General features: G+C 36.6%; 1 protein-coding gene across 1 annotated transcript; it reads right to left on the bottom strand.

Annotated features, from left to right (window-relative positions):
- Positions 1 to 14,042: 14,042 nt before the first annotated feature.
- LOC120417634 (uncharacterized) lies at positions 14,043 to 30,765 on the bottom strand. The gene is made up of 5 exons (XM_052710214.1): positions 29,930 to 30,765; positions 29,038 to 29,899; positions 23,869 to 25,461; positions 15,306 to 16,293; positions 14,043 to 15,244 (listed from the first exon to the last, which is right to left on the bottom strand). The coding sequence occupies exons 1-5, from the start codon at positions 30,633 to 30,635 to the stop codon at positions 14,108 to 14,110; spliced, it is 5,286 nt and encodes a 1,761-aa protein (XP_052566174.1). The 5' UTR covers positions 30,636 to 30,765; the 3' UTR covers positions 14,043 to 14,107.
- Positions 30,766 to 72,089: the final 41,324 nt, after the last annotated feature.

Here is a 72,089-nt window from a genome sequence, read left to right on the forward strand (position 1 = left end):
CATATGTTGCCCACATCCCAACGAACATTTTGGTGTATAAAAAAGTATAGGTCATCGCGATAAATTTTGAAATACCCAAGAATTTTGAAAAAATATTTTACTAAAAAGCACCGATGGAGAAGAAAAACTCACTTTTTTTGAAAAATGAACCCGTAGTTAGAAAGCTGAGAAAATTCTCATAATCGTGATGTGTTTGGATTTTTAAAAAAGATAATATAACAAATCGTCAGCTGTGTGCTATCTTGTGACATAGACCATTTTGGTCGAAAATGAGTTAATGATGACGTTTTGTTATATTTAACAAACACTACAAGATGCTTTAACCCGATTTTGGAAATTCGCTTCCATTTCCCGGATATCGCAATACACACTTGTGACATAGACCAATTTATCATCAAAATGATCGTGCACACTTGTGACACGTCATACATGTTGTTGGAAAATGTGGAAAATTTGTCTTGTTTTTCACAAATTTATGTTGATACACACTTTCTAAAGGCAATGCAATCTTTTGTTTTTGAAAATATACTGATTAAGTCGGTTAAACTATTGATTTAAGTCTATTTTAGTTTGTATGGGAATTCTGTGCACACTTGTGACACGTAGTACAAATTTACTTTCGAAACACACTTGTGACACGTGCTTTTCAGATTTTTGTTTACATTATTTACTGTATCTTTTAACTGGTGTAACCAAATTAGTTGAAACTTGGAGCGTTTGTTGAGAGATAGTATACGAACCGATTGCTTCAAAAAGGTTGGCTCTATCATTCATAGTTTTGAAAATATTTATCATCAAACTTTAAAAATCGAATTTCTCGAATAGTGCTAAATGGTCGTTGTCACAAGATAGCACACAGCTGACGAAATATGAAAAATAATAAATCAAGCGCGAGTCACGAGACAACGGCCTTAAATTGCAAAAAATAACATTTTTTTGAAAAAACATACATAGAAATGCTCATAACTTGAACACGAAGCGCTTTATCATATTATTGTAAAGTAATTTTCGATTGCAAATTTGATTTGGCAACTAAAATTGATTTTTGAAGTTTTTTGGCAGTATTTTATTTTTTTCCAAAACTCATTTTTTCCAATAAATCATGTCTCCGTGCTTAGTCATATATCATATAAAAACATGTGAAAATTTTAAAAATACGTATTTTAGGAATTCAATATTTCCGTTTTTTTTATTTTGATCAAAGTTAGGTCTGCCTTCGTTATATTATTTTCTTTTTTTATTCTGTGCAGGGCTTCGACTAATTCTGCTGAATTTATGTTTCATATTAATAATTGTGATTTGAAACTCGAAATCAAATGTCGGGCATAAGTGTTTTTAATATTTTTTTATTAAAATGTGCAGAAAATTTCACAAACAAATATTTTTCAACATTCAAAGTTGAACCAATAGTTTCCGAGAACGACGAAACGAAGTTGACTTTATAGCTGACGGCCACCATTGCTAGTACCAACCACTAGTGTCTTCCTTTTTAACTACAAGGACTTCGCCGCCCTGGGCTCCTAAGTGTACTAGAGTATGGCACGGAGCGACGGCGCCGAATACCCATATTTACACAAAGAATTTTAGAGCGCCCGCCGCAACGTTTCCGAGATATCGTGATTTAAAAAATGAGGGCTGTATTGCAGCATCCAGAAGCTTGATAAACATTGTCAAAGAGAGCAAAACAAAATTCTCAGTCTTTCGAGATTTTTAATCGTATTGCAGGGGTGCTTTTTTTCAGGAACTATTTTTAAACTGCAAAAAAAACTGATCATTTTAAATAAAGTCAGTTCAAAGTGCTTCTAACATTATCAAAAAATTGTAATTCGACTTTTTAATCTGAAAATGGTTTTAGAAATTTAGTTTGACAATATTTTAGATTTTTTTCCAAAAAACTTTTTTTTAAAAAAAGTTTATAACCGGGAAGAGAGTATTTTTACAAATCTGGTTGCAGCTTAAATGCTAATGTCTTATTCAATCGCAAAAAAAAAACAGTTGAAAACAAGTAAAAATCAATAAAAGTAAAAAGAACAGGTTACAAACAAAACAAGATAATATCATTACAAATATTTGTAAAAGTTTATGTCGCACAGGACAAGGAAACTGAAGAATGAAAGAAACTTAATTTGAAATTCCAAGCATTCAAACACATTCAAATTTCATGTCCGTTGTTAAAAACTTCAAAACTACAGGAAGTAAAAAAGCACGCAAAATTCAGATACATGATGTTTTTTGAGTCGGCTTGATATCGAGTTTTTGAAGTTTTTATTGTGATTTGTGCAATGAATTACATGAAATTATTATTATTTGATTTCTGACCAAATAATCATCACATTTTTAAAAGGTAACAAATTTAAAATGACTTCAATTTTTTTTGTAAAAGTAAAGGTATATTTGTTATTATGTAATTGATTTAATTTTATTGAAAATTTGATGATTTTCAATAAAATTTACAATTAACTTTTCATGCTATAAAAAATATTCTAGAATTAACAATCGAACCTCCTTACAATTCTTGTCCCTTTAACTTCCCACTTACCAAAACAAAAGTTCCGTCGAATCTATTAGCGTCACTCGAACTATTTCCCAAAAATACACGTTAATTAAATATGAAACAGGAACGAATCGCAGCTCATTTCCCCTGCCAAAAACAGCACGGCAACATTCAATAAGCGCAATAAACTTTGCTTCTAAAATAAAAGTTTTCCTCTATCCACACACACACACACACTCACAATCTCACACACCACTTAAGTTGTTCGATCGCGCGGAGGGGGGTTTTCCCCGGCGAAGAACCTTTGCTGTTCTGCTGCGATACACGAACATATGGCGGTTGGTTGGTTTGGCAGTGCTGCTGGGGAATCTAAATAACTAACGAACCGCATCTGAAACGTACCACTCCGATCCAATTTTGTTCATCCTGGGCGAAATATCACTTCTTGGTGAAAGTTTTCTCTCTTTTTTTTATTCTTTTTTTATTTCTTTTTCGCTACTTGTTTCAATCTTGGTGGTGGAAAAAAAACAATCTTTAAGCAGATAAAACAAACTTGGAGACCTTTTCCAGCAGCCACACGTATGTGTGTGAGATGAGAGAATCCTTTTTTTTTTTTTGAACCTCAACTTCGTGTTTGGAAAAGCGCATCTGCCGGCTTCGTCCGTGGATTGCAGAAGCATCGGTAGAAAGCTTTCCTTCAAGTGCGCTCGGCAGAGTAGGTACCTAGCACCAGACGACGAAAATCAAATCCGAAAGATTCGAGCATGGTGCAGAAGGCGGACGAAATAGAACTGGACGGTGTTTCATTTAGGGTTTTTGTGAACAAAAATTTAAGAGACAAAAATTAGCTATTTTTAAACATGATTATTTTTCATTTACATAAAGTTTTATGTGTGCAGTTTTTGTAGCTATGAGCAGATTTTATTTTAATTTTTTTTTTTCTAATATTTTGAAATTTATTTGCACCTGAGGGGCCAGTTCAGAAATTTGATTCAAAGCATCACCTGTGTGGGAAAGAAATACCATAAGATTTCAAAAACTTACTTACTTTTTTCTAACAAGTAAAATTGGTGCTCTGGCGCTGACAGAAGCTGATGGATCGTCGGCAGCGGAATAAGCTTGCGGTTGCACAGCAGTTTTGTTTTTTTGTACTGTACGGCAAATATTGATATTGGGAAATAATGTATTGTTTAAAAATAATTTATTTAATTTAATTTTATTTGTTTTAGTATAAAGTATTTAAAATATTTAAAGTTTTTAATTTTTATAAAGTTTTTTTAAGTTTGTTAAGTTTTTAAAGTTTTTTAAGGTTTTTAAGTTTTTAAGTTTTTAAAGTTTTTAAAGTTTTTAAAGTTTTTAATGTTTTTAATGTTTTTAATGTTTTTAATGTTTTTAATGTTTTTAATGTTTTTAATGTTTTTAATGTTTTTAATGTACTTAAAGTATTTAAAGAATTTGAAGTATTTAAAGTACTCAAAGTATTTAAGGGTGCACAGCAACGAAGGAAATTGTTGTCTTCTTATTCCAAAATTCTCAAACTTACGGACCCAATCCTGCAATAACGGGATTGTAAAAATAATCAAACTTTGTTGTAAATTACTTTGTGGACAGTACCTTAGGGGATAAATAAAAAAATATTTTGTTAGTACCCGTAGTTTTGAAGATATCAAAATGTCTTTCACAAAAATCTGGGTGCAAAAGCTATGGTTGATGTGCACCGTTAAAGTAAGTAAAGTATTTAAAGTTTTTAATGTATTTAAAGTATTTAAAGTATTTAAAGTATTTAAAGTATTTAAAGAATTTAAAGTATTTAAAGTATTTAAAGTATTTAAAGTATTTAAAGTACCGTAAACCGGGGTGACTTTGATAGGATTTCAATTTGTTTTTGGAATATTTTCCAACAGGTAAGATTTTTCTCGAGATTATTATTTTTAAAACATGTACTGGGGTAGGCCACACAAAGTCCATGCACTATTTTGGAAAAAAAAGTTTTTTCAATATTGTTTAGAAAAATAGTTACGTTAAAAACTCTAGTTTAAATTCCGGGGTGACTTTGATAGTCATATTTTTTCTTGTTAAAATCATATTTAAGATGTTCAAACTTTATTTGTACATTAATTGTACCATCACTAAAGTAGCTGATATAGTTTTTAAGAAAAAAAATCAATGTTTATATTTAGTTAACTAAGTTTATAAGCTTTTAAACAAAATACATATACATTTCAGGTAAAATTGTTAAAAAGTCGGAATTTTGCCTGAAATTTGTTGAAACTAGTTTTGTGAATAAAATTATCGATTTATATTCCATTTTATACTGAATTCGAAGCACGAATCACAAGTTTTCACATTTTACATGAAATTTGTTCAACTGAAATTGCCTATAAATTTGGAAAAAAATTCAATTGTGTTTCAAAAACACATATTATTTATTATTTACAGACTTATTCAACCTTCTCCTTGTGGAAAATTGTCCAAAGAATCCGAGAATGCATTCCGTTTTCCGATTCAAAATCATGTTCATTGAGAAAATCATGACACTTTGAGAAGTTTAAAATATTGACTTTCATAAACATTTTCTTAACTATAGTTAACTAACTCTTTAAACTTTTAAAAATCTTATTAAAAGTTCTCCTTGAGGTACTTTGAACACTTCTCTACCACGGTCAAAATGATTCTAAACCATTCCGTACGTATTTTAATTGTACTCTTCATTTTGCGAAAAAATCGCAAACCTATCAAAGTCACCCCGGCTATCAAAGTCACCCCGTTTTACGGTATTTAAAGTTTTTAAAGTATTTAAAGTTTTTAAAGTATTTAAAGTATTTAAAGTTTTTAAAGTTTTTAAAGTATTTAAAGTATTTAAAGTATTTAAAGTATTTAAAGTATTTAAAGTATTTAAAGTATTTAAAGTATTTAAAGTATTTAAAGTATTTAAAGTATTTAAAGTATTTAAAGTATTTAAAGTATTTAAAGTATTTAAAGTATTTAAAGTATTTAAAGTATTAAAAGTATTTTAAGTATTTAAAGTATTTAAAGTATTAAAAGTATTTAAAGTATTTAAAGTATTTAAAGTATTTAAAGTATTTAAAGTATTTAAAGTATTTAAAGTATTTAAAGTATTTAAAGTATTTAAAGTATTTAAAGTATTTAAAGTATTTAAAGTATTTAAAGTATTTAAAGTATTTAAGTATTTAAAGTATTTATGGTATTTAAAGTTTATAAAGAAATTAAAGTATTTAAAGTATTTATGGTATTTAAAGTTTATAAAGAAATTAAAGTATTTAAAGTATTTATGGTATTTAAAGTTTATAAAGAAATTAAAGTATTTAAAGTATTTAAAGCCCTTAAAGTATTTAACGTTCTTAAAGGATTTCAAGTATTCAAAGGGTTTAAACTATTCAAATTATTAAAGGTATTTCATGTATTTAAAAAATTTAAACTATGTTAAGTATGTAAAGTTTTTAATGTATTTAAAGTATTTGATTTGTTTGGGGATACTGAGCTCAATTTGCTCTCCATCCACATTGACTATTTCCTATTCCTATTTTTCTGTTCTTCTTTTGCTCTCCCTATTATCTGTCTCTTATACGTCCTTGTGAGGGGATCATCGATCCATCCGCATTGACATACTATCTTTTCAATTTTCTACTTGACTTTCTTTATATTTTTCATTGCTTTTTTCATACTTACTACCAGTCTTTTTACTGAGCTCGATTTGCTCTCCATCCGCATTGACCTTTTCTCAACTATGATTTTCCTTTTTATGAGTAGTTAGAATCAAAGCCGGGGATTGGGAAGGGAGCATCAGGGCAGTGGACGGTATGCTATAATGGCGGAGATTGGATGTAGATAGTGGAATACCAGAACTACGTCACAAGGGGGAAATAGTTTATTAATTATACAATTCTAAAGGATTGCCTAATTTCTACATCTACTCTGACCTCTATCAGTCTCCAGCTGTCTGCCGCGCCCTTTTAGGCTCCCAACAGGGTGCGAGCCCTGTTTTTCAGCTTTGTCAGCCTTTTTTTGGAGTTATTGGAGGTTAATGTCGGAAGCAGTGTTGGTATTATCGCGTTCTCGCGAAAAATTTTTCTCTCTCTCGAGTTCTCGCCGCGAGTCTCGAGCTGCCGAGAGAAACTCACCGATTTCCCGTGCTCTCCTCCGCTCGCGAACGGGCTTTCTCGCGAGCCAGAATTGCCCGTTCGCGAGAAGTTGAACGTGTTAGAAACGAACAAAAAACAACACAGCGATTGAAGTTACACCTCTATTCCATCGCCTGGTTCTTATTCATAAGCCTGATAAACAAATTGCTAGCTTGGGGCGAACGGCTAGCACGAGGCGCTCGCGAGCGCTCGCGGCGAGAGCGAGAACGCGAACGAAAATGCGAGCGCGAGCGAGAAGAGAAAAGTGCTACAAGTTCTCTCCCTCGTTCGCGAACGAGAAATGCTTTCCTTCTTCTCGCTCGAATTCCAACAATGGTCGGAAGGAGATTCTCTTCCCCTAAGGACACCGTTAGTGATTTTGCTTGTTCGCGTCCAACCTCCCCCTTTTGGCCCTTCATACGGCAGTAATTTGAAGATGCTCCCTTTAAGTCTGAGCCACTGTAATTCTAGGTAACCGCTACATAAGTCATCCTTGTGGCCCTGTTGGTTATCACATCAAATCAAATCAAATAAAAAAAAAAATAATTTCTGGAAAGTTGAGTGGAGAAAATAAATAAATCAGCACGAGTCGGTTGTAACCTTTTTCGAAAGCCCTTGATAGCACCAGTGCTCCATTTTTTTTATTCAATGACAACATTTCTCGAAAACAATTTAAAGAATTAAAGTAATTCTACTTGCACAAACTTATCATAATAAGGATATTTATAGATACCAATTAAATTTATATAAAAACCAGTAATACATCATGAACAAAAGCGTTAAAAAATCTCGAATTTGCTGTGAGCAAGAAGAAGTTTACATCTTTTTGTTTAAAATTATATATCCCAATTATTCTTTTAAACGCTTTTTAAAATGTAAAACTATATTTTCATTCCGTTATATCGTGATTTCTGTTGCCTAACAAACTAACATTTTTTTTTGCTGAGATGAGATGATATGTTTAGTAAAGCTGATAAAGCAATTGGAAATATTTTTCAAAGTTTATGTCGACCCCCAAAAAACAGGGGGCGAAAAAAATATTTCAAACCGCATTCAATGCAATTACTTGCGTTTGATATCATATTTTTCTTTTGGACAACATTTCAAAAGGTTCAAAAATTTAATATTTTATAGCAAATTGCTTTTCAAAACAGGAATGGACAATCATGGACATTATTTTAAAAAAAAATTTAAAAAAACCTGCATTTTTTGGACAAAATTTAACTTTGAATTGCTATATTTTAAAAACTTAATCGATAAAATTGTACTGAAAATATGCCAAACAATTTTAAGTACAAGATTTATTTTTTTAAACAAAAATCACTATTTAAAAAATATATAACTCGTCGGCCAATTTTTTGTCCATACTTCTGAATGGCTTCAAAAAATGGGGGGTTTTGTCCACTAAAATACTAGAAAAATTTCAAAAATTCTGATTTTGGGAAATTGAAGTTTTGTGATAAAAAAGTTAATTAAAAAATCACTGATTTTTCTGAATAGTCCTCATCAATACCTACAACTTTGCCAAAGACACCAAATCAATCAAAAAATTCCTTGAAAAGTTACAGATTTGCGAATATTTACGTACCATTTTTGCAGTTCATACAAAAAAATGCCAAAACTGTATGGAGACTTTTACGGGTGAACCAATGACACTAAATGGCTTCTTTGGCAACTACAAAGTTTGAGCCAAATAAAAAAAAATACAAAAATATGATAATGGTCGAAATCGGCTGAAATGTTTAAAACCATGGCTTGCAATTAGAACTTTCATATATTTTTATTTTTTTGCCCCCTTACCCTCCTTGGCCAGAGTCAAAGAACATAAACTTAACAAAATATTTGCAATGGCCTAAGTTTAATTAAAACAGTAAATCTTGGATGAGTTTTCAAAAAGCCGTATGAGCCACCGTGACATCCGACACTAATTTTGGTTTTTCTCCAAATTGTAGCAAAATTTCATTTATTTTTAAGCATTTTTGAAATTTGTTTTTTGTAAGTAGGTCGAATACCGATGCAAAAAAGGCTTTGTTTATCATTGGCTCTTACGTCTTTTTGAAAACTAATCCGAGAAATTGAATTGAATTAACTGATAGTTAAAAAGTCCTTAATAAATACAACAACAAAAATGAATTAACCCTCTACAACGCAACACCACCTCTATTCGCCAAAAATCCATTTTTTTTTTGATAATTTAAAAGCAAATATGCAAAAGGTAATAATATGAGGTTGTAGAATAAGCCAAATACGAAAAATAAATAAAAATACTAAAAATGAAACAAGAAAAACATAAAACAAGAGAAGGATAGTTTTTTGAAACACAAAAGTTGCTCAAAACTAGCCCCAAACACGGGAAAAATAAAAAAAATCGAAAAAAAACTTTGGGAATTAGAGGGTTAAGGTGAAACGGGGAGAAACCACCAGAATGACACCGCAACTCGAGTTTTAAGGTAAATGCAGTCACTTATGCAAGAAATCTGTATAGTTAAGAAATTGTTTTTTTTTTGTGTTGAACAGAAGTTGTCCAAGAACTGGCGTTTCGTTAGCATAGCATAGCATAGCATTACGGGTCTGCACCACGCTGTAGGGGGTGCCACAATGGTTAATTCAATATTCTTAAACAATTTGATTGCTGCCCGGTACATCCAAAAATATCTAAGAACGTAAATTTCCACACTGTGCTCCAAGGCTACGCCCATACAGTCACGTGGGGATTTGGGAGGGGATGTTGTTGTTGTTCACTAGTGGCAAAAGTGCAGGGAACACATGCGACTTTTAAAAGTAAACGGAATATTTTTGGGAGGTTCGGAATGGGGGTTAGAGGAATTTCATCGGGCCGATGAAAATGGTTGAATGCCAAGAACTGGCGTTTCGTTTCACATTAAATCAAATTATGGTCAAAGCTGTGTGTGTTGCCAATATGTAAAAAAAATCAGCTTGAATTTCGGGAATTCACGGGAATTTGCAAATTTGACAAGTCACTTATAAAAACTGCGCACACAAAACACACACCACATCAAAACTGATCCGAAGCGTTGGGTACGGTATGTCCACGCATCCTTCCACCCCTGTAGATTTAACAAAATGTGATTCGTTCACAGAATCCTCTCTTTAACCATGGGTGGTCTCTCATGCTCATGCATTCCTCTCTACTTTCAGGATGCTTTCTTCGGACTGGCTGTGCTTGTGTTTGAATAGGGGTCATTCCACCTGAAGTGTGAAGTTTGCAAGAAAAAATACAAATTTGAAAATCTCCGATCCTGCTCAAATTTGGTAGGGCTGTTGATACTATCAAAACATGCAAGAATCCCAAATTTCGTCCAAATCGGACCACCCCCTCAATTTCGGTACCTCCCCAAAAACTCGACTTTTTGGCGATTTTGGAGCGAAACCCCTATTTTCAAACGGTGATAGCTCAGGAACCACAAATCTTAGAAGGTTGATCTTGAGCTCAATTTTGAAGGAAATTGGACGTAGAATCCATTTCCGTGATCAAAATTTTGATTAAGGTATTTTTTCTACCTGTATTGCGCGATTGAAAACTTTAAATTGCCTTATCTCAAAGCAGCCCTATTTATTTTTTAAATTTGACCTCACCATCGTATTCCCCGGCCAATTTTACATAAGAATCACTTAACGACAGAAAGGAATATGTTTCGTTCCAGAGATATCGAATTTTAAAGTTTTGAGTTTTGAGATTACCTAAATCAGCTTCATTCGCCGCATCTGGCACACTGGCTGATCAATAACGGCTACCTGGTTATTTATTGAAATAAGATTTCATCACAAATAATTATTAGCAAATTAGGCAAAAAATAATGTACAACACTGTTGAAAACTGGAGTATAATCGTGAATGTTTATTTGTTTAAAAAATAAATAAAAATAGTAGTACCTATACGGTTCAAGGCATGTCGGAAGCAAAATATTGTTTATCGAGAACACCCATGGAAGATTTATACGTAGAAAGTTGTGTTTCACCTCCCTGATTTAGAATATGTTCGATTAAAAATATTCTATCGGTGAAAACTGCGTTTTTCAGAAAAAAATGTGTGCGGTGAATTTCTGCGAGAGCCCACAAGACATGGCAAGAACGATACCCAGTACAGGGCAGAATTTGTTTTCGGCGGATCTAGCAGGGATTTGTAATTGATCTTACCTATATGTAACACTGAACAAAAAGTTATGAATTGAAATTAATGAAACTTGTTGATGGATTTTATTCTCGTGAAAGAACGATAACAAGGAGTAGAAGAAGGATTTTTGGAAAGTATAAAACAGATAAATGTAAAAAATTACAAAGTTTTATTTACTGCGAAGCGGTTAGTTCCCAAAATTTAGTTGAAATGATTTCGAACCCTTTGAACTCTTTTTTTTGTTTTTCAATCACTTAGAATTCCTAATACGGCTGCTGTCCACTCGTATCATAAGTATTATGTTTTGTTTTGAAATTAAATGTACAAGGCTTGAACAAAATCATCTTTTAATCAGATGGAGCTGGCTCACAGTATAAAAAGAGGTTTTATATGACCAATCTTTTAAAGCATAAAGCTGAGTTTGAGGTTTTTGCTGAATGGAACTATTTCTCTACTTCCATGGCAAAGGCCCTAGTGATGGCCTCGGGAGTACTCTGAAACGATTAGCATCACGTGCAAATTGACAAGGAACTAGAATTCAAAAACCAACAGATTTGTACAATTGGGCACAAATAAGTTGTATAATCTTGATGTAGTATTTTGCCCAAGAAAGGAATGCGTTCAACGAAAGATACAAATATCAATTCAGTAAAAAGAGTGCATTAAAAATGAGCCAGCAAATATTCCTTAAAGAAAATATAGATTGTTAAATGTATTAGTTATTTCAAAATTGTGTAAAATAATAAAATAAATAAATCATCTCCCAGAACAACAGGTAGGGGAACAGCATCTAATTCCAGCGTACCTCTAATGTTGGCAGGTCAGAACTTTGACATTCAATTAAAGCTAATTAAAAGCGTTTTCAACTGAAATCGAGTGATAAAAAGCTCAATAAGAAGTGAGCAAGCAAGTTTCTATCAAAAGTTTTGCAAAATTAGTTGTTTAAATAGTGAAAATCAGCAAATTGGATGGAGTTAGGAGCGTGTGCTTAACCTGCCAAACATACGAGAATTTCCCCTGGTAAATATTTATCAGCGCGCCAGTGTTCTTCTAGCAGATGCGGCGAATGAAGCTGATATAGGTAATCTCAAAAAATCAAAACTTTAAAATTCGATATCTCTGGAACGAAACATATTCCTTTCTGTCGTTAAGTGATTGTCCCGCCCGTGTGGATCAATCGGACCGCGCACTGGACTCACAATCCAGAGGTCGCCGGTTCGAATCCCGCGGCGGGCGCTCTAAAATTCTTTGTGTAAATATGGGTATTCGGCGCCGTCGCTCCGTGCCATACTTTCATACACTTAGGAGCCCAGGGCGGCGAAGTCCTTGTAGATAAAAAGGAAGACACTAGTGGTTGGTACTAGCAATGGTGGCCGACAGCTATAAAGTCAACTTCGTTTCGTTAAGTGATTCTTATGTAAAATTGGCCGGGGAATACGATGGTGAGGTCAAATTTAAAAAAAATAAATAGGGCTGTTTTGAGATACGGCAATTTAAAGTTTTCATTTGCGCAATACAGGTAGAAAAAAATACCTTAATCAAAATTTTGATCACGCAAATGGATTCTACGTCAAATTTCCTTCAAAATTGAGCTCAAGATCGACCTTCTAAGATTTGTGGTTTGAAAATAGGGGTTTCGCTCCAAAATCGCCAAAAAGTCGAGTTTTTGGGGAGGTACCAAAATTGAGGGGGTGGTCCGATTTGGACGAAATTTGGGATTCTTGCATGTTTTGATAGTATCAACAGCCCTACCAAATTTGAGCAGGATCGGAGAGGGTAATTTTCAAATGCTGTTCCGCTTCAGCTGGAATGACCCATAGATAAGGTTAAGCTTTTAAATGATAAGCAATAGCTTAGTAAATATCCATTAAGAAATGATAAAAAAATAAAAGAAACAAATTTTTTCAACAAATAACCCAGATTCTCACATCGTTTCATCTCCAAACGAAGACGAACGTAAGCACAGCACATGAGAAATTAAATTAATTTCCTACATGTGTCTCAGAAAAGTTTCTTTCTCGTATATCTATACATTTTTTCATTCTTAGGTTTCATCGATGCTGCTATGAAAATACGTACTATAGCACTCACGTTCGTAGAAATGTTGCTTTCATCTAGTCTCGTACAGTTCAATAATAAGCCAATACGGCAGCTAGACTGTTGTGACGAATTGCCACAACATGGTCAACCAGGGCAGCTGTGATTATGATCTCGTCCATTGACAAAAGGGGGTGGTAGACAATGAATGTTTTCTGTTTGTATCAAAATCTTATACATTTTCCCAAGTCTTCTTTTATTCTCTTTGTATTATAATTTTATGATTGACAAGGTTTATTTAAAAGTGTTGATACTTTTAGGAACCTTCTAATAATAATCATTCTATGCTCCATAGATCCTCAGAACAAGTTTCACGTGTCATTCTCAGAAACAAAACCAAACAGGGTTGTTTGTGTGTGGCCACAAAGTTCACCCTGCCCTGTTCTTCCATCGATATTCGTTCCCCTCAAAACAAAGACGTTGCAACGGCGACCAAAAAACGACAACCGAGACGTCCCTCGATGACAACAGTTGCCAATGGATTGGATATGTCGTAAACATCACAACTGAATGAAACATTTTGTGAACAATCAATCAATAGTTCGATGAAGCGATGACGAGTTAAGGAGGAGAATGGGGGTTGTTGGGCGGTGGGAGGGATTTTCTCAGTGGAAACATGCTGCAGAAAGTTGGGAAAGTTTGTGTATGTTTCTAGAGAGTGAAGGTGGCAGGGTTTTTTATAGACAAATAAATAAACAAGAATTGTTTAATATTATATTTTAAGAATTTTTAAGCATTTAGTAATCCCAATTTCTTTTCGGATTTGTTATACTAACTTTATTAGACTGTTTCAAAAACAAATAAACAGAAATAAAAAATCAATCTTAACAACAATATAACCTCATGCTGCCCCCACCATTAATTTCACTTACACGCCAATGTCACTTACCAGTTTGCGAAATATCGCCAATGAAGGGCTGGGCCAAGCCGAATTGGGACCGAGAGCGATCCTGGTCACCAAACGCACTTCCCGTTTGCTGGCCACACTGCTGCTGTGCAAAGAACAAACTAAACTTTCCTAATAAACATCCATTTGTGAATTTTCTGTGGCAAAGTTGGGCGACAGTTGCTCGAAACTTTCGAGATGTTTTTGAGAAGGGGTCTTGTAATCGAGTCGGGTTTTTTTTTTCAAGGATTTTTCTCATTTTTTCGCACAAATTCAACACAATGAAAATCGGGTCAATCACAAAGGTTTTTACTCATTCAGGTAACGATAACAAAACAAAACATTTACAAAACTTAATCATTCGCGAGCGCCCGCTCTATTTTCTCCTCCAATCTCATCGGCGTCTTGAAGTTCTTCCCGGCGCGAGGATTCCTCCTCAGAACAATCGGCGACTTTTTCGGCGGACTCCGGTAAGCCGCCGCCAGCAGTTCCATTTTGCGCTTTTGCAAACTAACCGGCTGGGCGACTGGCGAGGGCGAGTAGTTGTTCGGTGTCCGCGCGTTACAGCTGCCTAGCAGAGTTCGTGCCGGAGTGCCACCGGCACTGGAGTTGCGAAGGGGCGTGTTGAAACTGCTCGATCGGGGAAGTTTTTTGTCTTTCGCGGACGTGATTTTTTCGGTGCATTCTTGGTAGAACTGCTCGAGGTCGATGCTTTCGAGGGTCGCTTTCAGCGTTCGAAGTTCTTCCTTGAAGTGGTCCGCCTTTGGGTGCTCGCTGAAGGTGGTGTATTCGGTCGCGTATGAACTGGGAATCGTGCTTTGCTGGCTGAATGATCGCCATTGTAAATTTGAGACGCAAAGAAGCGATCGTTCTTTGACAACATCTTCATAGGCGTACTCTTTGATTCCGGACCAGAAGTGAACGCCGAGCAGGTTCATGTTTGCGTCGGCAAGGTAAGCAATCTGGAACTTTTTCGTGTCCGAATTGCCCACGTAAACCACCACCCCAACCGTGTCAAACTCGTTGTACAGCGGATGAAAGCTACTCCGATCAATATCCACAATCTTCGTCAGCCTTCGAAAATGTCCCTCGGGAAGATCAAAACGCATCCGGTCTAACACTCGATAGTTGGTACTCTTACCCGCTTTCAGCTGAATCTCGCCGTTTTTGCTCCCATTCGCAGTCAAATTCACCACCTCCAAAACCCTTCGCTCCTGCACAACCTCACCCAAGTCTTCCGGTGGACCCCAAATCGACATCAGCAAGGTTTTCTCCGGCTTCCGTGCGTCAACCACGCGAACCTTTAGCAGAGGAGTGACCAAGCGACTGCCTGATTCGGACGCACTCCCGTCGATGGCCCTTTTGTTACCGGTGCCACCACCACTTGCCATAAGGGCTTTGACGCGCCGGTTGACCTCCTGGGCGGTTTCCTCCTGCATGCGGCGCTGCAGGTCCACTATCGCGTCACGTTGCGTCGCCGAGATGTCGTACTGTAAGCAGAAAGAGTGGGGATTTGACTGACGCTCTCCAGTATTAAATAAAACAACTAACCTCAATGTACGACAAATCCAGCCCGGCCTCAACCATCTCCAGCAATTCGGCCGTCGTGGTCGACCTCGTCACCGTCATCCGTCCATTCCTCCGCACCGCCGCCCGTTCACTCTCGAGCTCTTTCTGCACCTGACTGCACAGCTTCTGAAAGTTGTCAAAACGGTTCGCATCACTCGCGACATTGCGCCTCCTTTCGACCCGTCCCGACCGCAGCACCGAAGAACCCTGCGACTTGTCCACGTACATTAGCGGATAGACGCGCACCACGACCAGCTGCAGCCGCACCACGAGGCCACCCCGATCGGCGATGTGATTGCACGACACCAGGAAGCTTGTGGGCACCTGGTACAGCCCCAGCTTGGCCAACCAGTGTGCCCTCCGGGTTGAGTTGGCGTGAATTCGTAACCGAACGTCGATCGGAACGTCCAACGGAGCGCAACCCTCGTTCAGGTTCAACAGCTCGGCACCTTGAATCATCAGCTTGGTCCCCACCACAATCCGTCCCGCGAGCACGGCCTCCGTCAGCGGATAATCCAGCACCGTCCTAATCGGATACCATCCGTCGCACAGTTCAACCTCCGCCTCGAACGGGTTCTGTCCACGGAATACCCGCGACACAAACAGAACCATCCGCTTCCCGGGCACGTCGTCCTTTTCCAGCATCTTTCGAATCACCGATCGTTTGGCACAGTCGATTTCCACGTGGTACCGGAACAGCAACTGATCGAGCACATTCACCGGACTTGTGACGTCGCAAAAGAGCTTCGGCAGCCGCCGTTCCATGGAAGCAAGCTTGAGCAGGATCCACTTCCAGGCGTTACCGATCCAACCGGACGGGACGAGGGTGGGGTCGATTCCGGGAGCGGCAAGGAAGGCGGAAGTGAATTCCGGAAGACCGACGTGGCTGTTGTCGTCCAGGATGACATGAATCGGGGCGTCCGGATCGCCGAGGGGGATTCCGGTGGTGTTTTCCAGAGCAAATTGTTTGCTGAAAAGTGGGAAAAAGATATGTATTTTTTTAGAGTAACTGAAATCGGGTGATAAATAGTTCAAGTTTTTTTTAAATTTATATGGAAATTTGGTTACGAGAGGTGTATAAATCATATGTTTGCGTTGGGTAATATAAGAATGCTCCCTTAAGGATCAAGAGCACGGGAGTTGTTAATGCTGAACTTAATTAGAAAAGGTAACGAAACTGCAGGCTCTTTTTCCCAACCCTACTGAGGAACTCGGTCAAAGTGACCGTTTGACCAAATTTGGTTGATTTTAGACAACAAGGCTGCGTAAGCGTCACGTGGGTTGGTAGGTATGGAAGGTAAAGGCACAGAGTTAACACTGCCTCTTAAATTTTTTGGTTAAACTTTGTGGTACATCGCACGCTTGATACCGGACATTCACCATCCGGTCTGAGTAGGGTTCAACTTTCTGTCCTTAGTTTCTACTTATCGTATTTCTCCTCCTAACAGTCAAATTACGTCCACTACTCACGGGTGTGGTTTTTTTAATGTGCCACAACCCCGCACGCCTTCTGAACGGCAGGTTTAGAACAAATTCACGGTTTGGAAAGTGTGAGGTGTGCTGTCCATACGATGCAGTTGGCAGTCAACGCAGACCTAGATCAAGAGGATTATGCTAGTATTAATGCTAAATCTGTGAGTTTTGACAATGATTCGAAAAGTTTGCACGTTCACAGATAACACAGTTCAACAAAAAATCAAATCCGTACGTCCGTACCGGTAGCGTGGTCGTCCTCTTTGAAAAAGTCTTATGCTTGTTTTGATGTTTTACTTCAAGCCATTAAGTACAACCAGCACATGTGGAACAACTGCGGAGATCTTAAAGCGATTTGCCTGCTAATGGGTATGCAGACGGGGTTCACGAAACATGGTTGATCGCGATCGAGCTAAACACTACAAAAAGAAGATTTGGCCACGGAGAAAAGGTTTGATACCTGGTCGCAAAAACGTGATCCAAACTCCTCTAGTTGATCCTCTCAGGGTGTTGCTTCCACCCCTGCATATCAAACTTGGATTGATGAAAAATTTGGTTAAAGCGCTGGATCGAGCTGGACCGGGATTTACGTATTTGAAGGAGAAGTTCCCAATGCTTTCTGCGGCGAAGGTAAAGGAATGAGTTTTCATCGGGCCGCAAATTAAACTGCTGATGAAGGACGAGACGTTTCCGAGCCAGCTGAACGCCAAGGAGCTGAAGGCGTGAAGCTGTTTCAAGCAGGTCTGCGAAAACTTTTTAGGGAACCATAAAGCAAACAGCTATGCTGAGTTGGTGAAAAACTGCTCACTTCTTACAAGGAGCTGGGCGTCAACATGTCCCTCAAGATCCACTTTCTTGATTCCTGCGTGAGGATAAAGAGACAGTTTACAGTCAGGGTGGCCACCAGATTTCGATTTTCAATTTCCCGGTTTTTTCCCGGTTTTCTCCCGAGATCAGAAGGAATTTTCCGGAATGTTTTTAAATCAAATTACAATGTTTTAGGCTAACGTTAGTATCAACATACTTTTTGAACGCATACATTTGGTTCAAAGTTTGAATTCCTCAAGAAAGCTTTCAAATATTATGAGTACAAAGCAAGTAGGGGAGAGTGGGGAGACTTGATCCCCGGGGACACTTGATCCCAAGCCTGTATCTCGTCAACATGTGGGTAAAACAATTAGCTTTGTTATAGAAAGTTGTGCGAAATTGACTAAAACTCATTGTAGAAAACAAAGAAAAAAATTTAAAAAAAATTTTAGATTGAGTTACACACATTTTTCTGAAAAGTGCTGCAAAAAACTTCCAAGAGATCTTTTTTCTTTGCTTTGATAAGTATAGAAAACACTCAAAAATTATTCAAAAAAATATTTTTTATACATGAATTGTTTGATAAACATATCAACTTCAAAACCCTTACGCATTTGACGTTAAATTTATCGTCATACTATTTTTACAATCAATTGTTTAAAAAAGTGCGTTTAGGGAGACTTGATCCCTGCATTTTTACAGTCACTGGAATCAGCCTCAAGATTAAATAATTGGGCTGGGTTTTCGTACATAGTTTCCTTTAGTATAGTTGTACATAACTTACTGCAGTTTGAACCATTTTTCAAAAGCTTTGTAAACAAAGTTACCAGCTTTTTTAAACATGCTCAATTTTGGACTAAAAAAGAAAAATTTAAGTTTTTAAATATTTTGCATGCTAAACTTGTTATATTTTGAACACAAACGTACAGGTTTAATGTGAAATTGCTGTAACAAATAGAAAATTAAAAGTTTGGATGAATAAGAAACATTGTCCTTAAGATTTCTTCAAAATGTTGTAAGGGGGATCAAATTACCCCAACATTTTGAAAATGCCGGTTTAAAATATTTTTTTAAAACGCTTGGCATGATTCGAAGAGTTAATCTGGTGAAATACCCTTATCAGCCAAACATAGTTGAATGTTTAAGCTTTCAATTCATGCAAAAAGTTCATAATTTTGTGAGAAATTGACAGAGTTATGTGCGATACAAAAAAAGGGGATCAAGTCTCCCCACTCTCCCCTAAGTTGTAAACGTAGCCGTTTTTATCTGTTTCCATTCGAAACCTCTGATTTCAGTATTGATTGGGATTTTTCATCATCATGCTTTACAGATTTTACAAACTCAAAATAAAAATAAATAAATCTTTTTAGATTTTTAAAATAACATTAAAATATTACTAGAAAGCAGGAAATGTCATTTACAATTTATTAATTTTGCAGAAAAGATTTGCAAAAATACATTGTTATCAAAAAAAAAAAAAAAAAACGAAGTTGACTTTATAGCTGTCGGCCACCATTGCTAGTACCAACCACTAGTGTCTTCCTTTTTTAATCTACAAGGACTTCGCCGCCCTGGGCTCCTAAGTGTATGAAAGTATGGCACGGAGCGACGGCGCCGAATACCCATATTTACACAAAGAATTTTAGAGCGCCCGCCGTGGGATTCGAACCGGCGACCTCTGGATTGAGAGTCCAGTGCGCGGTCCGATTGATCCACACGGGCGGGACAATTTATGTAAATGCTCGTAAATTTTCTTTGAAAAAATGTTTTGTGTATTCAAGAAGAACGATTCTTCGAAGAATTATCAATTAATGAATGTGAGTACCGCCCGTGTGGATCAATCGGACCGCGCACTGGACTCACAATCCAGAGGTCGCCGGTTCGAATCCCGCGGCGGGCGCTCTAAAATTCTTTGTGTAAATATGGGTATTCGGCGCCGTCGCTCCGTGCCATACTTTCATACACTTAGGAGCCCAGGGCGGCGAAGTCCTTGTAGATAAAAAGGAAGACACTAGTGGTTGGTACTAGCAATGGTGGCCGACAGCTATAAAGTCAACTTCGTTTTTTTTTTTTTCGAATGTGAGTACTTTCTTTTTAACCAAAAAAGTATTTTTGCACCATTAGTCCTGTTCGGTGTTCACCGAAGAAACCCCACCGTGCGCACACCCGTGCGCCCACCGTGTCAACTGACAGTTGACAGCAGAACAGAAACGTCAAACGTCACCAGTAAAAGCGCGCGCGATCAGCGCGCTCGTCAGAACACGTCCGATCGTCGGAGAGTAAACACGTTTTCGCAGAAGTGTTAAGTTTAGTGTTGTGAGAGTCAGGAGGAAGAGTGAGAAGGAGAAATAAACAAAGAAAACCAAGTTCCCGGTGTTTTTCCTCTTCCTGCGGTCCCGCTGCCACAACCCAAAATACAGTCCACTGAAACATATCGGCCAGCCCCGAACATGGTCCGTACCGAACCGGATTTGTGAGCCGTTCCCGTTCAAGTCCCCGGAAACCTCCGGAACATTCCAGTCCAAGCGCTCCTGATCAACGTTCCCTCACGCTACCTCTGCAGCCAACCGGATCTGAACGTAAGTCCAGCCGCGCACTTGCGTCGTCGGAATCCGGATTCCGGAAGTATCCGCCCCAGGAGCTTCCACCAAGTGGTTCAACCGAACTGCTTTTGTGGCTGTTGAAGGCAGGTGAGTGGATGCCCGAGCAAGTGTTCTCCTCTTCCCCACCATTTGCGTGTGCGGTCGAGTTTTCTTGAGAAACACCACGTACGAATGTGTGTGCGTGTGCGTGTGTGTTTGTGAGGGTTGTCACACGTCAAAGTGACAACAACAGTGCGTCGTCGTCCAACCGGAAGACGAACAAGCAGCAGAACCTTCCCAACCGGGAACAGGTTGCCATCGTGGGCTTTCCCGAACCAGCGGAAAGTGGCCATGGATCTATCCACAACCGAGAATCCTGAGGATGCGATCCGGCAGCTCCAGGAGGTAGAACAGAAGGTCGATTTCGTAGAAAATACGTTTCTGTGTCTACCGGAGCCGGTGTTGGCGCATCTTACAGTGCTTGAGGGCTTCCTAAGGGCAGCAAGAAGGGAACATAACAAGCGAAGACTACAGTTCGTATCACTTGTTCCGGAAGCCATCGAGCAAGTGGAGGAGGAAATGGACAAGTTTTGGATGCGCTACAAGGAAGTAAACTTCACCCTGGCAATGAAGTTAGCTGCTGCAAAGCGATCTTCAGCTTCACCACCCGGCGAGGCAGACCAGATTGCCGCCGAAGCTTGGCTAACGCAGCAGTTTAAGGCTTGGGAGTCCCTCCAAGCGGACATCCCGGAGCATACCATCGAGTCCCAGCAGGCCAGGTCGCAAACCTTGGAATCCCAAGAGGTAGCCGCCCAAGACTGCCCTCTACCGACCGGCTCGAACCAACCGAGCTCGTGCAACTCCCAGCCAAGAGAGAAACCCATCAAGAACGCGCGTGTGGACTCCACGTCCGACGCTCTTATCGTGGCCAACCACGGGCCACAAGAACCAGCCGAGGCGGTTGCTCCGGAGGACCATCCAGCGTCTACCGGAAGCCCGAAAGATGTCACCGCCAGCATGAAGCATAACGAGCTGCTGCCAGTAGTGGTCTCGTGCCAAGTCCCGTGCCTTTTTCACCCAGACGGTGGATCGAAGGACGAATCCGATCCAAATCCAGCACATGAACCCGAACCCGAGACTGCAACCAGACCAGGTCGTGTCCAACCGGACAGCCTCCCTCAAGTGATGACCACCACGGAGTATGAACCGCTGCTGCCATCTGTGGCGAAGGCCCCAGACAAGCGTGGCCAACGTCGTTCTTGTCGTTTCCACCCGGATGTCGGCACCCTCCAGATCCAGTCCAAGATAAAGGCAATCCAAGTGACCTCCGAGAACGCACGCGACATCAATGCCATTCCTGAAGTAAGAGGTAAGCGAACCCTCGCTCCTGACAAACCCTGCGTCGTTCGCAGGTCCCAGCAAGGTGAACCGTTCATCGAGAGCCGGCGCGAAGCATGGAAGCTGACCGTTCCGCCGGACAAGACCTCAAGAGCCAAGCAAACCGTTTCGAGTGACCAACCTGGTCGCTCACAACCGTCCCTCGATAGCCGGCGCAAAGGCGGGCATCCGTCCGTTCCGCCGGACAAGATCGTCAAAGTCGTTGAGTTACCTCAACCGGGGGGAGTATGTTCGGTGTTCACCGAAGAAACCCCACCGTGCGCACACCCGTGCGCCCACCGTGTCAACTGACAGTTGACAGCAGAACAGAAACGTCAAACGTCACCAGTAAAAGCGCGCGCGATCAGCGCGCTCGTCAGAACACGTCCGATCGTCGGAGAGCAAACACGTTTTCGCAGAAGTGTTAAGTTTAGTGTTGTGAGAGTCAGGAGGAAGAGTGAGAAGGAGAAATAAACAAAGAAAACCAAGTTCCCGGTGTTTTTCCTCTTCCTGCGGTCCCGCTGCCACAACCCAAAATACAGTCCACTGAAACATATCGGCCAGCCCCGAACAAGTCCAAACAAAAATGTTTAAATACACTTTGGCAGCAGTGCAGGAAAAGTGCCATACAAATGTAAAAAAAACATTTTTTTATCGATTTAGTATCTTCGGTAAGTAATGTATTGATGGGATAAGATTTCGAAAATAATTTTAATTCATAGAAAAGATTAATTCAACTTTCTAAAAAACCCAAAACACAAAACGGTAAAAAATCGTAAAAATGGCCGTGCTGCGATTTTTCTACAACACATAATTTTCAACATGAACTCAATTTTTGTGTTGATGTAGTAACCACCTAAAAGTAATTGCCTTTATTAATAGTGACTTTTTTGTAGTAGAATTCTAAAAATATAGTTTTTTTAATATCTGAAAATTTTACATAAATTTCAAACGACATTGAAAACTTTGCAAAAAAGATATTTTTTCCAATGTTTTATTAAAGTACATACTAAATACTTCCGACATTTAAAATCATACATAAGTACTCGAAAATTAATCATTGCAATTTGTCCTTAAAATAATGTTTGGCTGAGAATCTAAAATATTATCAAATAAAATTATATTTACAAACAGCAAACTTATGATATTATTTTTAAATTGAAATATATTTGAATTGCACTAATGGAATTGAAGACTTATTGAAATAACACCGACCAACACAATTTCTGCGCAGACTCAACTCGATAGGAAGCACAAAGTTTGGGGTCCCCAGAGTCACGTGCATTTTGAATTTTTCAAAAAAAAGTTTGTCTGGGCCGAATGGTTTTTCTCCAAAGTTTGTATGGAGAATTAGTGCGGTTCGGTTCTCCTACATATTGCATACCATTTTTGGGTTGTGGGAGCTTAGGTGTACCAAGAGATTTGGATTGCCTCACCGTTTCAAGCCTTTGGACACCTTGTTTCTAGTGAGAATCTCGCAATAGAGAACGCCAAAGCCATGCTGTAGAGCAAACAATTTGCTTTATTAAAAAAAACAAATTCGCCAAATTAAAATATCATAGGATACAACAGAAAAAAACATCCATAGCCAAGAAGCATGAGTCTTTTACACAAATTCACACATAGTTTTCGCAAATTCTTCATTTAGAATAAGAGGAATAATATTCTCATTGAGAAAAGCACTTATTGAATACATTTAAGAGGCTTTCGTCAAATTTTAACTAAACTCAAAATATTTTCCCGGTTTGTCTGTCAAATTCCCGAGTTTTTCCCGGTTTTCTCCCGGTGGATAAAAATCCCGGTTTTTCCCGGTTTTCCCGTTTTTTTCCCGAGGTGGCCACCCTGACTTGAATGAGAACCAACTGAAAATGCCAGTTTTAAATGGCTATAAATATGCGTAAAAACAATCAAATTTTGAAAACCAGGGGTGTTTCAGAAAGAGAAAAACGTGAACTTTAAAAGGTCCTATGAACAAAATTTTCACTTTTTGCTTTGTGGGTGTTTTGAATACCCCTGACGCAAGGCGTTTCTAAAAACACCTAAAAAGCAAAAATTTAAAATTTTGTTTATAGGACCTTTTCAAAAAAAAAAACTCTAGAAATGCACTCACATAGCAACAGGTTTTTTGCGAGTGTTTTCCTGTTTTCCGTTTCGATTTTTCAACCAACATTATTTCCATCAATTGAGATAAATGTATTAGTCAGAGCTGTAAAGATCCCCCAAAACTCTGTACTGCACTTACAAAAACTATTGTTAACCGACAACTAAAGAAATAAACAGAATTGAACTGAATAAAATGTACTCACCCATAAAACGCCTCCACCTCAAACTTAAACTCGGCCACATTGTCCACGCTCAACATCCTTATCCGTTCCGCGCCACCCCTGCTGCTGCCACCATCACCCGCACCACCAACCACTCTCTCCCCTCCCACAAACGCCCTCAAACTGATCCGCCCACTCTGCTGCTTCTTCCGCCTGACAAACTCGTACAACCTCGGCCTCCGCTCCTGTTCCGGCTTGGTCCTCCCATCGCCACACTCGCGCTGCCTCTCCCTCGCCAGCCGCCTCGCATCCAACACCTGCTGGGCCACCTTCACCGCTCCCCCAACCAACGTCCCGTCGGAACTCAGCTTCGCAACCACCTCGCCAAAGCTGTCGTCCCACTGGGCACTTCCGGGCCGTTGCTGCTCTTCGCACTCCTCGAAGCGACTGGCCAGCCGGACCTGCCTCAGCGGGGGACGCGTGCGGCGATCTTTTGGAGGTTCTTGCTCCTCCTCCTCGCAGAACAGCTCGTGAAAGTGGCGGTCGTCCAGGTCGTTGAAGAAGTCGGCCATTTCGACGTCGTTGGCGGGTTGTTCCGGCCGTCGTGACGCCGCCGTCAGGTTTGGGGTGCTGGTCGAGAAGCTGGCCAAAGGAGGTCGGTTTGGTTTTGGACGTTTTAGCGGCGTTTCCGGATCGAGTTCGTCGTCTGGAAGGCGTTTTGAGGTTGAGTCTTCTGGGGCGGGTTCGCGAGCGTTCTGGACTGGTGGGACGAATGCTTTTCGCCGTGATCCGCTCTCCTTTTGGTGCTCCACCTGATGGAGAATCTTTTGGGCTCTCGTCAGAGCGGAATTTTCTCCAACTTTCGACGATGACGCACTTTCGGCTTCGAGTTCAAACTGCTGCTGCCTCATTTGAGCTTTTGCAAAAGCTTCTTTCGAAATGGCAATTCCACCACCTTTCGCCGTTTTGAATCCGAATGAAACCGGTTGATCTGCGCATGTGCCCTCATCATCGAGCTCGAACTGTTGCTGTCTCTGCTGAGCTTTCGCGAGAGCTTCTTTCGAAATCGAAATGCCACCACCTTTGGCGGTTTTGAATCCAAACGATGTCGGTTCTTCACAATTACCACATTCGACCTCTCGTTCAACCTGCTGGAGTCTCGTTGCAGCTTTCTCGAGAGCTTCCTTCGAAACTGCAATTCCACCACCTTTGGCAGTTTTAAACCCAAATGACATGGGTTCCTCCCGTTGACCACCTTCGACCTCGCGTTCAACCTCCTGAAGTCTCGCTTCAGCCTTAACAAGCTCCTCCTCCGAAATCTTAATCGTTCCACCGCGTGCCGTTTGAAATCCCCCTGCAGCAGCAGTTGGTGGCATCGAAACGGGTTTGTCAACCTCGAGCGCAAGCACCTTCTGCCAGGATTCATCCCGTGCGAGCTTGGCGTCCTCCTCGCGCCAAATCGAGCGGGCTTTGGCGAGAGACGCTGCCGACACGCGAATGCCGCTGCCGCCGGCGGTTTGGAAGCCACCACCGAAGGTGGGTGGTGGTGGAGGAACGTTGGCGAAAGAGGGGCCGGACTCTGGGTCGGAAAGTAGATATTGATTTGGCTCGATTAATGGGTGAAGAATGCGGGGACTGTAAAAAAGGAAAAACATGTTTTTAGTTTACAGTCATGCCCCGGTCAACAGAGCTTATGGGATTTGGGCTATATGGAAGACATTGGCTATAATCCTATGAAAAATCATCCAAACTTCAAAAAATTATAGTGTTTTAGAATCGGGATGATGTCAGCTATCCATTGCAACTATAATTAAGAGCAGTTCTCTCAGATTTCGGTCATTCGATTTTTTTGTATTTTTTAATCCGACTGAAACTTTTTTGGTGCCTTCGGTATGTCCAAAGAAGCCATTTTGCATCATTAGTTTGTCCATATAATTTTCCATACAAATTTGGCAGCTGTCCATACAAAAATGATGTATGAAAATTCGAAAATCTTTTGAAGGAATTTTTTGATCGATTTGGTGTCTTCGGCAAAGTTGTAAGTATGGATATGGACTACACTGAAAAAAAAAATGATACACGGTAAAAAAATTGGTAATTTTATATTTAACTTTTTGTCTCTAAAACTTGATTTGCAAAAAACTCTTTTTTTATTTTTTTTATTTTTTGTATATGTTTTAGAGGACATAAAATGCCAACTTTTTAGAAATTTCCAGGTTGTGCAAAAAATCTTTGACCGAGTTATAAATTTTTTAATCAATACTGAATTTAAAAAAAATTAAATATTGGTCGCAAAAGAATTTAAACTTCATTTTTCGATGTAAAATCAAAATTGCAATTAAAAAGTACTTACGTGAAATTTTTATAAAGTGCACCGTTTTCAAGTTAAAGCCATTTTTAGGTAACTTTTTTTAAATAGTCGCAGTTTTTCATTTTTTTAAATCAGTGCACATGTTTGCCCACTTTTAAAAAAAATATTTTTGAAAAGCTGAGAAAATTCTCTATATTTTGCACTTTGTTGATACGACCTTTAGTTGCTGAGATCTTGCCATGCAAGTGTTCAAAAACAGGAAAATTGATGTTTTCTAAGTCTCACCCAAAAAACCCACCACTTCTAATGTCGATATCTCAGCAACTAATGGTCCGATTTACAATGTTAAAACATGAAACATTCGTGAAATTTTCCGATCTTTTCGAAAACAATATTTTGAAAAAAATTAATTCAAGACTAACATTTCAAAAGGGCCAAACATTCAATATTAAGCCCTTTTAAAATGTTTGTCTTGATTTAAAAAATTTTAAAATATTTTTTTCGAAGAGATCGAAAAATTTCACGAATGTTTCAAATTTTAACATTGTAAATCGGACACAAAACTTAGACGTTAGAAAATGGTGGGTTGTTTGGGTGAGACTTAGAAAACATCAATTTTCCTGATTTTGAATTTACATTTCCTGATTTTGAATTTGATTTTACATCGAAAAATAAAGTTGAAAAATTTTTGCGACCGATATTTCGACTTTTTGAAAAAATCAGCATTGATTAAAAAAATCATAACTCTGTCAAAGATTTTTTGCTCAACCTGGCAATTTCTGAAAAGTTGGCATTTTATGTCCCTTAAAACATGTCAAAAAAAAAATAAAAAAAATAAACTAGTGTTTTGCAAATCGAGTTTTAGTAAAAAAAGTTAAATGAAAAATCACCAAAATTTTTTTTACCGTTTATAATTTTTTTCAGTGTAGTCCTAATCCATACCTACAACTTTGCCGAAGACACCAAATCGGTCAAAAAATTCCTTCAAAAGTTACAGATTTTTAAATTTTCATGCATCATTTTTGTATGGACAGCTGTCAAATTTGTAAGAAAAATTATATCGACAAACTAATGATCCACAATGAAAATACAAAAATTAAAATTCTAAAAAAATTACCGATTTCGTATTTTTATAATTGCTCTTAAAAATAAAAAAAAATCATAAAAATTAAATTTTTCCTGTATTTTTAAAGTGCATTTTTTCCCAAGAATCAAGCCATAATTAATTATAACACAATTTTTTGAAAATACTCAATTGTTTCACGAAACTACGTATTTCCAAAAATGTACTCAAAATTTCAGTTTTTTTGCAATATGGGTATCAAATGATCGGGATTTTTTCATACTATTCGAATGTTATAACACAAATTGTAGAAAATACTCAAATTTTTCACAAAACTACGTATTTTCGAAAAAGTACCCCAAATTTAAGTTTTATGCAATATGATCGGATTTTTTCATAAAGTTCAAAAATATTTAAAAAAAATTTGAAAATACAAAAAAAATCTTAAAACTACGTAATTTCGAAACAAAATCTTAAAAATTACAGTTATTTCCAAATATGGGTCAGATGATCGGGATTATTTTGTATATTCCAGAAGTAGTAAAACAAATGTATGAAAATACTATTTTTTTTTTTCACAAAGCCACGTATTTTCTAAAAATACTGAAGATTTCAGTTTTGAACTCAACTGACTAAAACTTAGAGTATTTTTACTTCAGGAGGTTACCATATTGTAAAAAAATTAATTTTGCATATTTAAAAAAAACGTAGTTTTGTGTAAATTTTGAGTATTAAAAAAAATGTTTTGGAAATGTATGAATTGCTAAATTGCTAAAAAATTTAAATTTTGAGTATTTTTTTTAAAACACGTAGTTTTGTGAAAATTTTGAGTAATTTAAAAAAATTGTTGTTATTATTTTCGAAATTTATGAAAAAATCCTGATCATTTGGTACCCATATTACAAAAAACTGAAATTTGGAGTACTTTTTCGAAAATAACTAGTTTCGTGGAAAAAATTAGTATTTTCAAAAAATTGTGTTATAATTTTTGATATATATGAAAAAATCCCTATGACTTGATACCCAATATTATGAAAAGTGTGTGACGTGAGACCATAGGGGAAATAATACACATATGATATTACAGAGTGGCTACTCAAAACCCATTTTCAAATTCTCTACTTTTAATCGACTTATTCAGAACCTTAAATAATAGCAGGGCGACCAACTCGGGAAAAAACCGGAAAAAATCGAGAGTTTGAAAATATTATTGATGAAAAGTTTATTGAAAACCCCGACGAATTTCTCTTCATTAAACTAAATATGTGTTTTTCGTGAAAAGAATTCTATTCTAATTATTCTAAATTTATATTTAAGGAAAATGTTAGTTGACATTGTGAACTAGTTTTTCTATTTTTTGTAAGTAAATAAATGCAAGTTCTGTCGAATTTGGTTATAAATAGTTTGAATTCGAAAATATGATTTTTGAAGTCTTTTACCTTTTTTTAACTCAATGAATAGAACAAATAACCGAATAAATTAAAAATTATTTTTTTATAATTATTTATAGCAAAGGACAAATTGCAAAAAACATTATTTATTCATTTATACATACTAATAGAAATACTGTAAAACTAACTTTTTGTATTTTTTTTTCTTAATTTTTATAATGATATTGATTTAATCACTGCAAAAATATCATCGAATGCTGCTCACTAACTGGGCTGAATGAAAAATGGGTTAACTGTGTACATAGGACCTTTTGAAAAAGTTAGCAAGCATTAAAAGCTTGTGTTTGGATGTTAAGATTTTATTTGATAGCTTTAGTCTAGTCCATTCGTTCTCAAAAGATTTAAAATAGTGAAAAGAACTTCCAAATATTTAGTTTGATACATACCTTTTCACAAAACCGTTTTCGTCGCCGACATCGACTTTCTCGTCCACTTTTTTATCTACGATTTCCCCCGGAACCACCTCCTTCTGCGTGACCGGTAATTGCACTAAAAACTCCTCGTCATCGTCCAGCATCCGATGCAATGCCTCGTCCGGTTCCGCTTTGACCACAACTTCATCAACTATTTCTTGCTCTTCTTCGGAACTTGAATCGCAAGACGACTTCGATTCCGACGAATCAGTCTCCGTCTCACTTCTGAACAACCATTCGATGTTCATCGTTCGCGGTGATCCGCCAGGGGAGAGTGAAATCGGCGGTGACGACGGCATCGGTGCCACCGTATGAAACGATGCCTCCCGGGAAGTGCTTTTCGACTTGTCTGGAACATCAACGGATTGCGAGAAAAACTGCGACAGCTGGTTGATGTTCGCCTTGATGAGCAGACTCGCGTTAAAGCTTTCCTTTTCCGGACTCGGTTCCAGCGGAATCAAACGATCCGGGTCGATCTGGGTGGCGGCCAATTCCTCATCCGAGGACAGCTCGTTCCGGTCCGAGGTTTTGCTTTCCATACTAAGCCGTCGAACGACGGCGGGTGGATGCGTTTGGGGACTGGCTGCGATTGGTGGTGACTTTCGCCTTCTGGAGAAGGTTCGGCGAATACTGGCGCGGTTGACCTGCTGCGGGGGACTTTCGATGTGATTTTGGATTTGCACCAGCCGGCGACGCAGCGGGGTGGACATGATTCGCGAGTAGTCAACGGCAAAGTCCGCGTCCGAGTCGGACTCGAAGTCGAGCACGATTGATGCGCTGAGGTCTGCTGGGTGTGTGGAAAAGTCGGGTGCTAAAAGAATACATTTTTGTAAAGCTTTAAATTAAATTATTCAACAAATCTTACCAATTGAAACATCTCTCGTGAAAGAAGACTGCCTCACATCTTCGTGTCGTTTCGATCGTCGATCCTTCTTAACCTTCGACCTTCGATTGGAAAGCTTCCGCTCCACCGGTTCCTTCTTCACCTCGACTATCTCCTTCTTCGGAGGACTACTCCACTCCTTTAGCTCCTGCTGCTCGGGACAGCTTCCCAGCCCTGCCAGCATGTCGGCGCCCTCCAAAATGTCCAGCATTTGCGTGTCCAAATCGAACTGAGTGTAGCTGTAATTCGCCTTCACCTTGGAAGTACTTGGTTGCACCGGTTCCAGTTTAACCTGCACGGGCCCTTTCTCCTCCTCGAAATCCGGAACTCCATCCACCTCAATCACTTCATCTATCTTGACAAACTTATTCCGCACATTCCTCAGAAACTCCTGCGACGGCTGCACCACCGATTCCCTCTCCAATCGATTGGCCTTCTCCAGCACCGCAGCCTGAGCCAACGGATCCGCGTCGCTCAACTCAATCCGCTCGGTGTTCACATCGAAATAAATCAAATTACTGCCCACCGCAACGGGACAACTCTCCTCCGAAACCCTCCGCGCCGGACTGGCCACCGATCGCTCGCTGGACTCGTTCCAAATCCGCGAGTGTCGCTTCCGAACCATGGACCGGTAGCCGGACCTTCTGGTCCGCTGCTGGTTCGGGCTGTGCTCGATGGATTCTTCCATGGTGGACACGGGACCGAGCACCTGTTGCGCAGCTGGGTCATGGAAGAAACACAAATCACCACCGAAAACAGCTGAAAATCGCGGAGGAAATCGATAAACTGAAACGCGGAAAGTTTAAATCGCGGGGTTTGTTTTGGTTTTCGGATGTTTTGACAGCGCGCTTCATTACAGAACTCTGCAGTCTGCAAAAGAAGGGTGATGCTGAACTCGGCTGCATGCATGTGTGATAGATTGGTTGTACAGAGTTTTGCTAGCGAGCGCAAATCTGCAGAGAAACGTACACGCAGAACTAAAATATCCAAGAAAATAACAGTTATTATTGATAAAACCAGTCTATCGAAGATAACGGGCAATAACTTTTTTTTTTATCTTTCTAAAATTGACTTAAGAGGCAGTATTTGTAAATATTGCTCGGTTTTGTTCTAGAGGTCGTATCGAGGTGCTCCGATTTGGATGAAACTTTCAGCGTTTGTTTATCTATAAATGAGATGAACTCATGCCAAATATGAGCCCTTTACGACAAAGGGAAGTGGGGTAAAACGGGCTTTGAAGTTTGAGGTCGAAAAAACATAAAAAATCTTAAAATTGCTCGCATTTCCATAAAACTTCATCAATTCCAACTCTCTTAGATGCATTCGAAAGGTCTTTTAAAGCACTTCAAAATGAGCCATAGAGATCCAGGATTGGTTTGACTTTTTCTCTTAGCTTTTGCAAATTACTGTCAAAAATGGATTTTTGTAAAACCTTAATATCTTTTTCCAACAGCCTCCAACACCCATACTCCTATAGGTCAAACGATAGGTAATTTTATGGACTAAAAGCCTATCGTATTAACTTTTTGGCTAATCGCAGTTTTTCTCATAGTTTTTCAATTTTTCTATAACAAACAATTTACAACGTAAGTTTTTGCCCTGTAGGCCAAGAAGACGGCACTTTTTGGTCTCAATTTTGTCATATTAGGAATCCTCGGACAATTTCACGTAAGTTATAAGTATTGGAGATGTAATTTTGATTTAAAAAAATAATTAAATAAAACATTTTTGAAAAAAGAAATAGATTTTATTTACCCTATGATCAATACGTCAAATGCTGTATCAAGTAGGCGAAAACCTGTTTTACCCCTAATCCAAAAAATTGTTAAAAAATATTTTAATTCATTCTAAATGGCAATTTTTCTAATCAAATTTACAACTCCAATACTTATAACTTACATGAAATAGTCCGAGGATTCCGAATATGACAAAATTGAGACCAAAAAATGCCGCTATGGCGGCCTACAGGGGAAAAACTAACGTTGTAAAATGTTTGTTATAGAAAAATCAAAAAACTATGAGAAAAACTGCAATTAGCCAAAAAGTTAATACCATAGGCTTTTAGTCCAAAAAATTACCTATCGTTTGACCTATAGGAGTATGGGTGTTGGAGGCTGTTGGAAAAAGATATTAAGGTTTTAAAAAAATCCATTTTTGACAGTGATTTGCAAAAGCTAAGAGAAAAAGTCAAACCAATCCTGGATGTCTATGGCTCATTTTGAAGTGCTTCAAAAGACATTTTGAATGCATCTAAGAGAGTTGGAATTGATGAAGTTTTATGGAAATGCGAACAATTTTAAGATTTTTTATGTTTTTTCGACCTCAAACTTCAAAGCCCGTTTTACCCCACTTCCCTTTGTCGTAGAGGGCTCATATTTGGCATGAGTTCATCTCATGCATAGACAAACAAACGCTGAAAGTTTCATCCAAATCGGAGCACCTCGATACGACCTGTTACACATTGGTGAAAAACTCGTTCTTAATCATCAATTTCATGTTATATTGTCAATGTTTTTACTAAGAATATATGTAAAAAATATATAGAAAATATATGACCTATGCCGTTTTTGAAAAAATATTATTTTCGCAAAAAAAACAGTTTTTTGTATAAAATACGCAAATTTTCATGATTAGCTGTATGGGTATCAGGCGAAGCGAAATTGGGTACTAAAGCCCTATGTAAATTTTTATCTACAACGGTAAAAAACAGGACACAATTTTGTATGCTTTTTTCCCTTTTATTAGAGTTTTTTGTGAAATACTACAATTTTCACAAAAAACAGTTTTTTTTAAATACTTAAATTATTACGATTTCAATTCAATTTCAATTCGGTTTTATTGGTGAATAATCAAGATACAATCAGTTCTTTTTCAATTCATAACAGAGTTTTGGAGTTCCTTTCAGCTGTGTGTTGCATCATAATCCATTTTGGAACAATTATTTCTATAACTATGGCACTAACAAGAGCAAGAAAAATTAAAAAAAAAACTTGCTAAAATTGCAAAGGAAAGGGGAAAGAAAGAGAAAAAGCTTATAACTAAATCACAGTATTTTATCCTTTGTAGATGTGCTTGATCATCAACTCACCAAGGGCTAGAAATTGCTCCGCCTTAATACGGCATGTCCGAAACCTCGACATCATCTCCCCCGCGAGAGCAAAGAACTCTGGCAGGGTGATCTTCCCTGGTGACTTCTTGCTGGGCCGCATCGCCGCTACCGGCAGCAACCACGCTGGAAAACGATCGCCCCCAGTCAGGGGGGAATGCTGAGTTGTCCGCGGGAACCGTACGCTGCCCAGCAGCCGGCACGGTTACGCTCGTACTTCGCTGAGGAGGGTGGGACGCTGCTGCTTTCTTCTTCCTCTTTTCCTGCTCCTCGAGGTAATTTTTTCGTGCACTTCATCCACGGTAGTTGCTGGTATGGTTTCCTCCACAGTTGGCGCACTTGATGCGCGCCTTGGTTTGCTCTGCCTTGTCCCCCAGATCCGCCTAGCACGGCAGTGCACACGCCTCAGAGAGGTGTGTTTCACCGCACTTCACACAGCGGGGCGGGAGGTTGCAGTTCCGCGAGCCGTGGCCGAATTTCTGGCAACGGTGGCATTGTGCTGCGTCCGACGGGTTCTTTGAGTAGAACCGCCAGTTTACCCAAAACCCGTCCAACGCCTTAGTTCGTCGCAGGTCTTGAATCTTGACGGTGCCGCGGTCGAAGTACAACAGGTACAGTGTGTGTGTACCTGTGACTGTTGTCTTCCGCGAGAGGACTTTTATGTCACGCGGCGTTATTCCAGCACCCGAGAGGTCCTTCTTGAGGTCGGAGATCGGGCGGTCTTGGTACCCCTGCAAGACGACCTTAGCGGCTGTCTTCTGCACGGGGTCGAATGTGTAGAATTTGAAGTTTTTACTCTTCAATTTCTCCACAACCAGGTCGAAGTTCTTGTTGTCAAATGTGTAGACTTGCACTGACGACTTACCGATTTTCAGACAATATCCGAGGCCTTCCAGCAACTCGTCAATATCGTCCACCAACGTGTCCAAAACAAAAATTGGAGGTGGTCTACGTTCCTTTGGAGAATTGTTCGTTTTTGGCGTCGGCACTTTTTTCCGTGCACGACGATCGTCGTCGTCGTCGGTAGTGCTGCTACCGTCGGTGTTGTTGTTGTTGCTTTCTTCGTCGTCACTCAGCATCTGGAACTCGTTCCTGATGGGAATGTTGGCGGATGTTGACGTGTTGGTCGTGGCACCGGAAGTACCTGAACGGGTTCGCACTGGTGATCTCGGAACATATCCGGGATGAAGATACTTTTTGTCGATGCCTTCTGCGCTCACGCTCCCCTGCGCGATGGCGGTCGACACGGCGTTGGTTTGTTTACCTTTTTGCACACGGCCGGTAGACGAACTTCGCGGGTTTTTCGAGGCCGCACTCGAACTGCCACGGCCACGGCCGGCCGTGGCATGCTGCAGGAGCAAACTCGTGGGTAATCACGGTAATTCACGGCGAAAAATCGAAAAAACGATGGAGCACTGAGCACTTGACTGCTGCTTGCTCTCGTGCTTACACGGAGGTGATGAATGTCGTAACTCTGGCTACATTTTGCCACACGCGGGAGCGAACCTTCGATTCGTTTTATGGTCCCACCACCCACCACATAAAACTCAACCGCTCGCTTCAGGATTAAACGCGAGACTGAAGAACTCTTCTGAATCCCGAAACCCGAAGGCCAGTCCCGACACAATCGGTCCACAAGCGAACAAACACACTCGTAACTCTCTCAATTTCCCTCAACCACGCCGCGCGAGTTCATCCCGAAGTTCATCAGCTGCACTCTCACGCCACATCCGCGTCTACGTTCGTTTTCGCTCTCTCTCTTTCCACAATTGCGGCACTAACATTTCGAATGGTCACAGGCAATATCTCTGCAACATTTTGTGCTCATTCACGCATTCTTCAAATTCTGCCCTATCTGCGACAATGAATTTTTACGATTTGCAAATTTTGATAACTGCCGATCCCAAGCGCAGGAAATTTGTAGCGGGTGTAGGGACACTTCGCACTTCCGCCCTGTAGGGATTATGGGTTGCAGGATTGAATATGTAATAAATTATTAAATGAGTATTTATTATAACATTGATATAAATCATAAATAATAGTTAAGAGCGCAACAAAAAGTGCGCACCTTCATGAATATTGCCTTGTTAGCTGATTGCGGATGGAGTGCGAGAGCGCGCTAGCGAGCTGCGAGAGAGAACAACAAGCGAGAAAACAACGAGATGCGCGCGGCTGGCGAAAGAGAGAATGAAGATTGTCAAATCAGTTTTGTGGTTAATTTCTGTGGAATAAGACGTGTTGTTTGTTAATTGCAAAATATCTGTGTTTTTATTATAAAAGAAAGTCCCCGATCACGACACCCGGGAATTCCCGAAATTCAAGCGGAAGTATACATTTTCCTTACTTTTTGGTCCTAATTTTTTTTTAATTTGAAAAAATATTAATGAGAGAACCTAACTTAATTTTATTCATTTTAATCTATGATAGGATTTTATTCTGTTTTTATATTTTTTTTTCCAACTGGTAAGGTTTGTCTCAAGATTATTATTTTGTAAAACATGTACTGGGGTAGGCCACACAAGGTCCATGCACTATTGTTGGAAAAAATGTTTTTCAATAGTATTTGAAAACTAGTGGCGTTGAAAATTGTATTTAGCATATTGGGGTGACTTTGTACAAAATATTTGTTGTTAAAATCAGATTTAATGTGTTCAAATTTTACACAATCACTAAGGTTGCTGATAAGTTTTTAAGAAGAAAAAGAAAATCAATGTGTAAATTTTACTTAACATAGTTTATAAGTTTTTTAACAATATACCTATAAATTTTTGGTGAAATTGATAAAAAGTCAAAATTTTGCCTAAAAATCCTTAAAATGAGTTTTGTTGATAAAATTACGGTCTAGAACAAGTTATTTGCCATGAAAAACATAATTTCTGCATGCTTTTATTTTTTGTTTGTTTTATGAGTCAACGTTATTCTTAAACATATTCATTTGAAATGGTAACAGAGACAAATTTAAAAGCATTTTTATGGTTAAGAAGCATGGATTTTACTCACTGATTCAATATTTTATTTAAAAAAATAATACTTCTTAACAAAAAAAAATCAATTGATATAATAAGAAAATTTTATTTTTTTTACTAAGTTGTATGATTTTTATAAGCAGTCAAGCCATTAATTGGCCCCTACACTCATTTTGAACATTAAAGTTGCAGTTCTATACAATTTTGTTGCAAAATATCAATCAGAAGCAGGATAAGATCAATTTTCGATAAATTTCAAATTTCCCGGGAATTCCCGGGATTTCCCGGGAAATTTGTAAAAAAATAAATTTAACTGTGAAAGTGAGCACTTTTTGGTATCCACAGATAAAGCAATATGTATTTTAGAGTTATGTCTGTGAACTACCTAAAAAAATGATTTTAAATTCATCGAATAGGACTAAAACGGTTGTCACTTTATCTAACACTGGAGTTGTCCTCTCTTGAAAGATAAACCTCTAAATTGAAAGACGTTAATGATTAAGTATTCCATATTGATAGTAGTTATGGTTAATTGTTACTTAAATCGATTTACTCAGCTGTGATACAAAAGTTGCTTGAAACCCAACATTATTTCACAGGGAAGTAAAAATTTAAGTAATCGTTAACATGAACATTACATTATTAGTTAAAAAAGGTAAAATAATTCACTTAATAATTAATTTGATGCATTTTTAAATAATAAATAAAGGAATGATCAATCATCAGAAATTCTTAAAATATAATTTAAAGTGTGAGAGCGTTGCGTCACAAGAGAAAATAATACAAATATTTAAATATTAATTTTGAATTCTCGATTAAATTTTCAAAAGGCCCTATCTGCATAGGAAACCTATGAGGGATAGGTTGTTTTGAAAATTTAATCTAGAATTGAGAAGTATGAGTGACAATTTGAGCAACGAAAAAAAAAACATAATTAAAAAAAAACTAGGAAACATTTATATTTATTATATTAATTTTTATTTTTCAATGCAATATCTGTGATTTGTATCAAAATAGTTCAAAATCATTCATTAATTTCGATAGAAATTATATTTTAACAATGTATCATTTTATTGAGTTAAAAAAACACTTTCAGAATTTTAGTAAAGTAAATATATCAAAATTAAATTAAAAGAAACATTATTTTAAAATAAATTAAAGACACTTTGGGGTTCTTTAATCGATTGTACTTAATTATGAAACCAAACTTTTTCAAATTACATAACAGGAGTTTATCAGCAAAGAAAAAGTTAAAATTTTAAATAAGAAAAGAAACCATTGACAGGGATCGTAAAGATCGTGATTATAAAAAATAAGTTTCTGTGAACAATCTACTCAAGTAATATATCAAAGTTGCTTGGAACCCATTTTACATTACGAGAAAAATAAAACCAAATATTTAAAAATAAAACATTAAAAAAATCTTTCAGCTGTTTTTAGGTAAGCAAGATACGTTTTGAAGGAATTTATGGTTAGGATATTGTCTCCACCGTGTTGGAGCCTGACAGACCTCTGCGGTGGTAGTTTGAAAAATGTTTCGCCTGAGCTGGAACCCTTTGAGAAAGTAGTCAGATTGCAATCTATACATCTATGCATTACAAGAATAATTGAACAAAATATTTTTTTTGTTGTTATCTGATAAGCACAGTAAATTTTGAAGGTATTTATAAATAAAATGACCTTAAACATTGTTTGGATCATGATTAAATGTAACATTAAATAATCTAATCTACGGTAATATCAAAAGTGCTTGAATCCATTCCTTTAGCTACTTTAAATACAATTTGAAGAGAAAATTAATTTGACATATAATAGAAATCGAATATAGCGGAACGGCATTTATTTCAATTTATATATTTTATTTTTATTGCAACAATTTACCACATGATTTTGTTTTATTCATTAGAATAATATTTTCTGAACTATGTTTTGTTTCAAGATAAACAAAAATATTATTAAGTAGACACAACAGAGAAAAAAAAACTATTCGGTAAAAACTATCGTTTGTTTGGTTAAAAGATCGCGTAAGTGAATATTAATAGAAAGTTCAAAATTTTTAATATAAAAGTTGAAAAATCTTGATACTACCATGCATTTACAGAACAAAATCGTTAAATCGGTAAAAAAAAAATTTAAGAAAGCTTTTGTGGCAAGAATAAACAACATTTGATTTTATTTTTTTATAAAAAAATGTATTTTGTGCAGCAAAGCACATTTTGAGCATTAATTGAATTATTTATCTTATTTTTGCAATTTGCTTCATTTATTGAGATTGCTTTTTAAGAAATCATCCTAAACTGAAATACGGACTATTTTTTATTTTATGAAAGTGTACCGGTACTGATGAAAACAAATTCTTTAAAAATATTACTGATTTTGCATTTTAGTAATTTTTGCCATGATTTATTAACAGTTTCAAAATTAGTTAAAATGCGGTAATTTTTGATACAATGTTAAGCGGTGTGTGTACATCAGAAGGAACCGGTCAAGAAAAAAATCAAATTATTCATTAGAATAATATTTTCTGAACTATGTTTTGTTTCAAGATAAACAAAAATATTATTAAGTAGACACAACAGAGAAAAAAAAACTATTCGGTAAAAACTATCGTTTGTTTGGTTAAAAGATCGCGTAAGTGAATATTAATAGAAAGTTCAAAATTTTTAATATAAAAGTTGAAAAATCTTGATACTACCATGCATTTACAGAACAAAATCGTTAAATCGGTAAAAAAAAATTTAAGAAAGCTTTTGTGGCAAGAATAAACAACATTTGATTTTATTTTTTTATAAAAAAATGTATTTTGTGCAGCAAAGCACATTTTGAGCATTAATTGAATTATTTATCTTATTTTTGCAATTTGCTTCATTTATTGAGATTGCTTTTTAAGAAATCATCCTAAACTGAAATACGGACTATTTTTTATTTTATGAAAGTGTACCGGTACTGATGAAAACAAATTCTTTAAAAATATTACTGATTTTGCATTTTAGTAATTTTTGCCATGATTTATTAACAGTTTCAAAATTAGTTAAAATGCGGTAATTTTTGATACAATGTTAAGCGGTGTGTGTACATCAGAAGGAACCGGTCAAGAAAAAAATCAAATGGGCAGCAGTAGAAGCGAAAGCAAGCCAGATAGGGTGAAGAAAAGCCCCAAGAAAACGCTCCCTCTCCTTTGTTCTGCTGTTCGTAAAGCCTTCCTTTCCTTCCGATTTCCATATTAGCCTTTATATAAAAAAAAAAGTTGTTTGTTTTAGCTGTACAGCTTGGTTGGGAATAAATTACAGAAAAGTACAGATAAAAATATTGAAAATGAGGAAGGAATAAGCTTGCTTGTAGATCCATTTTGGGTGTTTTTGGGTATTAATTACAAACATATACTTTTCGTCACGACTGCATTTAATATTAAAATCAGTTTATGTTTAACTTCAAGTCCCGTCTGGTGGATCAATCGGACGTGGCACTGGGCTGATCGATTTGAACTCCGTGGCGGGCGCACATAAATTCAAAGTGTAAATTTGAGTAAAAACAATATCTGTGCCTGTCATAGTTTTTGTTTCAGATTTTTTTTTTAAATAAATTAAATAAATTACCACATTGTATATATTTTTAGAAATATTTATTCTTTGTTTTATATGGTACACATGAATTTAAAACTTTAAAAACGCCAGGATTATGCTTCATTTGTTATTTAAGTCAGCAACATGTTAGATTTTTGAATTTAGAACACATTGTTTTATATTTCATATTCACAAAATGATAATAAAGAAAAATAATTTGATTCCATTTAATTCGAAATGTTTAAAAAAAAATTGCTTTTGAATTTGAATTATTATTTTTTTAAATCGTGTTGTGTTGTTTCAGCAATGTTTGTAAAATTTGCTTTTTAATTTTAAATTACATAAAATTTAAAGAAAATCAGGTAAACAATCACTAATCTCGTATTGCATAAAAAAATTGATAAACCTGCGTTTATTTGAGAAATATTTGTGGTTTTTGTTTTTCTCCTCGTTTTTTTTCTTTTTCTTATATTTTCAGGTGTTTTAAATTTTCAACCTCATCAGTGCATTCCATTTTCTACAACTCCTGCGATCGGATGTCAGTCTCTTGGACAACATAGATGAAACATTTCGAAGACTGCGCTTTCGTATTTAGATCAGCATGAAAACAAAGTCGAGGAACCCGACGAAAATCTTTTAGGAAATTTTAAAAAAACATTGATTAATTTAGCATTCATGCAATTTTTCTGTTAGGAATTATGATTGATATTCGTCATCTTGAGAGTAGAAAAGAGGGAGAATGTAGGGATTATGGGTTGCAGGATTGAATATGTAATAAATTATTAAATGAGTATTTATTATAACATTGATATAAATCATAAATAATAGTTAAGAGCGCAACAAAAAGTGCGCACCTTCATGAATATTGCCTTGTTAGCTGATTGCGGATGGAGTGCGAGAGCGCGCTAGCGAGCTGCGAGAGAGAACAACAAGCGAGAAAACAACGAGATGCGCGCGGCTGGCGAAAGAGAGAATGAAGATTGTCAAATCAGTTTTGTGGTTAATTTCTGTGGAATAAGACGTGTTGTTTGTTAATTGCAAAATATCTGTGTTTTTATTATAAAAGAAAGTCCCCGATCACGACACGCCCTATCTGCGACAATGAATTTTTACGATTTGCAAATTTTGATAACTGCCGATCCCAAGCGCAGGAAATTTGTAGCGGGTGTAGGGACACTTCGCATAGACGCCCTTGCTCCCATCACGTCACTGAGGGTATGGAGCGACGAGAAATTAATAAGCATACCCCTCAGTCGAACCTTCATTAGAGAAGCAGGCAATCCACAACTCACAGCGAACGACCGAGGGAACACCCTACCGCGTATATAATAAGATTGGCGTATTTGTCTTGATTGTTATGAGAGTATGATAGAATAAGTGATAAAGTGTTTGTGTTGAAAAAAAGAACGGGCTCACCAAATTTGGAATCGGATCCTGGTCCATTTCATTTTTCAAGAAATTTTGAAACACGAACTTCACTTCCGGCTTCCAATGTAAAGATTCTCAGTTTTAGGATTTGAATCGCTTCCAACGACGAATTGCTTCTCCTGTTGCTGCTGGGGAAAGCTGACCGTGGTGATAACCGGAAGAAGCACCAAATGTTGCACAGGTTGATGATGTTCTTGAGCAGGTCCGGATCAGTCAGCATGCAATTTTTGATAAACTGGTCCAGGAAGTCCTGATGATAGTTTAGCACTTCTGGTAGAAGATTTGCCAGTTGGGTCCGATCAGCTCGATCATGCGTTCTCAAAGTTCTGGATGGCAATCAGCATCTTTTGTCGCAGCATGAACGCCGATCGGTACAGCTTGGCCGTTTGCGGCGCGAACTGCTTCGTCCGGTTGACTGGAACCACTACTTGAGCAATTCCATCACGAACAACACCATTGACCACTGCACTGATTAGTTCCGGAACCACTTTTAATTTTTTGGAACGAAAATTCATGGAAAAAAGCAGCAGTGAAAAAATTTGACGTCTTTCTCCGATTGTAGACTACTTCGATCCTTTTAATGCTTTTGATTTTCATTACTTCTGATATCCGACTGATGGCTGGGCCTCGTGGCGCGGTGGTTAGCGTCTTCGGCTGCCGATCCCTAAGTTGCTATGGGGCGCGGGTTCGATACCCGCCTTTTCCTCCTGGCCTTCTATCGGATGGGGAAGTAAAACGTCAGACCATTTGCGTAAAAGAGGTTTTGGGTGACTCACCACACATAACCTTCGGATGCCTAGAAATGAGCAGAAACTTGCAATATAGACACAAAAGACCCGGGGGTCGTTAAAGAGGATTGCTTTGGTTTTGATATCCGTATTACAAATTATAAAAATTTGAGGGAAAATGCATGCAAAATTTCAAATCAAAATGATAAAAAAATTTAGTAATTTCTAAAAAATACGGTGTTTTGTGAGAATTTTAAAATTTTATTCAAAAAAATCTAAAACAGTGAAAATGCATGCAAAATTTCGTTTGAGATCCAGATTGTAAATTATGAAAATTTTAGTATTTTTAAAAAATACGGCATTTTGTGAAAGTTTAGGTATTTATCAAAAAGCTCTAATAGAGGTGAAATTTAGCTTCGTTTGATACCCATAAATTTTTGCGCATTTTTCCATACAAACTTCAAAATCAATTGCGACATTAACCTTGACGATTTAGCTCAAAATTTGTACAGTTAGGTCCCCTGGGAATCGAGCCAGGGGAAAACTTTAAATTTTCTTGACGTCCTAATGTTCATGATTTTGCATGCGATTTAACATAGATTTTTTTTCTAAGCAAAAATTTTTTTGCAGGAAAAAAAATATAAAAAAAATGATTTTAAAACATTAAAATCTAGCTTTGTTTTTGAAAAGGTCTACAAATAGATAATTTTCCTATTACGTATAAATCAGACCAGATTATTGATTTTTAATATTTTTATTGAAAAAATCAGAAAATTTCCCAAAAGTTACATTTTTTACATTGAAAATCGGACCAAAAGTTCCAAGAAATAGTCAGTTGAAAACTACAGGCTAATTAGGATACACTTTGGATACCGTAATCTGGGGCGAATCGGGACTACAGTCTGAATAGGGACAGCCGTTTTTAAAGCACTTAAAGCTTTTAAATTTGGAAATGGATGTACACATTTTGTTGGTCTGAGTCTGTTCTATCCGAAACCAACCAGAAAAATCAAAATATTTTGCTCCAACATGGTTAAAACTGCTGTCCCAATTCGCCCCATGTATCCCGATTGACCCCAGTTTACGGTAACTCATATTCATCGATTCGAATTCTTTGTGAGGCTGTATTCTTTCAAGAAGTAATTTTTTTTATGCCAAAGAGAAAAGAAATCAAAAATGTGTATCTAAAGCTAGCTATAAAAATCATAATTCCTTAATCAGATTTTGCACCAGCAAGCAAAAATCATAATTCCTTAATAAAGATTTTGCACCAGCACGCACTATAGCTCAGATGATGTCTTTTTATGTTCCCTAAAAATGTCAAAGTTTAAAATACGAATTTTGGAATTCTTACTTTCGGGCCATTTCAAATATTTTTCAAAGTTTATGTCACCCTCTCCACTTCAAATCACCCTGAAAAATCTGGGGGCAAAAAAAAGTTAGCTAAAAACTTCAAATATTTATTAAAAATCATATTTAACTTGATAAGGGGCTCAACTGAAAATATTTGAAATTTTTGTGAAATTACAAAGTTTTTGTTCACGAAAAATTTAATTTTCATCAAAAATTTATAAAATTGGGCTGGTGTAAAATGTTTATGCCAAGGGATATAAGCTTCAAAAAATATTTGCAACGGCCTTTGTGAAAAAAGCTAAATAAAAATATTTTTCCGTGTACCTATTTTTTTTTTGTAAATAGTACTAATCATAACTTTATAACGAAATCACCAAATCGATCAGAAAATTCTTGTCTCAAGATATATAATTTCATCCATTTACATTCCTTTTTGTATGACCAGCCCCCAAAATTGTATGGAGCCTTGTATGGATAAGATAAGATAAGTCGATTTGCGAAATCGCAGAGAACAACTTTCATGTATTTTTTTTTGTTTTTTCGCTATTTAGTTTAAAATACATTTTAGCTTTTTCAGTAAAATTTACATACCAAACATATCATAATATGATATAATATAATAATGATATTATCTTCAATTTTCCATGCAAAAAAAAAAAAACAGCGATAGTAGTAAACCTCCAGTCGACAAGCTTCTCAATCCTCAGCCCACCAAACCACAGCTTTACAGAGTAAAACAGAATAAAAAACCACAGGAGGAAAAGCTCGACTAAGCCGCCACAATAATCCGATAATTGGATGGCGCAGAGCAGGCAGACAGAGGGAAGCGTAAAGCGGAATCCGGGAAAACCTGTGTGGGAAAACGGGGAAAATGAATTGCGGAAAAATATGCTCGGCAGGGTGCGACTAAGAAGACAAGTTGCCACCAGCCACCTCCCAACCACCTTAAGGGATCTCGACTTATATGAGCGGTGCGGGGGAGGAGCAGGAATTAGTATGACGACGGTCTACTAGAGCCGGTTGGACAGCGGAAAAGTTGTTTCGTACTTTCGTCCTCCGGCTTGGGTGCGGCGTTTCGTTTAAGTACTTTATCCTTTTCAATTACTGGAGGATTCCGACAATTTGAGAAAACCTTCGCTTCCGTGGACGTGGCTTTATTGCGTGGAGTAAACATATTTCCACGATGGAAGGAGAGCTGGGATGCAATTACGCTATTTTATTGACATTATGCTCGGGAATGACAAGCGGAATTTCTGTAAAATGATGGTCACATTTGCATCTCTTTTTATTCTTCTTTATTTATTATATTTTGCGTAGCTTAAACAAAGTTTATGTCTAAAAGTGTATGTTAAAATAGGATTAACTTTGTTTTATCTTCAGTTCAACAATATATTTTAAAAAAGCATTTGAGACGACACATGAATTATTTAAATATTTTTGTATGTAAATAGAACTGTATTGTCAGAAATTATGAAATCTTCAAAATATATGACAACCTAATTTAATACTCGGTACTGAATTCTGAAACAACAAACAACAATCATAAAAAAATAACTGAATTGTCTTATACAATTCAAAACTGCAACCAATCTACCAAACAAGAGTAATAGTTCGCCTTCTAACATTTTCCCGTCTAGATCATCAACAACCTAAAGCCCACCCACTCCGCGTGTAGCCGTAACGATCCCGTGGAAAATCGCCAAGAAAACGCGAAACCGACAATTGACTTGAGTTTTCCCCTGAATCGCCGTCGTCGTCATGTTTTCTGTCGTCTGCTGGTGAATTGTACGACTTGATAATAACAGTTATTTCATTTCATAAAACGCCACCGGAATAGGCCGGCGGGGAACCATGAAGAAAGTGGTTACCACGGTTAGTGTGAGTGGGTGGTGGTTGCGGGATGAACATACACAGGACTGGTTTTGAGGAGAAAGGATGCTGTGCGAAAGGAAGGTTAAGGGAAAGCTCGAAATTAAGACATCTGCAGCTTGCTCTAGGGTAGCGGGTTGATAATTGGAAGTTTTCCTGAAACGTTTAATTTAAACTCTATCTATATAATTCATAAATTTGGAAAACTGATTGTCATTGAGAAAAAAAAAATTTAATGATCAAAAATTTACATAACAGAGTTAAAGAGATATTTGCAATGATTCATTCAAATATATTGTTTTCTTATTCGTTTCGGTTGATTTAAAGAAAATTTAATACGTATTATAGTTGGGATTGATTGTTTAATGCAAATTCAAGGTATTCTATCTATATTGAAGAAGTGGTCATCAAATTTTTTAACAAAAAATAGAATACAAATTGTTATAAGTGTGAATATGCATTATGCCTGAAAAAATTGTAGGGTAGAGTAGTCATCAATGAGACACGGGGAACAATGATAAAATGGCTCTCACAAGTCGTAGTTTCAACCAATCAGGCTCATATTTGGGGGAAAGGTGTGTCTACTGGATACACGTCTGCCATATTAGTGGGTTTGGTTATGGACGCTCCCTTGAAAAGTAAATCATAAATGTTTGATTCTGGGGTGTAAAAGTAAATTATGGACAAAAATTACTTTTTCGCTCGTAGGCTGCCATTTACACCAAAACTAATATTTCTTCAAATTTCTTTCGACGTTCCATAGGGATTGAGTTGGGCTACAATGTCCTTTCATTAGATTTGGCCAAAATTTAGAATATACCCAGAATGCAGGGCTGTATCATTGTTCCCCACTCATTTCAGCCCATGGGTAACAATGAGACACTTTGATTTTTCTTCATTAAACTTTTCAAAATCGAAGGAAATTAAAAAAAAAATTAAAAGTGATTGTTGGCATATTTATAGAGTTTTAACTTCATTTAACCAAAAATACTAAGTTATTTGGTATTAATACATGGATTTTACAACATTTAAATACTTTTAAGTGTAACTTTTGTTAATAAAAGTTTCATGTTGGCAAAATTGCTCTAAAATGTTTAAGGCAAGTCACCTGCAATGGAACAATACAAAAACATGATGTTTTACTAGAAAAATGTTGATTTTCGTAGAGTGTCTCATTGTTCCCCAGCTGTCTCATTGTTCCTGCCAAGTGCGTCTACAATGAGACAGTTGAATAACTCTGGCTGTAGATGTCGGATCGATCTCATATTTTGGTCAATGTTAGAACACATTAAAAGAAAGATAATGCAACAAAAAGCTCATTAAAACATGATGATGAAAAAAATAGAAAAATCGTCGAAAGTTGAAAACCAAAAGTGTCTCATTGATGACTACCCTACCATACAGTCGATTGTATTTTTTAAAGAATACATTGCACAGTGTTCGGAATGGCAAAATTAAGTGGAATAAATTGATAACTATTTTATTTGACGTCAATGGTGTCTTCGAAAGAGTTGTTGTACTTGATAAGGGCTATCTTTTGAAGTTATTGACATACAGGGTGACAACCTTCCAGGGTGTCAACCAAAAACTAACTTTGTTGGATAACGTTGTAGGGCTTTGGTGTCTTCGGCAAAGTTGTAGAGGAGAAAATTTCATGAAGGTTTGTCGAAGACGCCAAATTTGTAGCTCTTAATCTACTTGAGATATACGCCATTTTTGCAAAAAATGCCCAAAAAGCACTTTTTTGTGATAACTCAAAATGTTAGCATGTTAGCGGCCCACTATGTTCTGAAGAGTTGTTTATGACATCAAATTACACATCTTTGCCGAAGACAGCAAAATGTTTTCAAAATGGCGCATTTTGGCGCAAAACCGAACAATGCACCTGAAAGTACACACTTTCAACTACATTTTCTGAAAATATCTCCGTGTTTTTTGGTTTCTTTTTTCAGATATCTCAATTTGATTTTGACGATTTTTAATCAATTTATTTATAAATGTTATTCGAAATCATGATGAATGCAAGGTAAAAATCGGTAAATTGAAAGGTAAATTGATCGATTTTTATGGAAATTACTTTGTCTATGAAAAAATATGACAACCTTTCCAGAGTGACCAAATATAAAAGGAAACACTTAATTTTAAATACGAACAATTATTTAAAATTTTCAATTGCATTATTTTTGGGCTAAACATGTTTAAATTCATAATTTTAAAATGTGTATCATAATTTTAAGCATGAACAATGTATTTTCCATAAAAATCGATTAATTTACCCTTCAATTTACCGATTATTACCACGTTTTCAATAAGATTCCACTTAAAAATTATAAATAAATTTATTATAAACCGTCAAATTCAAATTGAGATATTGAAAAATAGACACAGATAGACACGGAGATATTTTCAGGAAATGTAGTTGAAAGTGTGTACTTTCATGTGCATTGTTCAGTTTTGCGCCGAAATGCGCCATTTTGAAAACATTGCAACTTGAAAATAGGCTCAAAATCACTTAAAAATGGTTATAACTCCTCAATAAAGGCTCAAAACATTTTGCTGTTTTTCGCAAAGATGTGTGACTTTATGTCATACACAACTCTTCAGAACATAGTAGGCCGCTAACATGCTAACATTTTAAGTTATCACCTAAAAAGTGCTTTTTTGAACCATTTTTGAAAAAATGGCATAAATCTAGCTACAAATTTGGCGTCTTTGACAAACCTTCATGAAATTTTCTCCTCTACAACTTTGCCGAAGACACCAAAGCCCTACAACGTCAGCCAACAAAGTTAGTTTTTGGTTGACACCCTGGAAGGTCGTCACCCTGTATGTCAATAACTTCAAAAGATAGCCCTTACCAAGTACAACAACTCTTCCGAAGACACCATTTGGCTAGGACGTCAAATAAAGGAGTAATCAATTTATTCCACTTAATTTTGCCATTCCGAACACTGGGCATTGTATGAAGTCTATTTTTTTTGCATTTTTGTTCATCTAATTGAGCTTTTAAAAGCTTTTGACAAACATTGAATTTTGGGAGCACAAATTGAATAAAGACTCAAAATTGCAAGACAAATTTTTAAATAAATTTATTATAGGTTGAGGGCAAAAATTGAATGGATTATCAACTGCAATTTAATAATGGAAAAGAATTTAAGTGTTTAGTTCATTTTCCTTTTGTGAATATTTAAAAAAAATGATCGAAAAATAAAAATGCTGCTTATGACGATTTTAAATTTAAGAATTCAAATCTCATTCAAAATCATTTATGTGAGAAAACTGTTTTAAAATTTTATTTCTTTTTATTAATGATTCCGGTGCTACTTTGCAATTTGCAACTTTTATGTATTATCCTTGACCTGGTGCACAGTTTATAGTAACAGGCTATCGTAACCAATAAAACAACAAATTACAAATTACAAATTATATTTTGCGTAGCTTAAACAAAGTTTAAGTATTTGAATGGAAGTTCAATCAAGATTAACTATGGTTAATATTCAGTTCCTCAATTTTATTTAAAAAAATCATTTGAAACATTTAGACCCGGACATGAGTTTGTCCGTACACATCTTCATTTAATTTTGATAAGTGGTAGCAAAAAAAATGGCTGACTTCTCAAGTTAAAAAAATATCCAAACATATATTGAATCAGCTCAAACATTTGAATGACAGATTCTTTTTTGACGGGACAACGTTTGTAAGCATATGTTTTCAGTTTTTTACTTGTAACATGAAAATCTGTGGGAAATGGTACCAATATTTATACAAATTCGGAAAGTACATTAAATTTTCCATAAGATTTACTCCAGGAAATGTAGTTACATCGTAAAATTGGATCATTTTTATACAGTTGTTTTTCTGATTCTCAAAGGGAAGCGAGATATTCATGATGGCGCCCATTATGGCGGCTGAATTGAAAAACCATCAAAAAAGGATTTATAAGTTCAATCAACAACAATCAATCAATTTTTATGGACGAACTTATGATGAAAAGTGGGATCTTAGGTTGTCTAGAAAGTACTTTTTTGCAATTCCGTCGTGAAACAACTTACTTTTTCTGTCATTCTTGAACGACGAAATAGCCTACTTTTCTGTACCAAACATAACAGAATCAAATAGCAACACTTTTCAAAATAAATGCTGAAAAGTTCTACTTTTCAGCACTGAAATGGGTGCTGAAAAGTTGAACTTTTCAGCACTTGTTTCGAAAAGTAACACTTTTTAACATTTTTTGATTTAAACGATTTATTGACGAAATACATGAAAATTTGACTTAAAATTTCACTCACTGGATGTTTTTCGGAATTGCAAAAAATGATGTATGGAACTCGTAGCAAAACTTGATTTTTCAGCACTCGTCGTATTTATCCAACTCGGTGAACCTCATTGGATAAATGTACGACTCGTGCTGAAAAAATCCAATTTTTGCAACTTGTTGCATAAACTACTATTAAAGTTCCGGAAAATCAAAAACGCATAAAATAATTGCTATTCGAAGTATCAAAAAAATCGGCAAGCCCATACATCCAATTGAAATGTGGTCAAAGACAAACTTATGGGAAATCGGACGAACTTTCCGGTAAAAATATTTTCGAGAGTGAAAAATCAAGTCTGTCATATAGAAATTGCCAAAAACCATCAAAAAACATATTTTTTCAACATTTTTATTTTTAAAACCGCTGTAACTTCGCAAGGATTGGACTTAGGACAGTAGTCAATATTGAGACTTTTATGTAAAATTGTCTGGAGAATCGATTCCCGTATTCGGTTTTCAAAAATTTTGACGTTTAGAGCACTTTTCAAAAAAACAGTTTCAGTAAATGATTTTTGTATTTTTTTAGGTGAGTTGCTCCATCCTGCATTTTTCGTGAGTCTTTTTGTAACATTTAGACTATCTTCACAAAAATTTTGAACGAAAAAAAATCGTGGGCTCCCCCTCAAATTTGTCTTTTAAACTTAAAAATCAAAAAATCTCATAAAAGTTGATTGTTTTTTTCTTTCAGTGTATTTTTATCAAAAAGCCCGTCAAATTTCCTACAAGTTTGTCTTTGACCACTTTTTGATACGATGCAACGGCTTCGAGATACAGAAATATTTAAATTCCGAATGACAAAAATATTTAAAACACTAACGCTCTTCTCAAATGTCATTATCGAGTGGAGCTTGCTCCATATTCACAAAAATGGCTTATATATGCGAAGGATAACATGTCTACAAAGTTTCATTGAAATCGGAGAGGGTCGAGAAAAAAGTACCTGAAAAATTCCTGTTTTGGGCTGGAATTGCTCATGCTTAAAAAACTGCTGCATATAAATTTCACAATTTGCAAAAAAGGGTGGTTTTGCATGGAAACCTGCCATATTATATATTTTTAGAAAGGTTCTGAAATGACCTTTCTTGTGGATTAAGAATTTTCAAGATCTGACTTACCTATCTAAAATTACAAGCAGTTTAAAAAATGCTCTGAATTTACATAACCTCAATCTATTTCCACGGCGGTTTATGTTCAATCTTGACAACAAGTCTGTAGGCAGTCTTTTTTTTACTCATCACTTATTTATATTAGGACCTCTTTGGTGCTGCGATCACGTTAGGAGCGATCCATAAAACATGTGGACACTTTAGGGGGGTTGGAATCACTCTATAAATGAGAGGAAGGCACCAACCACCTAAAGATGGATTAAGTAACGTTTTTAAGTTTTGGTTAGACTTGGAATATGAATAAGAATATTCATAATTGCATTATAAAATATAAAATACACAAATTCTTCTTTTTTAAAGGTTGTTCTAGATTTAAAGACCAGATTTTAAATCTTCAGTTTGTGATCCAACAAAGAATCTTAGCAATACTGTTTATCACCTGACAGCAACCAACCCACTGACCCTTAAACCGCACTAAAGACAAGATCCGGAAATAAAATTTGTCCCGTCTTGACACAGCTCCCCCAAGCCCAACCCCGCAACCCTTTCAACCTCCTCAGGATTCGAAGCAATCAAAAGGAAAAGACGGCAAAATGAAAGCCTTTCTTCCTCCTTGCGACCCCTCCCCCAGCCACCAGCAAAGCAAGATAACGGGTTTTCCTCCCCAGCCAAGCGGCCGTGAACAATTACAAATGGAATGAAGATTGTGTGCCTTCATGACCCCTTCTTCCCGGGGGAACCCACTCACATTCGAGTACCTGTGGTTTGAGGAAAGAAAAAAAAAAGTTGTCCTGCCGTTCAAAGAGAAATTTGGACTGACTTTTGGACACTGCCATGAACGATTTCGCAAAGGGGGGGAAAGCCGCGACAATCTGCAACAACCCGGTGACAAAAAAGAACGCAATTTGTACCGCTCAAACAAATTTAATTAACTCATTTTGAGGAGGTATTTGAAGAGCAATCCTGTTTTTGTTCCAGATTGTTTCAGTAGGTTAACGAGAGTTGGTTGAAGGGCCTGATTATGAAAAGGTTTGTGGAAAGGTCATTTGAAATTTTGAAGAGCCTGCACCATTTGAAACTGTACATTTTTTCATAAAAAATTTGCTTATGCCCAACCCTTAAAAGTGCACTCTTGTATATTTGCAAAATGTTCACCAATTTACTGGTAACCAGAGCACTTGAAACATACTTCAGAGCTGGTTTCGTGCACGCTGCGTATGGAAAACATGCTGGGCTGCACACGCCCGAAATTCAATCCGAAAGCAGAAGATATGAAAATTAATATCATAACAACACTAGCCCAAGTGCTGCACCTGCCCGCTTTCTGGAGGACTTTTTACTGCGTCAACAGTGTTGTTTGGTAGTTTGAAATTGATGAGTGGGGCTAAAATAAGTAGTTTTATAGAATTGATTTTTCGAAAATGCAGTCAGATGCTAAATCATTTTTTTTATAAGTTTCAAAGTTTAAAAAATGTTTTATTTATAGTATTGAAGATGTATATTTACTATATTTGATAAGTAAATTTTATTCAATTCAATTCATGTTTATTTGTACTAATCAGAAAACAATTTGCTTAACTAATAACAGAATGCAGAGTTTTGGAGATCCTTACAACTACAAATTAATTCAAATATAATCAATTGGATGAAATAAATTCAGTTTCAGTCGGTTAAGCGAGAGCAGAAAAAACTTTCTAAAATAACTGCTACTATTACTATGGAAAGAGAAGGAGGATAGGAAAGCTTAAATATATATCACAGAAAAAAAATCAGTTCGTTACTGAAGGCGAAGACTGTTCCACAGTGTGTGAGCTTGCACCTATGCAGGGCATAGGTACTTCCCCATCAGCTCTTGCAGCGCGAAGAACTGCTCCAGCTTGTTTCGGCAAGTGTTGAGTCGCGTAAACATGTCCCTCGCAAGGGAGAGGAATTCGGTGAGGGTGAATAAATCACCATCACTGTTGCTGTCCGGGGTTGGACCGTTTGCGGTAGCCGCCACGCTGGCGTAAGTACTCCCGAATCCAGGAGGATTCATTTGACGGGGTTCGGTCGAGGGTTGACCTGTCGAAGTCCTTGAGGAATGTGGTGCTGGCTTTTTCCTCTTCTCCAGCGCCTCGAGGTAGGTCTTCCTAGCGGTGCACCCGCGGTAATTGGCAGTGTGGTTACCGTCACAGTTAGCACACTTCACGTTCCGCTTGTTCTGCTCGGCTTGGTTGTCCTTTCCCAGGGATGCTTTCTTGGGCAGCGTGCATGCAGCCGTGAGGTGGGCTGCGCTGCACTTGACACACTTCGGTGCCAAAGTGCAGTTCCGGGAACCGTGTCCAAAACGTTGGCATCGGTGACATTGGGCAGCATCGCAAGGCCGCTTACTGAAGTATCTCCAGCTCACCATGAATCCTTCCAGCGATTTAACTTTGCGCAGGTCCTGGATCTTAACGGAACCGCGTTCGAAGTACAGCAGCCAGAGAATCTGGTCTCCGACCTCGGTTACCTTATGCGAGAGCACTTTAGCTTCTCGCGGATAAATATTTTTTTTCGCGAGAATTACATCCACGAATTCCTTGGGTGGCACTAGGATGGAGAACCCAGTCACCACTACCTTTACCGGAAGGTTTTCCGGCGAATCATGCGTGTAGTACTGAATGTTTGCATCTTTCAGCGTTTTCAGCACTTTCACGAAACGCGGGCGATCTCGTGTGATGATGTTTACGGACGACTTACTAATACGCATCAGGTATTGACAGTCAGCATCCGCCAATGCTCCCTCGATTTCTACAGCCGGGCGACCAGGCACTGTAATCGGCGGCATTTTTTTGTTCGATTTGTTTGACTCTTGCTCCCCCGCGGTGGAGATGCCTTTAGCCTGCGACGGTGTAGTAGTAACACCATCGCCACCACTGACGTCGTCGTCGTCGTCTCCTTTGTTGTCAACAGACAACGCAGCGAAACCGTTTGAGGTTGGAACCGCCGTCGAGGAAGTTCCCGGCTTGTTGGTGGACAATCCACTGGTTCCGGGTTGATCCGGGTTGGCAAGTGCCGCTAGTCCACGCGTACGTATGGGGCTACGCGCAGGTACGTAGTTGGATGGCAGCTTCAGCAGGTTTGTTGACCGTTTGGAGCCAGACGAGGAGGTCTTTCCGATGCTGCTGCAGGAACTGGCCCGGCCACGTCCTCGAGGTGCACTCGAGCTGCCACGGCCGCGGGTGTTCCTGCCCATCGTGCGGGGAAGAACTCGCGATTAATACAACGCACTTTCACCGTAAATCGAAAAAAATTCGCGGAGCATCAACACAGGCGATGTTGCTGCGAACAGGGTAACGATCCCAATGAAGTAAATTTTAACTTTTCATTTTTATGACCCAAAATCTCTCTAATTTGTTTAAAGTAATATAATCATGATTTTCAGCTGCCAATAAAAAAAAATATTTATATCAAAATGATATATTTTTTTACACACGGCCTTGGTGAGAGTCAATGGGTAAACGCTCAGCAAATTTTTCCCTGCAAATGCGTGAATTTAGCTTAAAATTTACCAAACGCAAAAAAATCTTTTTCAAGCTAAATTTCAAAATTTAAAGAAAAAAAGGTATAAGAAATCGTTAAAAGCATGATGACAACCAAATTGTGTAATATATAAAAAAATCCAAATTTTTTTTTCATGAAGTTAAAGTTTCTCACTGATCAAATATTGACTTAAGAAGCTAATAGGCTATGGAAAACAAACTTTTTGACAGTTTGGCAGTTTTTTTTCTTTTTTTTCTTTCTTGTTTTTCTCTTTTCATTTTTTTTTTAATTTTTTTTTCCTTTTTTCTTTTTCGTTCTTTTCTATTCTTTTCGTTTTTTTTCTATTTTTCTTTTCTTTTTTCCTTTCTTTTTTTCTCTTTTCTTTTTTCTTTTTTTTCTTTTTTTCTTTTTTTTATTTTATTTTTTTTCTCTTTTTTCTTTTCTTTTTTTTCTTTTCTTTTTTTCGCTTTTCTTTCTTTTACTCTTTTCTTTCTTTTTTTTATTTATTTCTTTTTTTCCTTTTTTCCTTTTTTTTTCTTTTTTTTCTCTTTTTCCTTTCTTTTTTTTCTCTTTTTTCCCTTATTTCTTTTTTTTTCTTTTTTTCTTTTTTTCTTTTTCTTTTTTTTGTTTTTTTTTCTTTTTTCTCTTTTTTCTTTATTTCTTTCTTTTTTTTCTCTTTTCTTTCTTTTTTTCTCTTTTCTTTCTTTTTTTCTCTTATCTTTTTTTCCTTTTTTTTTTTCTTTTTTATCGCTTTTGTTTCTTTTGTTTTTTTTCTTTTCTTTTTCTTTTTTTCTTTTTCTTTTTTCCTTTCTTTTTTTTCCTTTCTTTTTTCTTTTTTTAATTTTTTTTGTTTTCTTTTTTTTCTTTTTTTTTCATTCTTAATTTTTTTTTTTTCTTTTTTTTCTTTTTGTTTTTTCTTCCTTTTTTTTTCTTGACATTTATCAACATTTCGGAGATCCAGACTCAGTTTAATGTACACTAGGGTGCCCAGAATATTGGACTTTTTTCAAAACCTCGCTCCACAAGCTGAATATTGTTCCTTGACCTATTTTAGGACTCTGGGCCAAATATGAGCATAATCGGTCATCATTTACCCATTGATACTCGGAGGTGAAGTTTGTATGGGAAAAATCGAAAAAATGTATGGAAAACCCAAGTTTCTTACGGTTTGGTCTGCACGGTGCGCTACTTCCATCCAAATATTCTCATTCTTATTGGAAATTTAATGCTCTACAACTTTGTAGAACACACCAAAGCTGTAAAACTCGATCCTGAAAAGTTATTAGCGATTTAAAAAAGTAATTTTTGTATGAAAAACATTTTTTTCACCAACTTTAGGCTCGGGTATCAATGGGTTAATCTCATCCAATTTCGCTCAAAATTTACACAGATGCTTAAAATGACCCATAAAACCGTTTTCCGCTTGTTGAGCAGGGGGTCATTTTTTCTGGGCACCCTAATGTACACTGAAAAACTCAATTCTGGAATCCATGAATTGTGTTCATGAATTTTAGAACCACGAAGGAATATATTAACGTTTATAGTGCAAATGCACCATACTCATGAATAAGCTTCTTCGTGGTTCTTAAATTCATGAACACAATTCACGATTACGGGAATTGTTTTTTAAGGGTTGTCAAATCTTTCAAATACCTGCTCAAACCTTTAATATGATTACTTTTCCGAGAAAAACAATTCAAAATATTTTTTCAGGTTAATATTTGAAGCACTAGACTAAACTTTTCAATTTTGGGAACCATGGGAACATGGGAACCAAAAAGGACGGATTTTCAGTTTAAATTCCTTTCAACTACGAATAGGTCCTGTCGCAAATAGTCGAGCTTATATTTGGGATTGAAGCCCAGTACACCCAGGAGATTACACCAAGTGCAATTTTTTCAGAATTTTTTAAGCTTATTCGCTTTGATCCAATACCCCGTACGTCCCTCTTCGCAACTAAATGTTCGATTCTGGTCGGCCCGTCGTGCGTAGTCGAACGCAACTGGTAATCAAATATTTGGCAGAATTTTGGAGAGGCGTCAGGCCAACGCGAACGCGTTCCCTCAGAAAAAAAACGTCGTCGGCGCACAGTGGAACATGTGTGAAGTAGATGAGGCCACTTTGACTGCTGGCCTGCAACCTGTTTTTATGCTGGCAGTGCTTTCGAGAATGTCGCACACTGTTGTAGACTGGGTTTCTGGATACATTTTATCACAAGAAGGTACAAGTGGCCACTTGAACGCCAGCAGCTCAACAATTCTCTAAGAAATTAAAAGATGAAAAAATACTAACAAACAAATAAAAAAATACAGAATTCAAAGCAGAGAAGCAAAGCATAAATTTAACCAGGGCTTTGGATTCGGAATCGGAGTCTGAGTTGGAGTTGGAGTCGCAATATTTCGGAAAGATGGAGTTGAACTCTGCAGCACTGATGTTAACAAATTAAAGAAACATAAAGCAAAATTTGCCTCAAAAGATGGTACAAATTTACAAGCACTAAATAAATCCAGATTTCGTAGAGATCCATTTAACCAAATCGTCAACAACAACTCGAGCCCGGCAGATGGCTTCTACCTAGAGAGCCTGGAGCTTATTAGAGAACGGACATCTCAAACCAAAAGTACCAATTGAAGCACGAGAACTGTCAAACGGAGGTACCAATCAGGCATAAGACAAAGGATTTTGCTCGATTGGTACCTCCGTTTGACAGTTCTCGTGCTTCGATTGGTACTTTTGGTTTGAGATGTCCGTTCTCTAATAAGCTCCAGGCTCTCTACTTCTACCTACCCAGCTTTTTTGCGCGCAGTGACTGTGCTTTTAAGCCAGTATAGTATTTATAAATGCAGCCACGCACGGAGCCCACAGGATATGAAAATATAAGACCAACAAGCCAGCCAGAGAGCGTGGACGGTGGATATTCGAGTGATTGGTTGTCGAAAGGCGACTCGGGCTGTATTTTTAAGTTAGCACCTGCCTCGACCGGTCGAATCGGCTGCAATCTGGACCGCCAGGCTCGAATGGCCTTAGATCGATGGGATGTGATAATTGGCTTCGGCATAGTATGAGGGAGGCAGATGTTTTCTGCTCATTTTTCAAAGCGAAAGGTTATCTGATTGGTGGAGAGTCGAGTTTGGACTAGTTGCTTTTTACTGTCTTATATAATGAAAAGTATAATTTAAGTGTACGAATATCCAATTTGATGATTATACACTAGCAAGTTCTATTTTGAGGTCATGTCAAGGAATTCTAGGTGCTTTAATGATAGATTATGGTGTTTGGAACAAGACCATAGTTTTCTTAGACAAGAAACAATAAAAACATACTTTCTCGCATCCCCTCTTCGTTTTACTAAAAAAGTCTCTTTTTTGAAAATTTTTCTTAAATCGCTCGAAATCAATACACAAATTGTTTCATTGAGGTTTATATTGTCTTTATATGTATATTTTTTTACACGTTTTGATTATCTTAAAAATATCAAATAATCGACTTTGTTGTTTGGCGGATTTAGCAGCCGAAATTACTATAAGAAAACATACTCAAATATCTCGGCTCTGGAGAGTCGAAATTGCATTTTATTAGAGAGAAAAATGTTCCTGGTTAAATTTCCTTCAAGTTGCATGCATACTGGGAAAAAATGATTATCCTAAATTGAATGAGCATTTCTGAATAAGGGCGACTTTTTCGACATAAATCCGCCTGGGAGAATTTTGTATGCTTTTTCACTATATTATAGTTTTTTTTTGAAAAAACTGAAATTTTCACAAAGTACCATTTTTTTTCGAAAACATTCAAATTTTCAAAATATGCAACGAAGTGGAATTTGGTATGCGTTTTCTTGTAAGTTTTTTGAAAACTTTTTCTTACTCTTGTCTATTCCATAGTTATAAGTAATAATTTTTGATTGAATTACGATGTAAAACACAGCTGAAAGGAACACCAAAACTCTGTTGTGTACCTAAATGAACTCATTGTAACTTGATTATTCACAAATAAAACCGAATTGAATTGAATTGTATGCTTTTTCACTTTATTTAAGGTTTTTTTTTTGTTAAATATAAATAAAAAACATAAAAAAATTGTTTTTCTTAAATACACAAATTTTTCAAATTTGTAATATGTATATCAAACTAAGCAAAATTTTGTTTGCTTTTTCACTTTATCAGAGTTTTTTTTTGTAAAATACTAAAATTTTCACAAATTTTTTTTAAACTTCTAATATGGACGCAAAATTTTGTATGATATATAAAGCATTCACAATTTTAATGTATGTATGAAGCATGCAAAATTTTGCGTTTGAAGCCATATAGCAAATTTTAAAAATTTGAGTACTTTTAAAAAAATCGGTATTTTGTGATAATTTTAGTATTTTCCAAAAAAAAACTCTAATAAAAAGAAAGCATACAACATTTCGCTTCGTTTGATACACATATTGCATATTTTGAAAATTTGAGTATTTTCGAAAAAATACGGTATTTTGTGAAAATTTAGTATTTAAAAAAAACTCTAATAAATTGAAAAATAGCATACGAAATTTCAATTTGTTTGATACCAATATTGCAAATTATGTAAATTTGAGTACTTTTACTTTGAAAATTACTAAATTTTCAAAAAATATATACTTAGTGGAATAATTGAAAATTTAACATGATATGGTTGAATTATCCGCTTTTAGAATGATTTTAAAAGTGAGTTATCGTCAATTATCCTTATCGCCGATAGAATTATCGAAATAGCGATAACGATAACGATAACCATTATCGATATCGTCAGGCGATAATATTAGCGACGATAATTTTATCGATTAACAACCTTGCTCGATATGACCTAAAACCCCGATGATTTGACACTGTTTTGACTTCCTCACCTGAGATAAGGCTATAATCCTGCTAGGAAAATGAACTTCTTTCAGAAACGTCGTAGACTTGTATACCTTTCGACTCAGAATCGAAAACTGAATGAATGTCTGTGTGTACGTGTGTGACCGAAATTGTTACTCAGCACTGGCTTAACCGATTTTGTTCAAACTGGTTGCATTCGATTCGGTTTAGGGTCCCATACGTCGCTATTGAATTATTTGAAGTTTTGATAAGTACTTCAAAAGTTATGTATAAAAATGTGTTTTCACAAATATCCGGATCTCACTTAAATGTATGTAAACTATGTCCGGATCTATCATCCGACCCATAGTTGGTTAGGTAATCGAAAGACCTTTTCAATGAGTCCAAAAAATTGGTGATCTGGTAACCCTGTCCCGAGTTATGACCACTTAAGTGATATTTATGTAGTTGTTTGAAGCCGGATCTCACTTAAATGTTTGTAAACTATGCCCCGATCTATCATCCGAACTATCAATGGTTCGGTAATCAAAAGACCTTTCCAACGAGTCTAAAACATTGAAGATCTGGCAACCCTGTCTCAAGTTATGCTCACTTAAGCGATATTTGTGTACTTTTTTATTCCGGATCTAAAGAAAAATAGATGAAATTTGGGTCCAAATATGTGTGTCACATCATGTCACCCACTGTTGGCAAAGAGTGAGGAAGTCATCAACCACATAGGTGGATTAAGTTTGATTTTTTTTTATCAATTTATCGGGATCCATTTTAAGTTTGACGCCCCTTTCACAAATAGCCCACACACACATATATGTTAGTTTTAATAGTGCGCGTGAGCTCCGTGTTAAAATGACAGTTCGTTATATTTTAGATTGACTTTGTCAAACCATCGGGGTACAAAATAGAAGTGTCAAACAAAAAGGTGATCAATCACTGGGGTTTAAGTGTAAATGAAACTTGTCATGAAAATATGAATATTAAAGAAAAATTGAAAATCTTATCCTTTTCAATTTATCAATGACACTGTCAATCTGGTCCAAAGATCTTAAGTGGACAAGAGATTGATTGGATAAAAGGAACAAATCACAAAGCATTGAATGTGATGTATTTATATATTACTTCTAAAATTCACTTGTTTTTGTTTGCACGTTTTTTTTTAAAGAAAAAGTGTGAACTCAAACATGTTTTCATTTTGTTCTTGATCCGGAAATATTTTTGGAAATATTTCTATCAAGTCTTAAAAAAGTTTTATAAGGGTATTTTTTAATTCGAACATTATTGAAAAAATATTTCAAAATGTTTTATTCTTGTTTCTGTGTGGTTGATTCTATGGTTAACAATGTTTTTTTTTAAATATATTTTTGCCCCTTCCTCGTCGCCGGTCAAGGCCAAGGGACATAAACTTCAAAATAAATTTTCAACGGCCTTATGCATTATACATATATATATGCATACATTTTTTTACCGTACGTTTCGGAGTTATGATTTTTTGAAAATTAAAACTGAGTTTTTCGACGCGCCACGCGCAAAAACGGGAAAATGACGAAATCGGCAAAAAATCAACTTTTTTCACTAAAACTGCGATAACTTTAAAATTTCAGCGGTGACCTATAAATGTTTGGGTATCAAAATTTTTGTAATTGAAAGACGTACCAATTCCAATTTATTTTCAAAAAATCATATCTCTGGAACGTACGGTTCGACATCGCCAATTTTTAATTATGTAATGTGAAATTTTCCGAGGAATCCGATAAAAATATTTTAGACATAGGCTCTTTGGTCCAGACACGGTCAAAACGCCATTTTAAGTTTTCATACGACTTTTTCAAATGGTAAGCTAGATTTTTTAAACTTCTTACTATTTTTCCCAAATAGCCAATCTCATCACCTTTCTTTTGCGTCTAAGACAGCTAAAATCGGATGAAATGGCGCGGAGATATGATTTTTCGAAAAAAGAGGTTTTTGCGAAAAATGACGAAAATGGCAATTTTTCAGACCACCCTAACACGGCGTAGGTCACCCTAATGGCCAAACAAAAAAAAATACGGGTCTAATTATTTTGGCCAAGGAACCCCCAGAAAAATTTTGAGCCCGATCGGAGAACTTTTTTTTCGGTTTAGGCTCTTTTCAAATGGAATTGCTGTATATTTGAAATATTTGGTGGCAAGATAAAGTCAAAGTCATTAAAATATATTTGATTACCAATTACTACTCAACAATGTGTATAATGGCAAGCCATTACCTGCAACCGGCCTCAACATCAAAAACTTTCAAAATTATACCCACGTTCTGCATTTGCGGCATGTCCGTCCCATGCCCACGACCATTTAAAATTTATCATTTTCTCCCGGAACGGTACTTGAAAATTACCCCCAAAATGAAGAAGCAAGCAAAAAAAAAATCCTGTTTCAAAGTCAGGTTGTCAGGCCGCGTGGCAGCATCCAGGCTCTTATCAAGAAACGGCCTCTGTCAGAGTAGCGGCAAACTTTTGGACCGCTACCGCCCGAAGTAATTTGATGCGAACTTGAAACAACGAGGGGGAGAAAAACAAAACCGGTACCGAAATGTCCCAAAATATGATCGAGCCACGCGACCGCATCTTCCACTTTGAACCAACTTTCAGAGGACATTTCACGGTTCTGAATTCCGCGGTCGTAATTACCTACCTGCGTCAGGTATAGATATTCTTATCGAAGCCAAAGGAAAACGGGTTCTCCGAAGGGACGCGGCTTCCAATTTCCGAGATATAATGGTAACTTTGGTCAACCAACACAGAGACTGGTGGCTTTCTTGCTCATAATTCCTCCACCACACATAGTCATTACGAAAAAAGGGTTTCCAATAAAAAGTATACACATCCCAAGTAACATTTTTTGTTGCGGATCCACAAATGCAACTATTTCGTAACACCCAAAATGTGCTATCACAACATAGTTAGAACACTCGTGGTGCCCTAAAAAGCGCACGAAAATTTTGTGTTGGCAACATTTAGCCGCTTGTTTCAACTTTGTTACGACGAAGTTCCAGAAACAATTTGTTTGTCTAAATATGTCGGTAAAGTAGTTTGTTGTGTTGTCATGATGTTGCCATTATGTTGTCGTTTAATTTGCGCGAAACAAAGAAAAATCTAATTAAACAAAAAAAGTAAAGTGCCCCCGTCGGGATTCTGAACTGGTACCTTCAGATCATCTCACCTTGCCTCTACCACTGAGCCACGGATGAATTGATGAAAGGGCAAATGGTTTTGCTGAACTGTATCTAAGGATTTTTGATTTCAATATTATTCTTAGCCCTCAAATCGAGCTAAGTCACATGTTGCAACAATGGAACCAATAAGTTTTCAATATGTTTCGATTACAAAACGAAATGGATTGTTGCAAAGTTGTTCTCAATTAGAAATGTTTGCAACATTGCAATGTATTGTTGCTAAAATGTCATTTATATGTTTCTACAGCAAAACAAAACAAAAACTGGACTTAGTCAATTTTATCATGTTGCCAAATGCTACTTGGGATTGATCTACGGGGTGCTTTCTCGGAACCCAAGTAGCATTTGGCAACATGATAAAATTGACTAAGTCCAGTTTTTGTTTTGTTTTGCTGTAGAAACATATAAATGACATTTTAGCAACAATACATTGCAATGTTGCAAACATTTCTAATTGAGAACAACTTTGCAACAATCCATTTCGTTTTGTAATCGAAACATATTGAAAACTTATTGGTTCCATTGTTGCAACATGTGACTTAGCTCGATTTGAGGGCTAAGAATAATATTGAAATCAAAAATCCTTAGATACAGTTCAGCAAAACCATTTGCCCTTTCATCAATTCATCCGTGGCTCAGTGGTAGAGGCAAGGTGAGATGATCTGAAGGTACCAGTTCAGAATCCCGACGGGGGCACTTTACTTTTTTTGTTTAATTAGATTTTTCTTTGTTTCGCGCAAATTAAACGACAACATAATGGCAACATCATGACAACACAACAAACTACTTTACCGACATATTTAGACAAACAAATTGTTTCTGGAACTTCGTCGTAACAAAGTTGAAACAAGCGGCTAAATGTTGCCAACACAAAATTTTCGTGCGCTTTTTAGGGCACCACGAGTGTTCTAACTATGTTGTGATAGCACATTTTGGGTGTTACGAAATAGTTGCATTTGTGGATCCGCAACAAAAAATGTTACTTGGGAACGGTCCTTAACCAGCCAGCCTGCAGCAGCCCCAACATCTGTCACCCCGGTCAAGTCAAGTCTTTCCCTCTTGATTGGGTGCTTCATCTTTTTTTTTCTGAGGGGTCAAAAAGTAGAAAAAAAAATTTGGGGCTTTTTTGTTTGCTTCCAGTTTTTATTTTGCGGTTGCGCACACACCTTTTGCACGCTGAATAGAAATTAAGAAAAAAAAATAATGGACGAGAATATTTTAACCAAACCAATGAAGTGGAATCATTAAAAAGAGAATTTTTCACCGTTGGCAGTTGAAGGTTTAACCCTCACGAAACAGTGGCAACATCGCCAAACGGACATATGGAGCAAGTCACGCGAGTTCGCAACATTATAAATCGCACGAATAAATGTGCCACCATACGGTGGCAGCCGGCCGGGCAAAAAATACGCATTTTTAATGATGATTGTATGCAGTTTTTGGCTCGAAAATGTTATGCTGACCGTTTTGATGGCTTCTTTTTTGTGTGTGCGGGCATTTCCCCTACATTCGTAACGATTGGCCACACTGTTTAGCGTAGGGGTTCTCAGCCGTGGTGAATGATATTAATATATTTGGAATACATAATAAGTATACTTTTTTAAGATACATAAAACTGTTCTTGTTGTTTAACGGTTTTGCCTTTTTGAAATAAAATTAGTTTTTTCCTTATTATGTAAAATAATCATAATAAAAAATGATTTAAATGAATTTATATTGTTGTTTTAAGTCCATTGCACACAAACCAATAACAATATCAAAACGTTGTGCTAATGTAATGAAACCATATTCTCCTCAAGTTTCGCCCAGTAACTGCAAAACTGTCTCTACGGAATCGGTCTTTTTTCTTTAATTTTAATTTTTGTATTTTTTAATCCGGCTGAAACTTTTGTGGTGCCTTCGGTATGCCCAAAGAAGCCATTTTGCATCATTAGTTCGTTCATATAATTTTCCATACAAATTTGGCAGCTGTCCATACAAAAATGGTATGTAAAAATTCAAAAATCTGTATCTTTTGAAGGATTTTTTTGATCGATTTGGTGTCTTCGGCAAAGTTGTAGGTATGATATGGACTACACTGAAAAAAATGATACACGATAAAAAAAAATTGTGATTTTTAATTTCACTTTTTATCGCTAAAACTTGATTTGCAAAAAAAAACACTATTTTTATTTTTTTTATTTTCTATATGTTTTAGAGGACATTAAATGCCAACTTTTCAGAAATTTCCAGAATGGGCAAAAAATCTTTGACCGAGTTATGATTTTTTGAATCAATGCCATTTTTTTTTCCAAAAATCGAAATATTGGTCGCAAAAATTTTTCAACTTCAGTTTTCGATGTCGAAACGGGCCAAACATTCAATATTACGCCCTTTTGAAATGTTAGTCTTGATTTTGAATTTTTGAAAATATTGTTTTCGAAAAGATCGGAAAATTTCACGAGTGTTTCATATTCTAACATTGTAAATCGGACCATTGGCGTCATCCATAAAGTACGTCACGCTCTAGGGGGGAGGGGGGGGTGGTCGCAAGCGTGACAAAGTGTGACAAGGGGGAGAGGGGGGGTCCGTGAGACCGTGACGTCACGCCAGACTATTTCCTGAATACTGAAAATTCAGTCAAAGAATATGTCAAAAAAAAAGTTTTTTTAATAAAATTTACTCATAATTTAAACACAACACAAGGCTTTAAGAAACAGAGTTTTCGATGATAGATTTAATATGCTTAAATCATTCGATTTTCAAAAAACTGTTGATGGTGATTTCTATCACTACACGTTCAACAAAATAAAAATAAAAATCTAAACACAACCTGGAAAATTAAAAACTTTCTCGATTGAACTCCGAATTTATAAATAACCCTATTTATAAATAATGTAATAGGTTTTTATGAAAAAAATAAATCATGTAATAATTATTAAAAAAATCAATATGGGGGGGGGGGGAGTCTACAGAATGTGACGTACTTTTCGAAGGGGGGTTGGAGCCAGCGTGACAAAGTGTGACATAGGGGGGAGGGGGGGTTGATTTTGGCCGATTATAGCGTGACATACTTTATGGATGACGCCATTAGTTGCTGAGATACCGACATTAGAAAATGGTGGGTTGTTTGGGTGAGACTCAGAAAACATCAATTTTCCTGTTTTTTAACCTTTGCATGGCAATATCTTAGCAACTAAGTGTCGTATCAACAAAGTTAAAAAAGCAAAATTTAGAGAATTTTCTTAGCTTTTCAAAAATATTTTTTTCAAAGGTGGGCAAACATGGGCACTTATTTAAAAAAATGAAAAACTGCGGCTATTTTCAAAAAAGTTACCTAAAAATGGTTATAACTTGAAAACGGTGCACTTTATCAAAATTTTACTAAAGTTCACCCCGGGCTCTCAAAGTCACCCCAGTTTACGGTATCTCATCATTGCCAGCATGAGCATTCTTCTCTTTAACTCCTTCTCTTTTCCTTGATCACACACACTCGCTGAAGATTCTTTTGTTTTCTCAGAAAACCGCCGAGAAAGAACGCGAGAGGGGAATTGGGAACAGACCACGCTTTACGTCCTGTTAAACTGCGTTGGCAAATTTTGCTTTGTGGCGGCTTTTGTGGATACGTTCTGTTGAAAGGGGATGATTGTGAATGTGGGCATGATTATTGTAGTTGCTGAAAGCTGAACATCAAATATATTTACAGCAGTGCAACCGTGGTTAGAAAAAAATTAAAATTAAATAACAAAATCTTTGAAAGAAAAGCCATTTCACTCGGCGTTATACCACAAGCAGAACCCCTGCCCCAATAACACCCGGCTCATCAGTCGCTTTTGATTTTGTTTATTGTGGTTCATCTGCTTTTTTGTCTCTTTTCATGTCCTTTATTGTTCATTGGCCGGCCAAAAAAGGAAGATTAAAAATTTAAATGCGTTCCGCGAGTGCTGTTTGAAGAATCGGTCAAATCAGTTGCACCGGGCCTCCACCACAGTGGGGCGGCAGATGGCTTTCCGGACCAATCGGCCTCATCATTGCCATCGCAACCATTAGTGATAATTAGGCGGCGATTCGATTCGGGGATTCGAGAATCATTTTTCAGAGCAACAGCAGCTGAAACGAGACCGGAATATCGAATTGGCGATGAGGTGCTCGAGTTTTTTGTTATGATCGTCGTATATTATTCGAGCGGGGAGAGCCTAAAGTCCTTTTACTCGTATAATGGGCGAGCGTGTTTAAAGGTCTATAAATTACTTTCTCCTGTCATGCAAGTGGATAAAAGGACTGATAAGAACCAGTTTTTTGTTGTTGCTTGAACGCCTTTTGTTTTTAAAATTCACTCGACTGTTACGTACCAAGAGTAGAAGAATGTTTGTGGGAATATTACAACTCGTATGTTTTTTTTTAAACTGAAATGGGCACTACTTCCAAGAGTTTTTCCTAATTTTTCATTGCAAGTGCATTTTTAATGTGTTAGGTGTTTTTAACAGCTCCGGGGGTTTTGTAAATATTTACAATATATTAATCAATAAATCATAATATTTAAATTTTAGTTTCTCCATAGTTTTATAAACATTTTGTAGCCATTCGTTTTTAATTAATATAAATAAAAAATATACAGAAGGATCTTCCAAATTTATTTCAAATGGATCAAAAAGGTCAGAGATGCCTTTATTTTAAATTTATCGCACAAGTCACATGAAATTAAATAAAATCATCTTTTAGTAGTCCAAAGAACTGGTTATATGACCAATTCATTTTCAAAGAACTGGTCATTTTGAAAAGAAAATTGAAACTCCCAGAAATGAATAAAACCATTTTTTTAAACTCCACTTATTTTTTTGGTTTTATAAAGAAAATCAAAATGTATAATAATTTTACATAGAAACCCAAATTATGACCGAGAATCTATATTTTTAATCTTTTGCTCAGTTTTGACGGCAGACATAAAATTTGACAATTTTCGAATTTCGTTATGGTGCTCCCATACACTCATCCCTTGAAAATTAGACATTTTCAAATGAAGATATCTCGAGTTTAAAGAAAAATACCCCTAAGATTTTTAAACGTTTCTAGTGCTAGATCTTCTAGTAGTTAATATTATGAAGTTTAGAAAAGTACTTCAAAAGTTATGCTAAAAAAAAAGATTTTAGCTAAACTTTGGAAGATTGTAAAAAGGGTGGTTTTTGTAAGAAAACCCGTCATGCTTTATATTGTTAGAAAGGTATTTGAAAGACCTTTCCAACGCGTTCGAAAGATTGAAGATCTGACCGCCCCATCAAAAGTTATGAGCACTTAAGTGTTATTTATACCATTTTTGAGGCCGGATCTCAAATATTTTGATGAAAAAGTTGTACGGATCTATCATGCGACCCATCGTTGGATAGGTAATCCATTCCAACAAGCCCAAAAGATTGAACATCTGTCAACCCTATCGAAAGTTATAAGTACTTTAGTATTTTTAATGCTCTTTTTGCCTTTCTTACAAAAGAAAGGTTTAAGGTTTGCTTTTGGAATAACGCTTTTCTCAGAAAACTTAAAAAAATCGTACACGGCAAGGATTCGTCCAGGAAAAAAATCCTATTACTAAAATGAAGGTTCCGATGTGCTCTTTCGATTGAATTTTGGCCCGAAACCCGGAACTCAAAGTCTGATTTTTGAGAGCTCTTTTTCTGAAATACATGAGCGATGTCTGTATCCGCTCTTAAAAATTTGTGTCTTCCATCACTGGAAAACCGCTCGTGAAACCCACAATTTTTATATTTCAGATCTGTAGCCGTGGAGTCGGAGACGAACATTTTATTTTTCGATTCACAATTTTCGACCAGTAAATGTGGTCAAAGCCATTTTTAGAGGTATTTTTTGGATTATTTTACAGATAACACTATCAAATATAAAGAATTCAGTTTCAAACAAAAAGCCATTCGAAAACATGCGCCATAAACTGTTTGGGCCCAAAATTTGAAGCTTTTCCAAAATGTATTTCCAGAGATACCCGAGCATGGGTAAATAACAAGGGAAATGCGTAATAATACCTTTCTCTGGTATCAATACCAAATTTTGGTATTCCTGGACCCTTTAAAATTTGTCTTAAGGATTATGCAAGAACAAAATGTGCTATCATACCAATTAAAGTTATTGTTTTGATATTGCAAAATTGCAGAATTTGTCAATGGTCGAACACCACATTTTGGTATTCTTTTGGTATTACAGTGTTTTATCAAATTTCTCTGAAACTATGGGAAATTTTTGACCAATTTTGACAAAATAATTAATTTTGCGCTAAAATGATGTCTCAAAGCGAATGCTTTTATTGAAAACCGGAAATTTCAAACTTGATTTTAACATTTTTGATATACCCCCTGAAGAAATGACTTGAAATTGTGGAAAATTTTCTAAGTCAGGATGGCACATTTTGGTATTTAAGTGTTTTATCAAATTCCTCTGAAACTATGGGAAATTTTTAACCAATTTTGACAAAATAATTAATTTTGCGCTTAAATGATGTCTCAAAGCGAATGCTTTCATTGAAATCTGGAAATTTCAAACTTGATTTCAAACATTTTTGATATACCCCCTAAAGAAATGAGTTGACATTGTGGAAAAATTTCTAAGTCAGGATGCCACATTTTGGTATTATTTTGGTATTGAAAGGTTTTATCAAATTCCTCTGAAACTATGGGAATTTTTTTTAATAAATTTTGATGAGATAATTAATTTTGCGCTAAAATGACTTGAAACCCAAAAACGTTAAAGCTGATTTTCAATTTTTTTTATATACCCACTAAGATTTTTTTTTTAAACGTTGAAATTTCTTTAAGTTGGGATAACCAAATACTTTGAAAAACGAGTTAATCGACAGATTATAGAATTTTGGTGAATTTCAATCCAGTTTCATTGTAATAACACTTATTTTTCAATCTTGTTATTTTTCAGAATCTTCAAGAGCTTCAAGCACAGGCCGTTCATCAATGACAAATGCATTCAATGTGGTGAAGAATATCACTTAGAACAACATGGAATCATCAGGTGAGTAGATTTGGCTGTTGCATATGGATCATTTCCGTTTTTTCACTAACTGCAACTGTTGCACTAAAAATGGTATGAAAATACCAAATTTAGGTATTTCTTGTGCAAATACCAGCGACCAAAATGTGCTCTTGGTTGCCCAGTAATAGATGGTAAAATACCATGAAATCATACCAAAATCATGTATTTGGAAGACCACAGGAATTCCAAAATCTGATTTTCCAAGGGCGCGGGAATACCTAAAAATTAAACCATGGCAATACCAAGTTTTGGTATTCAAGCAAAAAAAATCCTATTACTAAATTGAAGGTTTAGATGCGCTCTTTCGATTGAATTTTGGCCCGAAACCCGGAACCACGGGGATGCTTCGGCTGTCATCTGCATACAATGTCACTGAAGCCTAAAAAGTACCAAAGTTTTGGTGTCTAGTGTCAAAATTATGGGGAGTAACATGACGAAAAGGGCGCGAAATCGAAAGGACGAATTTTTTTTTCTTTATTTTTGTTTCGTTAGTTAAAATGAAATTAAATGTGTACCATTATCCCGGGCAAATCGTGACACATGGGGTGAATTGAGAAGTGATTTTAGCAATGTTTTTGCACAATATTTGAATATTTTTTATTTGTTTCAGTAGGAATAGACACAAAACAACAAAATTAGTTTCTAAATTTGAACTTTTATGTCTAAAAACAGCTATTCTGGCTTTCTTGTCGAAAATTTTCCAACACATTCAAACCACGGGGTACCATAGAAGTTGGTTTGTTTGACTCAAAAACATGCTTGATTGTAAAGCCCCACAACGTGAGCCCCACAACGTCCTTAACAATGGGCTATGCCCTGTTCGTGGACTCGCTCTTAAGGTTTCCCAACAACATGGGTGAGCTTACATATTGGTTTAACCGCCTCAAATTGTAGATTTAAATTAACATTATGATGATCTGTAAGTTTATTGGCCAAATAAGAATTTGCGGAAGACATTTCAGAGGATTTGAAAAAGACACCTGCTGGGAAGCTTTTCCTGAGACCTGATGCTAAACATATATTGTTGTTGGCGGCATTTATGGTTTATTTTAATGAAAAGAATCATTCTGAGCAGCTACAGGATTATTTTCCAAAAAATAAATAAGACTTATTATATTTTGATTTGTGACCCTCTGAAATGTTATTCCCGAAACAGCGCCACCAAACATTTGGTGGCGGCTTCAGCAAGCTACGTTAGTATCACGGGCCTGCCCGGAACTCAAAGTCTAATTTTTGAGAGCTCTTTGTCTGAAATACATGAGCGATGTCTGTATCCGCTCTTAAAAATTTGTGTCTTCCATCACTGGAAAACCGCTCGTAAAACCCACAATTTTTATATTTCAGATCTGTAGCCGCGAGTCCCTCCCACTAACATTTACACACAAGATCCTCTGTAATTATTAAGTCAAATGTAATTACAAAAGCCGACTCGGTCCTAACCAGGTCCCAGTACCGAAGAGGACCTAATAATAATAATTTTATGAAAAAAAAAATCTGTAGCCGTGGGGTCGGAGACGAATACCCATTAAATTTTTGGTTTTATACAGAATCATATACTAAACATCAAATTCGAAGTTCCGGCTCGTTCTCGCTCGAAAGATCGACAAGTCGTCAAGTCGAAGCTTCAACGCCAGGCTTCAACGCCAGGCTTTTACGCTTGCGCGTTTTACGCTGCGCGTGAAAGTGTTCTTTCTGGCTTCTCATAATAGATCGACAAAGTGCAATAGCGATACATATTTTTTTAAGTTAATCATAGACTAAGAATAAAGACTGAGTACCCTTTATTTTTTCTAATAATGTCAATCCAATATGTTTTTCATAATTAAATTTAAATATCTTGCGACAAATAATGCACCTCTGAAATAAAAAAAAAAATGGCATTCGAGGTTTAGCCTAAAAAGATTCGAAGCTTTTGGTAAAATTCTCACTGGAATTATGTTTCTGAAAAATTAATTGCACCAATATATTTCTCGGAGTTTCATCATTTTGTAAGAAAGGCTCTATTTCACCTCTGGTGATATTAAATCGGGGTTTTTTTTTGAGTTATTGATGCAGATTGGTTCAAAATCGTCTGCTCTTTCAAACAAGCCTTTAACATCCAGTACTTTGTTCTAGAAATCAGCAGGAAATCCAGTTTTTCCGTGAAAACTTACCGCGTAGCCTTATGATGTGGGACAAATTTGTTTTGCGTTTTTCTCGACTTGCTGTTTTTGCATATGGGAAATTTATGCGAACATGGGCAGTAAAGGTGGATTAAGTAAAGTTTTGCCTTCCTCACCTTACTGAGGAAAGGCTATAAAATCACTCGAAAAATGAACTTCTTAATTCGACCTCGTAGACCCACCTTCACGTATACTTCTCGACTCAAATTCTGAACAAATGTCTGTGCGTGTGTCTGGATGTGAGTCCGTGCACCGAAAAATATGAACTCGATTATCTCTGGACTGGCTGAACCGATTTGGTCCGTTTTGGCCTTACTCGATTCGTCTTGGGGTCCCATAAGACCCTATTTAATATTATGAAGTTTAGAAAAGTACTTCAAAAGTTATGCAAAAAAAAGATTTTATCAAAAGTCCGGAAGATTGTAAAAAGGGTGGTTTTAGTAAGAAAACCTGTCATGTTATACATTTATAGAAAGGTATTTTGAAAGACCTTTCCAATGAGCCTAAAACATCGAAGATTTGACAAACCTATCAAAGTTGAGAGCACTTAAGTCTTTATTTCAATTTGCGAATTAGCGAATCCAAGAAAATCTACCATTTTCTATATTTTAAGGTATTTAAAAAAAAAATTCCATGGTCCTAAAAGACAATCCTATCAAAAGATATGAGTAATGAAGCTTAAATAATCAAAGGTTTTTAGAGCGAATGATGATGTTTTGGCAAAATTTTATCGCTAGTGTGCGATTTTGTGACAAGTCTGCTGTTTAAAGATAGGACGTGTAACAAGATAGTACACAAGCGACGATGTAAAATATGAATGTGAGGAAGGCACCAACCACCTAAAGGTGGATTAAGTAACGTTTTTACTATAAAATGGCTGTAACTTTTGACCTTTAAGCTCAAATTGACTTGTCAACAAATAAAAAACTCACCACCTAATACCCGGGACTGAGATAAGATGTATCAGCATTTCG

This window comes from Culex pipiens, chromosome 3, assembly GCF_016801865.2.
Source record: "Culex pipiens pallens isolate TS chromosome 3, TS_CPP_V2, whole genome shotgun sequence".
NCBI classification, from domain to species: domain Eukaryota; kingdom Metazoa; phylum Arthropoda; class Insecta; order Diptera; family Culicidae; genus Culex; species Culex pipiens.

Coding starts and splice junctions, on each gene's coding strand:
- LOC120417634 (XM_052710214.1), bottom strand. CDS start 30,635: ATGGAAGAATCCATCGAGCACAGCCCGAACCAGCAGCGGACCAGAAGG. Junction 29,900..29,929: donor CACGAGAGATGTTTCAATTG/GTAAGATTTGTT, acceptor TTTAATTTAAAG/CTTTACAAAAATGTATTCTT. Junction 16,294..23,868: donor GAGGTGGAGGCGTTTTATGG/GTGAGTACATTT, acceptor CCCACTTTTCAG/CAAACAATTTGCTCTGGAAA.